Here is a 72,089-nt window from a genome sequence, read left to right as displayed (position 1 = left end):
GTGCTAGCCAGTTAGTTTATCTATGAATGACTGATATATACATATATATATATATATATATATATATATATATATATATATATATATATATATATATATGCATTATAACAGATTCAACACCACTAACTAGATCATAATTTGCACTAACTGTTCCTGTTTTGTTTGGCTCTACACTACATCTCAGCCGTGTTATAGACTGTCTATTCATGTATATTGTGTTATTACCATATCACTTTCGCATATCCTTCATCTTACTTACACCTCACTTTGCGCCGGCTTTGTAATGCCTATATAATCTGCACTTTATGTAGCCTATTGTATTCTGTATTCCTGTATTGTATTGAATGTGAAACTGTATGTTGTCCTGCACGCTTATGCTTTTCTTTGCCAGGTCGCCGTTGCAAATGAGAACCTGTTCTCAATGGCCTACCTGGTTAAATAAAGGTTAAATAAAAAATAAATAAATAAAAGATATTCAATTCAATTCAATTTTATTTATAGTATCAAATCATAACAAGAGTTATCTCGAGACACTTTACAGATAGAGTAGGTCTAGACCACACTCTATAAATTCCAAAACCCCAACAATTACAGTAATTCCCTCAAGAGCAAGCGGAGTGTAAATAGAGTGGCTATTGCGACAGTGGCAAGGAAAAACTCCCTTTTAGGAAGAAACCTCGGCAGACCCAGACTCTTGGTAGGCGGTGTCTGACGGGGCCGGTTGGGGGTGTGATGAACAGTGGCAAGTAATAGTCACATTAAAGATAATGGAACAGTGACTTTGAAGGTCATCGTGGAAGTTCATGTTATAGCAGGGCACATCGTGTCATACTGAGTAGTGCAGTCTCCTATCCCGGATCCTGACTACTGTGTGTATGAACATCACAGCAGGGCGTTGCGGGATGTAACGTGGCGCCAGCAGGGCGTTGCGGGATGTAACGTGGCGCTGCAGAGCATGGGTGGATGCGGCAGACGCAGCAGGACACAGCAGGACGCGACCGGGAAACATAAGGACTCCGGGGAGTAAACTCCCCAGAGCTAGGTTAGTAACAAGCATTTCTGGGACAGGATGCATACAAAAGGAAACAAGTGAAAACAGAGATGAGAGAGCAGCTCAGTTTTCCCGGCAGTCTAGAATTATAATAGCATAACTAAGAGAGGTAGGTTAAAGAGAGGTGCCTGGTCGGGCTAGAACTCTCCCTCCCCAACCGGATCGGGCTGTACTGGCCTGCCTCCCTCTACTCTCGCTATACTATTGATTATATGATAAATAAAACTGATGACTACGAAGAGGAGCAGATGGGCCGTTAGGCGGACGCTGCAACTCCTCACTCCTTAACTATAAGCTTTATCAAAGAGGAGGTTTTCAGTTTACTCTTAAATGTGGTGACGGTGTCTGCCCCTCGAACCCAAATTGGGAGCTGGTTCCACAGGAGCGGAGCCTGATAGCTGAAGGCTCTGGTCCCCAGTCTACTTTTAGAGACTCTAGGTACTCTAGCTACCACAAGTAGCTCTGCATTCTGGGAGTGTAGTGCTCTACTAGGAAGATAAGGTACTAAGAGCTCTTCTAGGTATGATGGTGCTTGACCATTTAGAGCTTTGTAGGTCAGGAGGAGGATTTTAAATTTGATCCTAGATTTCACAGGAAGCCAATGCAGAGAAGCTAATACAGGAGAAATATGATGTCTTCTCTTAGTTCTCGTCAGAACACGCGCTGCAGCATTCTGGATCAGCTGGAGAGTCTTAAGGGACTTATTTGAGCAACCTGATAGTAAGGAATTGCAGTAGTCTAGTCTAGAAGTAACGAATGCATGGACTAGTTTTTCAGCATCCTTTTGAGACAGGATATTCCTAATTTTGCCAATGTTACGAAGATGGAAAAAAGCTGTTCTTGAGGTTTGTTTTAAGTGGACATTGAAGGATATATCCTGATCAAAAATAACTCCTAATTTTCTGACAGTAGTGCTGGAGGCCAGGGCAATACCATCCAGAGTAGCTATATCTTTAGATAATGAAGTTCGGAGGTGCTTTGGTCCCATCCCATTTGGTTTTGTTTGAGTTTAACATCAGGAAATTGTGGGTCATCCAGGATTTTATATCTTTAATACACGCTTGAAGTTTAGCTAACTGTCCACTTTCGTCTGGCTTAATTGACAGATATAATTGGGTGTCGTCTGCATAACAGTGAAAGTTAAATGAGTGTTTCCTAATGATATTACCTAGAGGAAGTATATATATTATGAAAATAGAATTGGTCCAGGCACTGAGCCTTGAGGAACGCCATGACTAACTTTAGCGTACTTTGAGGGTTTATCGTTAATGTTAACAAATTGGGATCGCTCAGAGAAATAGGACTTAAACCAGCTTAGTGCGATTCCTTTAATGCCAACTAAGTGTTCCAGTCTCTGTAACAGGATGGTATGGTCAATAGTGTCGAAAGCAGCACTAAGATCTAATAAAACAAGTATTGAGACAAGTCCTTTGTCAGCAGCAGTTAGAAGGGCGTTAGTATTTTTTACCGGTGCCGTCTCTGTGCTATGATGCATTCTAAATCCTGACTGAAAGTCTTCAAATAGATTGTTCCTATGTAGAAAGTCACATAGTTGGTTAGCCACTACCTTCTCAAGGATTTTGGAGAGAAAGGGAAGATTAGATATAGGTCTATTGTTGGCTAAGACTTCAGGATCGAGGGTAGGTTTTTTCAGAATAGGTTTTATCACAGCTATTTTAATTGAGTGCAGTACATGACCTGTTAATAAAGACAAATTGATTGTATTTAATATTGTGGTGTTGACCACAGGTAGTGCTTCTTTAAGTAGCCTTGTTGTAATAGGGTCTAAGAGACAGGTAGTTGGCTTGGCTGAAGAGACCTTTAACATTAATTGTTGAAGGTCCATAGGATAAAAGCAGCTTAAGTATGTATCAGGTCTTATCGTTCTCTTCAGTCCTCCTGCGCCCAGTGGTGAGCTGTTAGAAGTTGAGGGTGAAAGGTGATGAATTGTATCTCTAATTGTTATAATTGTATCATTAAAGAAGCTCATGAAGTCATCACTACTCAGAGCTAGATGAATAGATGGTTCAGTAGAGCTGTGGCTATCTGTCAGCCTGGCTACAGTGCTGAAAAGAAACCTTGGGTTGTTCTTATTTTCTTCTGTTAGTGTTGAGTAATAGTCTGATCTGGCAATTCTGAGGGCCTTCCTATAGGTTTTCAAACTATGTTGCCAATCCACACGAGATTCTTCCAGTTCAGTGGAACGCCATTTACTTTCAAGTTTTCGTGAGATTTGTTTTAATTTGCGAATTTGGGAGTTATACCAAGGTGCTAATTTCCTTTGCTTCATCGTCTTCTTTTTGAGAGGAGCAACCAAGTCTAAAGTTGTCCGTAGGCAGACCGTAGCAGCATCTACGAAGTTATCAATTTGGGAGGGGCTAAAGTTAACATAAAGGTCCTCTGTTATATTAAGGCACAACATTGAGTTAAGTGCTGTTGGAATATCTTCCTTAAATTCAGTTATAGCACTGTCAGATAGGCATCTAGTGTAGAAACTTTTATTTAATTTCTTATGGTCTGGTAATAGGAATTCGAAAGTCATTAAAAAATGATCTGATAATAGAGGATTCTGCGGAAATACTATTAAATCTTCAATTTTAATTCCATATTCTAGCACAAGGTCGAGGGTGTGGTTAAAATGGTGCATGGCCTCATGCACATTCTGACTGAAACCAATTGAATCTAGTAGTGAATTGAAAGCAGTACTAGGGCTATTGCTGTCATCGTCCACATGGATATTAAAATCACCTACAATAAGTACTTTGTCTGATTGAAGGACTATGCTTGATAAGAACTCAGAGAATTCAGATAAAAATTCAGAATACGGACCTGGTGGGCGGTAAACAACAACAAATATAATTGGCTGTACCGTTTTCCACGTTGGGTGTTGAAGATTAAGAACAAGGCTTTCAAACGAGTTATAATTTAGTTTAGGTTTAGGATTAATTAACAGGCTTGAGTCGAATATGGCTGCAACTCCCCCTCCTGGAGCCCCTGGCTGGAATTTGAGTATTATTATGACTGGGAGGAGTGGCTTCATTTAGACTAACGTATTCATCGTGGCTTAGCCATGTTTCGGTGAGAAAAAATAAATCAATTTGGTTATCTGATATCAATTTGTTTACCAATATTGCTTTAGAAGACAGAGATCTAATATTTAATAGTCCAAATTTGATTTTCCTATTCTGCTCTGTCAGTGCAGTGGTTGTTTTAATTCCAATTAGGTTGTTGAGTATAGCACCTCTTTTGTTTATGTTAATCGATCTCAGTCGGGGAACAGACACCGTGGTTATGGGATTATGAACGGGTGGTTGTTCCAAAGGAGCAAGCACAGAGGAGCACAGTCAATCATAGTTCTGAGTGTGCAAGGCGTGGTGCAAATTCTCATGGAGCACTTGGTTTCCGCGTGTATTGGGATGGGTCCCATCCCTGCTGTACAGGGAGCCACGTTTCCCAAACAGTTTAAAATTGTCAATAAAACCTAGCTTGTGAATGCTGCATGTAAGCTGAAGCCAGGTGTTAAGGGAAAGTAGCCTGCTAAAGAGGCGCGATCCTCGACCTAGAGATGGGGAGTGGGCCCAAGATAAAAACCGACTTCCCAGTGCTTTTTAAAGCCTCAATGAGAGTTGTAAACGCTTTCTTTGTGCGTTCGGATTCCTGATAGGACATGTCGTTGTGTCCACAGTGGACCACGATGCGTTTAATAGAGGTCGGGAATGAGGGTGTCAGATCCACAACTTTAGCCAGGATGTTTGTAACTTTGGCTCCAGGAAAGCAGTGTGTGACAGCATTATGAAACGTTAAATCTCTGGTGATGGAGTCACGATAATTACTGTGGTTGGGGGGAAGAGCAGACGAGGAGTGAGGGGGTGTGGATGGCCGGTGACGGGAACGAAACAGTCAGTGTCGGGTACAGATGGACAAGGAAAAGAAGAGGACGACTGCTTACCGTTCGGCTGGGGAGATTGTTTTTGAGGAACGTTGTCGTGTGGCCGGTCCAGGCAGTGTACGCCACTGGATCGTCTGGCTACCGCTTCCCTCAGAAGCTGTAGCCGTGGGGTAGCAGCTCTTCTGTGACGGCCGCTGGTCAGTCGGCTTTGAAGCGGGGCTAGCCCGGTGAACCACTTCGGCCGCTACTAGGTCCGATTCCGACAGGGCGATGAAACGGTTGGAGAGGCTAAGGGCAGGAGGCGATGGAGCCCTACTCGGGGCTCTCTTTTGGCCGCAAACCACCTCAGTCCAGGATGACTTGATGTATGGTGTCGAGCAAGAAGACAGGTGTTGGCTGGCGGTTGGGTCCCATAGCGCTGTATCCTGAAAGGCCGCCGTGAGCGATGAGATCCGGAGCGACTGGTTATGAGTCACGTCCAAGCAGGCGGTTAACAAAGCATCTTTGGTCTTTAAGTCCTTGGAGAGTCGGCGAACATCTTCCTTGAGGTCAGCAATTTCTTTATTTGCGTTCTTTAAAAATGAGGAAATTTTGTGTGGGAGTGGTGACTCGCCAAGTGTAGAGGCAGCCATGGTGCTAGCGTTGGTTTAGCCCGTTGGTCTAGTCTTAATAATTTAGCGTGAAAGCTAAATGCTTACTACATGTACAGATGTATCTTTGTTTTTTTGTTTTTTTAAAACGCTATATTAATGTAATAGAAACTAGGCTATAGAGCCGATGGGTAGGAGAGTGAAGGCAGCTTCCGGCTCCCTGTTTCCTGCCGGCTGCTGTCGCTTGTGGATGACGTCGACGTTTGTTGTGATTACTTACCTGATTACTTACCTGCAATGAAGATCCACCAGTAAGAATAGTGGATCTTACATGAATCCAGAAGTGATATGAATCACTTCTCGTCCCTATCAGCTCTCCACCCCCACTCAGCTACCACCATCTGATATAATGCATATGTGAAACTCCCCGATCATTCATCAAGCAGAACACCGCTGTGCAGGGAACAGTCACATCACATGTGTGTGAGCATCACTGAGACGATGTGGATTACTTTTTCTTTAGTCACACTTGCGTGGTTTTCTACAGCCCAAGCTGGCGGTAAGTTTTTCACGTTGTGTATTTTATAGCTGTGTGTTTATGAAGTGAGTACCATTTTAACTGTGAATATATTAAGGTCGTAGATTTTCACATCGAAAGAAAAACAAAGTCACACATCACAGTCACAGTCACAGTTTCCCTGAGTAAGTGGTGATCACAATCTGACAACATGTCACTTGTCTTATTGCATTGGCAGACCTATAGCCATATATTGTACTATCTTTGACACTTTCTCTTTCTTTCTCTGTCCCCCTGACAGGCGACTGTGAAAATGTCCTTGATGAATGTCTAAAACAACAACAACAAGGTGGTGGCCCCTGGACCAGGTAACTCATACTCATACATATAAAGCTGATACTGTAGATCTTACTCTCCTCTTATTGAACAACAATACATCCTTCTCTTACACTAATGAATAAGTGTGGCTGCTCGCTGCTGTCTAATGAATGCTGGGATATCTCTGACACGATTGTGAGACCCTGAAACAAAATGTGCACATAAACAGAGGTGTCAAAAGTATTCACATTCATTACTCAAGTAGAAGTATAGATACTAGGGTTTGAAAAGACTTCTGTAGAAGTTGAAGTATCAACTCAAGCTTTTTACTCAAGTAAAAGTGTAAAAGTACTGGTTTCAAAACTACTTAAAGTATAAAAGTAAAAGTAATATAAAGGGGGAAAAATGCCATTAAGGACAAAAGCTTAGCCCCCACACAGGCCTATAGTGCACTACCCCACCTCCACAAAAAAGGAAGCACTTTGTTCAATTGTATTGTTCTGTATGTTCAAAAATATAAAACAATAAAAAGTTGATCTTAAAAAAAAGGAGCACAAGGCGACATTAAAGAACGGCTTTACCCTGTGTTGCCACAGGGTAAAAATTTAATAATTTATAAAAAATTTAATAACAATAACTTATTTCAGGCTGAGTCTGTGTTTTTCAGACAATGGCAGCTACAGTCTGGTGTTACAATCCTCTACAGTGAAATACAGATACACTTTTACACCGTTTAGCTGTCAGCATTTTAACTGTGTTTAATCCAGCTGCTAGCTAACGGTAGGCTAACGTTACCTGCTGCCAAGTGTAGTGTTAACTAGCGTCGCATGCGGCATTCAGTTCCCTCAAACGTCCATTTTCGTAGCATCAAAAAGAAGCGCAGGCATGTAAGTGGCACCTAATAAGGCACCGAAATCCGCGTTGCTATTCAGTCCAGTAGATAACGGTCGTTGGCACCGGTGCCGTATTAGCCCAAATAAAAACAAGCCAAACTGAAATAGGAGTAACATGGCTATTTTTAAAATGTAAGGAGTAGAAAGTAAAGATAATTGTGTAAAAATGTATGAAGTAGAAGTAAAAAGTCTGCTGTAAAATAATTACTCCAGTAAAGTATACCCAAAATTTCTAAAGTAAGGTAACAAAGTATTTGTACTTAATTACTTGACACCTCTGCACATAAACAACAACAATTAATAATCATAACTTACCATATTGTTGTTAGAGGAACCAGTGTGTCAACCTTTCAGGAACTAAACCTGACCGGACATTTCTCTACCAAGGGTTTCGAAATGGCTATACAATATGGTATACAACCCATACATGACTGTGTAAAGTAATCATTTTACATTTTAAATGTCAAAGGACAAAAGGCAACTTAGTTGTGTTGGTTTTTCACCTAAACCCAATGCTTATTCAACTTTATGTAAGTGTTTGGATTGCTGAAATATGTGAATTATGTGTTGGTAGGTGCTATGAGGACAGCATTACAAGCTGTAGGCCTATAGTGAGAAGACTCAAACAGAGACAGATGCCAAACCTCATTCATCAGTGGGTGAGCTGTTCTGATAAGGTGAGGATATTTTTGGGTAGCTCCCAGCTCTTGTCTTATCAGGTCAATCAAAGTTATTGTATGAAATGTACTAATAAAGAAGCAAAACAGGAGAAAAAAAGTATTAGTTGTCTTCACCATACACAAGCATATTTAGTAGAGTTCTGGATGTTACACTGTATTATCTTTCCTTGGAACATATGTACAAAATCCAACATGTCCGTCCAAATCACCCACGGGTGCATTTCATAAATCAGCTCCCCTAGTGGTGGCAGGAAATACGACCCACAAGAGCGTTTTCTGTCCTTATATCTAAACCACAGTAACAGTCACGTTTCAAGACATGTTGTTAACGTTGTGAAATGTTCGCAGTTTGGATAGGTTTGGCTCAAATACTACTACCAAAACTGCTTGGTTAAGTTTAAAAAAAGATCATGGGCCAAGTTCAGCCCCGACAAAACGGAGCAACATGTTTCATTAAACTGAAATGTAGTAAAAGTCGGTAAATGTCCTATGTATGTTTGACCCATCCCTAACATGGATTTTGACGCTCTTAGGCCGGCTGCACACTGGCTGAGTGGCGTGAGCGTGGCGTGTCTGTTGCGTGTCAGTTGCATGGCGGCTGCGTGGCGTTTTCTGTCTTTGCACACCAGAAACGTGTCTGACGCAGCGCTGCTGCTGCTAGCCTTGTCTGTACACATGTATTTTTCCCATTGATATAATGAAATACCACATTAAACATAAATATATACTGATTTGATAACAGCAAAGCCAACGTCGGCAGTATTGATGGCAAAATAGGCTACAGAATATTTTGTTCTGTATTGACAGGTGCAATATTTGAAAATTGATAATTATTTATTATTATTATTTTTAAATTACATTTATATCTGCATTTATGTCAAAACCTAGAGACTTTCAGACATCAAAATGTCATTTATTAAATGTATTTGTGTCAAAATGACATATAAACATCTTTTCGTATTCTATTTACCTAAAAATGCTACCAACGTGCTTGTGTGTTGCTTGAAAAATAGGCGTCGGTCCTATTTCTAGCATGCACGAGTTTTCGGCAGGGCTCAAGCCGCGCCTGAGATGGGCGTGTCACGCAGGCAGTGTACAAGCAGGCAGTGTACAAGCTCTAACCTGTTAACGTGGGAGCCGAAATAAAAACGGACACGCCACGCAGCTGACACGCTCACGCCATGCAGCCAGTGTGTAGTCATAATCACCTCAGCCACTAGAGAGCGCCCCCATTTTAAACATAAATATGAGTCGAGTTGCTGTTTGAACAAACAACGTATGAGGACAGTCTGTGCATTTGAGCAATTAAATCCGAGCAATTAAAATCGTCAACAATATGTTAACTCACCATAGATAAATTATTTCCATACTTTATTTGCATGTTTTGTGTATACTCTATGGCTTTTAGGTTGAAGCGAGTCCCACTCCTGAACACAGGGTTTACATCCCAGGCTCGGCTCTCCAGAGAAGCAGGGGATCTGTGCCTGACAAGGAGACCCTGCTGGTGGCCTCTCTGATCAACAGCACTTATTTCCAGGTCAGTCCCATTTGAGCCACAGACTATTAACTCCTCCTTAGTTGCCCTTATTAATCTGATCCCAATTGACGTGTACATAAAGAGAAGTTAAATTTGGGAAATCACAAACATGGCTGCAATTCCAGAGGATGGATACAGAAGAAAGCAGTTCATATTTTTGTGCGCTGACACTGGCTTCTACTTTCAGTTAGCTCCGTCTGTATATTTATACAAGGCATGACTTTCCCCTCATGCTGATTTGCATTGATTTCCATGAACTCTGTACACTCACAGCCAGCCATTGTGTTCTATAAAAAATTGGAGGAAAGGTTTGATTGAGGAAGCTGATTCACCTCTAATTAACAATACCCTAGTATTAATGTCCTGTTTCTCCTTTGTCACCAGGTGGGAAATTTGTCTTGGGCACAAAGCCCATGATGCAGCCATTAAAAACAACATATACAACATAATACATATACAATACAACAAACAATAGTATGACCCTAATGGTTTGTAATACACAACATGGTGTGACGCAGTGCATATAGTTAACCATTTATAAAAATAAAAATAAATATTAAGAAATATCTGTGCAGTGATAACAACTCTAAAAAAGGTATTAGTTCCTCCTTACGTCTCTGACTTGATACAGCTTCATACTCCCACCTGTAGTCTGAGGTCATTGGGTCAGAGGCTCTTAAGGTGTGGACACATTAAACCACGTCCCCGAGGTCCAAAAAACTGCCTCGGGACACACTGAGGCGACACCGACTTGAGAAACGTAATATGTCTCCATAGCAGCAGGCGCCGTTACTCTACATTGTTGCCCAAGAAATGAAAACCGGCAGCTGATTGGACGAAGGCGTCACATGGGTTTGTTTTCTCTGGAAATTCAAAGCCAGACTGTCATGGTGGCCGTTCAGAATACGATCTCATATTGTACTAAAATAGTTCACTGAAACATGTTTCTGAAAACATTTTAAGCGAGAAATAGGCCATGCAGTTGCTGAATCTGTCTTCATTTCAGCTCAACAAAGGTCAGTTTAAAAGATTTTCATCAGATTTTGAGAGACTCTAGTCACCTCATTCTGCTCGCCATTTCCGGGTGAGTCCCGACTGCCCTGCCGGCGACTGAACATGTCAGGTCGGCCAAAATGAACGCCGACGGCCCCTCAAACTGACGACGGCACAGGACACACCGAACAGACTCGAGTCACCGACCTCGCCAGACTGTCCAACACATTCCCATTACATACCACTCGCTAAATCTCATCCAACTGCGGCTCTCCCCAGTACGTTACACAAATACGCCGAAGGGTGCCTTTTTCGTCGCATCAGACGCTGAAGGACACTGACCAAACGTACTTATATACGAGTTCGGAATGAGAACGGGTTGTCATTCCAAGCATGGGCTCCTAGGCTGTGGAATTTCTTGCCTCCCTTTCTACGTTGTGTGAATTCTGTCAAATCTTTTAAATAGCAATTGAAGACTCCGCTAGTCAAGCAGGCTTTTAGTTAGTGAAGGGGTTTTTATGGTTGTTTATGTTTTCTATTTGTGTTCATATGTCCTTGTATTTTAATTTGTTGTATTGTGTTATATCACAGCATGCACTAATAAGACAACACGTGCAAATAAGACAACACGTATAAAATAAACCACAGCACACACTAATAAGACAACACGTGCAAATAAGACAACACGTGCAAATAAACCACAGCACGCACTAATAAGACAACATGTGCAAATAAGACAACACACACTAATAAGACAACACGTGCAAATAAACCACAGCACACACTAATAAGACAACACGTGCAAATAAGACAACACGTGCAAATAAACCACAGCACGCACTAATAAGACAACACATGCAAATAGCCCACACCACAACGGAAGTGTTTCCAGGGGACACTTTTAACCATTGGCTTTCTGGTACATAGACAGACCAACAACAGGACAATTTTAACAATTTTCGCCATTTTATTCATCACTAAATTCACTTCTGAATACGTTTTAGGCGAGAAATGAACTCTTTAGATTTCGAATATAGGCAGTCTTGCGAAAATCTTTGCCGAATTGACAATTTGTTTCAAAGTTTTCGGAATTGAGTAGCTCCAAAAAGTGACGCGACAGCCAGCTAGCGCCTGCCGGGGCAAATACAGAGAGGATTGGAGATGAGAAGTTTAACTGGCACGTAACTGCGATCAGCTTCGTGGGGAAATTAAGAATCAAGTCCACCAACATACCCAATCACACCATGACAGACGCTCCACTCAGCACCAACTGCTATGTTTAATTTTAAATGAATGTAGCCTACTGGTAGTCTGGCACATGTAGGGTGCTCAGTCGGTCCTGCTCAGAGACCCCACTCTAAGCTGGAGGTCTCTCAGACCGCTCTCGTAAATAAGAGGCTTTTATTTTGCCGTTGATGGATTATTTGTTTAAGTATCACAACACATGTCCATTTTAAGAGTAACCTGTGGTTAGCTGCATTTTCGGAGTTAAACTCCACAAGCGCTTGCAGGCTTAACAACCTCGCTGGCCGGCCGTCACACACACACACACACACACACACACACACACACACAGTCACACACACACACACTCGCCGATACATAATAATAAAATACTGAGCACCCTACATGTGCCAGACTACCAGTAGGCTACATTCATTTAAAATTAAACATAGCAGTTGGTGCTGAGTGGAGCGTCTGTATCGTCTATCGTCTATCGTCTGTATCGTCTATATTCGAAATCTAAAGAGTTCATTTCTCGCCTAAAACGTATTCAGAAGTGAATTTAGTGATGAATAAAATGGCAAAAATTGTTAAAATTGTCCTGTTGTTGGTCTGTCTATGTACCACAAAGCCAATGGTTGAGGCACATGTGCATCACTTAAAAGTGTCCCCTGGAAACACTTCCGTTGTGGTGTGGGCTATTTGCATGTGTTGTCTTATTAGTGCGTGCTGTGGTTTATTTACACGTGTTGTCTTATTAGTGCGTGTTGTCTTATTTGCGCGTGTTGTCTTATTAGTGCGTGTTGTCTTATTAGTGCGTGCTGTGGTTTATTTGCACGTGTTGTCTTATTTGCACGTGTTGTCTTATTTGCACGTGTTGTCTTATTTGCACGTGTTGTCTTATTTGCACGTGTTGTCTTATTAGTACGTGTTGTCTTATTAGTACGTGTTGTCTTATTTGCACGTGTTGTCTTATTGTTGCGTGCTGTGGTTTATTTGCACGTGTTGTCTTATTAGTGCGTAGTGAAAGGTGCTATACAAATAAACTTTACTTACTCTAAAAAAAAGATCAATTAATAAATGATTGGCATCAACATCAAGCGCAACAACAACAGTGCAAAAACACAAATCTCCATCATCAACAATCTTTTGTCAATCATCTTTCATTGCAGCTGAGTCCCAATCGGTCAAAAGCGAGACTATTCATACCACCAGACCGGCCTGTTTTGGGGGGGTTAGTCCTGGCAGTGAGGGCAGGGAACCTTCCTGTCAAAAACCTCTCCCAACCCATCAAATTAACCTTCAAACACAACAAACAGGTAAAATAACAAAAGCAGCTGTGAAGGCATATATATATATATATATATATATGGATGAATCTGCTTTCATCATATCTTGAATATACTTTTGAATGTGTTTCAGGTGGGAGATGGGGCATGTGTGTTTTGGCAGGAGTCAACGCTTAATGATGGAACAGGTAGGCTACAAATGCCAGCCACAGTCTTTTTGCTCCCAAATTAAAAGATCAACTCAGATTTAAACATCATATTGTATGTGTGTGTTTTTAGGTAGCTGGAGCACAGAGGGCTGTGATACCGATGACACCGGAGCTGAATTTATTTGCAGCTGCAACCACATGAGCTTCTTTGCTGTGCTTGTGGTAAAATGAACATTCTCTCTCCGCCGCAACATGCTACCTAATGTGCAAAAGGATTTGCCTTTAAAGGTCCAGTGTGTAACATGTTTAGTTGATCATTATCAAAATCTGTGTTGCCCGTTCACAAACTTGTCCTTTTTCATGAATACTTACCACCACCATCAATTCCAAGTATTCCTTTTGGCTTGAAATTTTGCATTTGCAATTGCATGAACTGGGGTAGACGCTCCATATTCATGCGCCATCTTGAAATACGTTGGTACGCTGGTAAGGGACATACAGGACATACTGCTCCACCTTTCGCTTTTTCTCTGTCACATGATAAACTCACAGGTGCTGCTAATGCTGCTAATGGGTATCGTAGCTACCCGGCCCTGGCAAGTTTGAAGAAGGAAACATGGAGGACCACACGTATTCAAAATCCAAATTTCAGGAACAGGAGTCTTCTTCTTCTTTGCCCAGAAAAAGAAAAAGGATATTGAAAAGAGCAAGAGACCAGGTTTTTGAAGCGCGAAGGCTACCATAGATGTAATACGTACTTTGAACTGCGTGGCGCGAGTGAGTTGATTGCGATATATGATCTCAATGCTAGATGGAAGAAATTGATGTGAGACACAATGTTACCACATAGATTTATAGCTGAATGATTATAAGCTATCATTGTTTGAGGGTGCAATTGTGTTACTGGGGGTAAAAAATTGTCAGCTATAGCACACATTTTAACAGAATTTACAGAAAATGGGCACAATTAAATGTGAATTAATGCACACCACCTCAGCCATGCAAAAAAGATTTTCGTTGTTGCACTTTTGTCCTGTTTTGGAATTTCCAGCATTTCCACAGTTTTTTTATGCACAGATTGAAAATGCACATACAAAACAGGTAGTTGGAAATTTAATTTAAAGAGGCATAGAGTGGTATCTAAGACACATCTCAATATCTACAATATATCTACTAAAGAGGCTTCCATCAGACTTGTGAACTTCAAATCCATTTTTAAATTGAATATGTATTGTCTCTTTTTCTGTGCCAGAACACTGTGTTATCAGTGGGAGAAAGTGATGCTGTGAACCTGAGCTATATCACCTACATTGGCTCAGCGCTCTCCATCTTCTTCACAGTCGTCAGCTTGATTCTCTATATATGTCTACAGTGAGTTTTAAAGCCTGACTTCAAATTAATATTCCCATAAGTCTAGAGTGAATTATATTAACAGATTCCTGTAATGATAGTTTAACAGAGATGATGTGTGATTATTACTTACTGTCATGGAACTGAAGTTTTACGTGTTGTGTTATATATGTGTGATTATTGACAGTTAACAGAGCTATTGCATTTTGCCAGAGTTACAGAGTGTTAATGTTAGAGTTAGTGTTAGTCCTGTCTGTCAGCATCCCAGTCCACTAATGTCCATATTGTGACAGAGTGAGGATGAATTGAAAAGTTTGATGGCCACCAACAGGAATGATCTATTGTGCAGATCACCTGGGGAGTTTGAGTCTTAAAGTGTACCAGTTTCATTTTTATGGCTGCAAAGATGGGTGTTATAGGTCGCAGAGGTTTGTCTTTAGATACTGTGGGTGAAAACAAGCTCTGTGGTTGATCTCACTTCCTGTGAAAATGCAGGCTCATAACAGGAATTAACTGAATTATCTTAACAGCATCAGTGTTAAGCATACATGAAACTGCTTTCTTTGTGTGAATTTCTCTCGAGTGTGGTCCAACGCCCCAGCCAGTCTGCCTGCACTTACTGAGCAAGAAAGTGTTTAATCAGTAGACAAGGTAACATCAAAACAGTTTGGGCTAATACATATGTAGAGATAAGTGGGAGTCCTTTATTTCTTTATTTCTTCATTCGGATCCCAAAATCACAACATAATAAATACAATTTTACATACATTTAAAACAAGACTTATAGTGCAAGTAAATAACATTACTGCGTGTAACTAGTTCCGTAAATTAGGGTAAAAAAAGAATAACATCACATTCCAACTGGGATAGTTGGCAAGCTATTCCACATTGTGATGGCTTTAAACATTACAGACCTGCACACTGCTTCAGCCCGGCTCCACTGGGCCCATAGGACTGTGTTGAGGTGAAAGTATCTGTAGAATGTAGGTCAGTAATGGCCATATATAGTACTGTATCTGCCAAATAGGCAATAGAAAAATTATCATATTGTTTTTACGTCGTTTTTACACTTTTAGACGTCGGCGTCCAGAGAAGGCTATCGGGGTGCATTTGCAACTAACAGGAGCGCTGCTCTGCCTCCATCTCACCTTCCTGCTGTGCAGCTTCTGGGTGTGGCATCTGAATGAGAATGAGGAGGGCTGGGTTTGCCAGGGTCTGGGTCTCTTTTTACACTGGTCCCTGCTGGCCACCTTCAGCTGGGCAGCTCTGGAAGGCTTCCACCTCTACCTTCTCTTAGTCCGAGTCTTCAACATCTACGTCAGGAGATACCTGCTAAAGCTCAGCATGGTGGGATGGGGTGAGTAGAGTCTGGTTGGGACGGTGTTTCTGTCAAAAGGTGTATAATAATAAATCTGCTCTCTTGAAATGTTGCTTATAACTCCGAAAAATAGCCAAATTAAAATACCCTGTGCAGCTCAAATGGAGTTGGACTATTCATGACAGACTCAAGTCACTGACCTCGCCAGACTGTCCAACGGCTGATTATCAGCCCAGTGTGTCCCGGCAATTATACGGCGGTCACTTCACTTCCTCATTTGTTCTCGTGATAATTACTTCAGCCAAGAGAGATCAACAGGCCTAACAGGATCGTCATTTTGGGTCGTCGTGAGCTGTTTGCATAACTGACCCATACGGATGTTTTTTGGGTGAGGAGGGGTTGTATATTCACGCTTGTTTTAGCTCTCTTTTCAATCTCTACTACTACTACTGTATTCTGCTAGTTGCTAGCTTTGTCTGTCTGACGGTGCTGGGCAAGTAGCGGAGAGTCACTGAGAACAGCTACAGCTGGTCTACCACGGTCAGTCGTCAGCTATTGCTTAATTGTAACACAATCAATAATTGGTAGTCTGATTCATTTATTGTAGTTATTGGTCTAAATGGGATTTTTTGACAATAAAAAATATAGAATATCACCAGATTTACCCTTTATACACATTACTGCAAAGAGGGAGTCAGAAGGTGCCCGCAGCTTATTTTTTCCTGGCCCCCCCAAGCATGTTTATCATGATGATTGTGAGTTGGATAAACATTAGTGCTGAATGCTGGTAATGGAGGTATTATTGCACTGTAAAAAGCAGCAATGCAATAAGAGGAAAAGAATAATTCTGCAGCGGATGTAATCAATACAGGTTCCAAAACATTTGAAAACGGATTGATTATGATCTTAAATATTATTTTGGTCTTTCAATTTAATCAAATAAAATATAACCTGAGAACAGAAGTGTTCTGTTGTTCAACCTAAAAAAGCCAAAATGTGTCTGATGTTACTATTTTTAAGTGACATAACATAGGGTAGGATTTGGGGGGTTAACGGCAGTACTATTCTTGAAAGCCATTTTTGTAGAGTTCGCTGAATGAATGCCGATATTTCCCGGGTCCGGGATTTTTGAGAAAACATTTGGGGCTGTAGCCCCAGAAGCCACCCCCTGGCTCCGTCCCTGGTCAGGGCTTGTTGAAGTAAATTCTGTATCTTTCTTGTCTTCATGCAGGTGTTCCAACACTGGTTGCAGTGGTTTGTGGGATTTCAGGTGTTTATGGCAAATACAGTCTGAGGAATGCCAACAACCAGACTTCAACAGCACAGATGTAAGAAACCAAGATTTATTGTTATGTTTTAAATATTCAACCACACAGGAGTTTGGAATTCTAACCAAATATTGTTCATAGTGTGATTTTAAGCGTGCATTATTTTGTTCCTTGCCAAGAAGCAGATTATTTGTAATTCAAAGTTAACTTGATCAAAAGCCCTATTCGCACGGGATAAGTATTACCTGGGGACCTCTTGTAGTTTATAAATTACCCCCACACGTCTGTATTTCGTCTGGCGCATTCACACGGGATAACTGAAGTCTGTATTTTACTCAAATTTACAGACATTATCCCCGGATATGATGTCAAAACTTTTCATTTATAATTGACAACGCAGCCAGTTAGACCCCAAATCACAGAGATGCCAATTCGCACGGGACTAATATTATCACAGGACCACAGGCGAAATATGGTAGGTCATTTGCGGGGGAATTATTACTTTACAAATTACAGACATGACCGATTCGCACGGGATTAAGATCACAGACAACCTCCGCGATTATTACAAATGACTGGAGGTCACCAGGTAATACTTATCCCGTGCGAATAGGGCTTTAGTCTATATATCCACGACGTTCCACTTCAGGGACTGCTCCGGTGCCGCAGGAAATTCTGCCGGAAGCATGTCGTTTCGCCGATGACCATTTCCTTCCGCTTTCTTTGTGTTGGTGTTCTAAACTCCGGTGGATTTATTTGGACTATGGTTAACTGCTCCTCAGATCTCGGCAGGGTAAATCCAGACAGCTAGCTAGACTATCTGTCCAATCTGAGTTTTCTGTTGCACGACCAAAACTACTTTTGAACGTACACACGTTCCACCAAAACAAGTTCCTTCCCGAGGCTATTTTGTCGAGGCACCGTGGCTTCATCTGGCGCTTAGCACCGCCCATGACGATTGTGATTGGTTTAAAGAAATGCCAATAAACCAGAGCACGTTTTTCACCCATCCCGGAATGCTGTGTGGACTAGCCAGACCCTCCTCCACAGCGCCTTTGAGGATGGTCTGGCAAAGCGAGACTGACTTGATCTAAATAGAAAAACTAAATATTGGCTTTTATTTTTTTTTCTTTCTTTTTAATAACCTGCAGATGCTGGATGAGCAGCCAGTTCCCACAGAGGCTCCTAGTCAGCTACATCACTACCGTGGCCGTCCCATGTGTGCTGATGATACTGTGTAATTCCTGCATGCTGGGGCTGGTGGTGTTTAAGCTCTGGGGGCTACGGGCAGGTAGTGGAGGGACTGAAAGCAGTGGCTGGAAAAAGATAAACAGGGAGAAAGGGATGAAGTTATTGAAAGACTGTGCCACAGTGCTGGGCCTCAGCTGTGTGCTGGGCTTACCTTGGGGATTAGCGAGCATCACCTACATCTCCCTCCCTGGGATCTACATATTCACTATACTAAACTCCCTGCAGGGTCAGTATGTGCACGATCCTCATATAAAGTACTCTGCTTTTATGATTTACCAGAAGTATTCACAGCCTTTCTCTTTTCTTCTTAGGTGTATTCATGTTCCTGTGGGCTGTGGCTTTGACCTGCAAGTCTCGTTCTGACAATAACTCCTCAACCAGAGACCCTTCTTCTCAGAAAATAATGACCACCAGTTTCAACACCTGATGTTCACAACTACAACAAATGTATTATCTATTGCCTATAGTATGTGTTCCTTTGGAGTCCAGTTATGTGCAGTTAAATGATAACATTAATTAATCAGCTCATGTCTCATCATGTCTTGCAACTTCTTGAAATCAAGATGGCAGACACACATCCATCATGAACAGTAACTGCTTCTAATTATTTATTGTTGCTACAATTATGATCCGTATTGTTGCAGTAATGTCATGCATAATGTCATGCATAATCAGAAATTGACAGGCAGAGAAAAAATAAATTCTCTAATTGTCTTTTCTGCAGTTAGTGTTTTAATATATGATCATAAAGACAACTTTGTTAAAAGGTAAACTGTGTAGGAATTTCTGCCATCTAGCGGTGAAATTGTATTTTGCAATAGTGCTCTCTAGCGTCTCGCTTTTTCAAATGTGTGTTGAAACTACGGTAGCCGTTATGTACCAAGAAGCTATTATTCCCTTTTTCGCTTATTTCGGCAATGAGGATTCCTTCTCCTGTGGCTCTGCATAAGTCTGATCCTCCATTATGAACTAAAGTGCAGTGCAGGCTTTCAAATTTGCCAGGGCAGTGACAAGCACCTCTCACTGATCTCCTCCGTTTCAGCTGGTTTCAGTTACGTGACGCTGGCTCTGAACGAAAACGTGTTGTGGATTAGCTAGACAGGTAGGATAGTGCTTTATTTATATAAAAAGTCTGGTGGCTTTGAAAAGAGCACATGGGTTAAGGTGTCCATTCTCAGGAATTAATGTCCAATTAGAGTCCATTAATGACCTTATATTTGAAACAATGAAGATGATTAACCAGCTATACCATGGTCACTTGCGTCTGTTTTCTTGGTAACACCTGAGGGTTTGACTCATACCTGGAACATTCTTTCCCATCCAGTAAGCCTGAAGTAGTAACTGGATGTGATGATGTCTAAATGTGAAACTATGGGCCCTATCTTGAACTCAGCGCAATTGCCTTTGTACACCGACGCATGTATCATTCCTATTTTGCACCCGACGCACAGCGGACTTTTCCCTCCACAGACGCACGTCGGTAAATTAGGGAATGTATTTGCACTCGCGGGGGCGGTTCAGCGAAAAGAGGAGGCGTGTTCCGGCGCAAACTTACCTGGTGCTATTTTGCAGTTTCAGAAAACAATTCCGCCACTGACCAGGAAAAACCTGGTCTAAAGTCAGTGGCGCTAGTCTAAAGTCAGTAGCGCGTTATTCAGATGCTATTTTAGGGGCGCATGCTTGGCCATAACGTGTGCACAACGCGCATACACTTCTCTCCCATTTTTGCAAACCATACATAATTACAAAGAAAAATATTACTGAAAATGCGCTTCAGGTGTTTGGATAGATCAGGAGGCACTTTACAGTACAGTCCTCAAAAAGTCGCAGCATTCTATGTGGCTTGTTGTGTTTTACACAACATTTCCATGAATCATGGATGTGTTGATGACATAAATGAGGAAATATTAGAGGACTTAAGGAGACGTATTGTTGAACTTTGGCGGGATTGGACACTCCGGCGGAATCTGGTCCGGGAGTAATGCGCGATGCGCTCCTGGTGGAGCGGGTGGACGGAGATGGAGTTGGGGGAGGACGAAGGGGCACAACAGGTGCAGGTGGTGCGTTTGGAGGCCCACGCTCCATGGCTGCAGCAATCCTCTCCAGACTTGAGGAGATGCGCCTTAATCCATTGATCCAATGCTCTCCAGTATTTGTTTTTCACAACAGTTTTAGCTATCAAATTACTGAAAGGCATATAAGGAAAATACTAACTGTAGTATTGCTCTAAACTCCTTTCACAAATCAGATTTTGGCTAATTAGCTAACTATTTAACGTCACTGGGCAGTGTTTGTACCTAGCTATACAATGTTGTTTTTTTGTACTTTGACACAATTTGAATATTTGGTCACACATCAGTCTAACATCTACTTTCCTCTCATGGACAAAAGAATATGATCCAGCATCTCTGCTTGATTGGTGGATATAAGAACATTTAAACTGAAAACTGAGTACAGTCTGTTGGTTATGGGCAACTGTTTCCTCCCTTAAAGGTCCAGTGTGTAACGTTTATACTTGTTCATTATAAAAATCTGTTTTGCCCGTTCACAAACTTGTCCTTTTTCATAAATATTTACCACTACCATACATTTAAAGTATTCCCATTGACTTGAATTTTTACATTTGCACTACCATGAACTGGGGAAGACGCTCCATATCCATGCGCCATCTTGAAATATGTTAGCCGGTAAGGGACATACAGGACATACTGCTCCGCCTTTCGCTTTTTCGCTGTCACATGATAAACTCACAGGTGCTGCTAATGCTGCTAATGGGTATCGTAGCTTCCCGGCCCCGGAATGTTTGAAGAAGGAAACATGGAGGACCACACGTTATCTTAAAGGGGTGATAGAATGATTATATAGGGTATTTTACACTGTTCCTTAAGGTCTCCTAATGGGGTATGTAACATTGGTTGGGCTGAAAATTGCCCGAATGATATTTTATTAGGCCCTTAACTACCCTGTGAATATGGCTCTATTTGGAACAAGAGCTTTTCTTCCAAATATGGTATGCTCATGAATATTCAGAATGAGCTACGCGCTGATTGGTTTGAGCAAACTACATAGAAACACATGGGAGACTCATATTTCAGACACTGCAAAGTTATACATTGTTTATCGGGCTATTTCGTTATTAAATTCACTTCTGATACTTTTTTAAGCGAGAAATCAACTATATAAAGCTCAAATATGGGCCGTTTTACGAAAATTGATGGCTAATTGCAAATTTGGTAAGACTGTGTGTCGGAGTTCAGCCGCCGGTGCTGCCTCTTCGCCCGGCCTGCCTTCACAGACCCGGCCTGCTATGAGGTATTACAGCTCGGTCACGGCTGCAGCCCACAGCAGGGACTACCAACACCGCTGCCCTGACAGAGCTCCAGGGCCTTCAACACCCTCTTCCTGCTAGCTAAATGGCCCGTTGTGTGTGAGTGAGAGGCGCCGTCAGCGAGCTTGTTACACCAGCAATCTGTTACCACATGTTACCCACATGTCACGCCACTTATACAAAATCTAATTAAAGGTCTTATAAAGCTAACAACGGTGTCCGATTTCAAGTTAATGAATATTTGTGAAGACAAAGTGTTTTGTTAGCTGTGACTGTCCCTTCAATCCTAGCTATGTGTAGCTACAAACCACGGATAGTTAGCTTCCTTTTCGCCTTAATTCGATTATATTTACAGTTTGAATTTCGTCACGCCACTTACACAACATCTAACTATATGTCTTATAAACCTAACAACGGTGTCCGATTTCAATTTAATGAATATTTGTGAAAACTAGGTGTTTCGTTAGCTGCGACTGTCCCTTCAATCCTAGCTATGTGTAGCTACAAACCACGGATAGTTAGCTTCCTTTTCGCCTTAATTCGATTATATTTAGAGTTTGAATTTCGTCACGCCACTTACACAACATCTAAATATATGTCTTATAAACCTAACAACGGTGTCCGATTTCAATTTAATGAATATTTGTGAAAACTAGGTGTTTCGTTAGCTGCGACTGTCCCTTCAATCTTAGCTATGTGTAGCTACAAACCACGGATATTGAGCTAGCTTCCTTTTCACCTTAATTTGATTATATTTACAGTTTGAATTTCGTCACGCCACTTACACAAAATCTAACTATATGTCTTATAAAGCTAACAACGGTGTCCGATTTCAAGTTAATGAATATTTGTGAAGACAAAGTGTTTCGTTAGCTGCGACTGTCCCTTCAATCCTAGCTATGTGTAGCTACAAACCACGGATAGTTAGCTTCCTTTTCGCCTTAATTTGAGTATATTTACAGTTTGAATTTCGTCACGCCACTTATACAACATCTCCCTAAAGGTTTTATAAAGCTAACAACGGTGTCCGATTTCAAGTTAATGAATATTTGTGAATTCCAGAGGAATTCTAAGAGGAGGCTAGCTAGCTCTCATTGATAGAGCTACATCCAGCCGCAGGCTCTATCAATGAGACTCGCGGACAAGCGGCGTTTATTTCACCAATAGTTTGTTTAAATAACTCAACACATTATAATTACACACATTAAAAGATTAACTGGAACCTGTGGTAACAGATTGCTGGCGTAACAAGCTCGCTGACCGTGCTCTCACTCACACACACCGGCATTTAGCTAGCAGGAAGAGGGGAGCTGCAAGCCCTGGAGCTCTGTCAGAGCACCAGCGTTTAGTAGTCCATTATCCAAAAACCGGTGACTTTGCGCGGGTATGGAGTGCTGTGGGCTGCCAGTCGTGACGGAGCTCCAAGTACCTCATAGCAGGCCGGGGTGTGTGAAGGAAGGCAGGTCGGGCGGCGAGGCAGCAACACAGGCAGCACCGGCAGCTGAATTCCGACACACAGTTGGATAAAATTTGCAATTAGCCATCCATTTTCGTAAAGTGGCCCATATTTGAGCCTTACATAGTTGATTTCTCGCATAAAAAAGTTTCAGAAGTGAATTTTGTAATGGAATAGCAGAGATATGCGCGACCTAGATTCTGAAGACTACCTGATCTCAGGTCAGTTGTGTAGCCTATGTAAATGTTGGGGCGTGACCGTTCTCTTAATACACCCATGGGCTGACAAAGGTTCCGGTTTTTGGGAGGTTGACGTCAACTTCCAGCTTTGTTGGGATTCGCCCGTTTTCAGCGGCAGTTTCAAAATATGAAATTTTCATAGTAAAGGGGTGTCAGTGGGACTTTGAGCTTCTATGTATGTCCTATTTACCCACCGAACTGTCGTTATTCAACTATGACAGGGTAAAATCGGTTTTGCATTCTATCACCCCTTTAATACATTCTGCGGCGGAGTGGGACAAAAGATTTACCAGGAAATTTCGTAGACCACAGGCCCCTGGGGGGTGGGGGACAGATGAATGTTCAACTTTCAAATATTAGGTCTGCATTTAAAATAGATGTGCAATCATGAACAAAAAATATGAATGTTTGGTTGATGTTTACAGTCACATGGCTGAACTTACATTTAAATAATAAGTACTGCAATTACCATGAAGAACGATTTTAATAAAATAATGATTGTTTATCTGTCTGGTCCACACTCAGTGCAGTAGGAGAAGAAGGCAATGGAACTCTGGTCCTGTAGTTTCTCCCATCACAATCCCCAGCCCCTCTATCCTCTATCCTCTGTCCTGCTCAATCTGCTGTCTCTGCCTTCTTTCTCTCTACCTGTATTTCACACTGTTGGCCTCGTTTTGGCAGAAATTGCCCATGCTATTATTGGATCTCTGTGGTCTTCGGGCTAAATATTACTGGATCTCTGCGACCTTCGGGCTTATTATTACTGGATCACTGTGGCGTCCAGGCTTAATATCACTGGATCACTTTTTTTACACTTTTATTTTAAGACAAACATATCACATACCTCCTTACATACACTTTGACATAGTCAATTCTATCTTTTCAAAAGGTCTTCAAACTTTAACTACACCTGTAGTACACTTCTAGACAATATCTAGCTAATACTTTGACACAGTCTACAGTATACAGATTTCGACCTTTGTCATTGAGATAAAATTTGACAGTTTATAAGGACTTCCATACAGCCTACACCAACTTTGACCTCTGGTATTGATCTTTGAAATTGACATCCAAGCAGGGTGACCATGCCTAGAAAAGGGAACAAGTCTTGAGCTTCCAAACTGCGTTGGCAGAAGTTTGGCGAGTCTCACCACTCAACACCAGCTGAACAGACAGTGAGTTTGCATCCTCACAGCAACAGAGAAGTACATTTTCCTCAGTCTTCTCATTCTAAAGTTACACGTGTGTTAGCATCCCGCAGTCAGAGGCATTACATATTCCGATTCAAGAAACAGTCAGTGTACCTGTAACTCTGCATCATTTCTTGCTTTCCTGCACGAATTACGACAACTCCAATGGGCAGATCTTGATCTTGTGTTGGATAGAGGCCATGCAATGTACAGTAGGGGCCAAAAGTTTGGACAAACCTTCTCATTCAATGCGTTTCCTTTATTTTCATGACTATTTACATTTTAGATTCTCACTGAAGGCATCAAAACTATGAATGAACACATGGAATTATGTACTTAACAAAAAAGTGTGAAATAACTGAAAACATGTCTTATATTCTAGTTTCTTCAAAGTAGCCACCCTTTGCTCTGATTACTGCTTTGCACACTCTTGGCATTCTCTTGATGAGCTTCAAGAGGTAGTCACCTGAAATGTTTTCCCAACAGTCTTGAAGGAGTTCCCAGAGATGCTTATCACTTGTTGGCCCTTTTGCCTTCACTCTGCGGTCCAGCTCACCCCAAACCATCTCGATTGGGTTCAGGTCCGGTGACTGTGGAGACCAGGTCATCTGGCGCAACACTCCATCACTCTCCTTCTTGGTCAAATAGCCCTTACACAGCCTGGAGGTGTGTTTGGGGTCATTGTCCTGTTGAAAAATAAATGATGGTCCAACTAAATGCAAAGCGGATGGGATGGCATGTCGCTGCAGGATGCTGTGGTAGCCATGCTGGTTCAGTATGCCTTCAATTTTGAATAAATCCCCAACAGTGTCACCAGCAAAGCACCCCCACATCATTACACCTCCTCCTCCATGCTTCATGGTGGGAACCGGGCATGTAGAATCCATCCGTTCATCTTTTCTGCGTTGCACAAAGACACGGCGGTTAGAACCAAAGATCTCAAATTTGGACTCATCAGACCAAAGCACAGATTTCCACTTGTCTAATGTCCATTCCTTGTGTTTCTTGGCCCAAACAAATCTCTTCTGCTTGTTGCCTCTCCTTAGCAGTGGTTTCCTAGCAGCTACTTGACCATGAAGGCCTGATTTGCGCAGTCTCCTCTTAACAGTTGTTCTAGAGATGTGTCTGCTGCTGGAACTCTTTGTGGCATTCATCTGGTCTCTAATCTGAGCTGCTGTTAACTTGCGATTTCTGAGGCTGGTGACTCTGATGAACTTATCCTCAGCAGCAGAGGTGACTCTTGGTCTTCCTTTCCTGGGGCGGTCCTCATGTGAGCCAGTTTCGTTGTAGCGCTTGATGGTTTTTGCGACTGCACTTGGGGACACATTCAAAGTTTTCGCAATTTTCTGCACTGACTGACACACTGACTTTGTTAAAGTAATGATGGCCACTCGTTTCTCTTTACTTAGCTGATTGGTTCTTGCCATAATATGAATTCTAACAGTTGTCCAATAGGGCTGTTGGCTGTGTATCAACCTGACTTATGCACAACACAACTGATGGTCCCAACCCCATTAATAAGGGAAAGATTCCACTAATTAACCCTGACAAGGCACACCTGTGAAGTGAAAACCATTTCAGGTGACTACCACATGAAGCTCACTGAGAGAACACCAAGGGTTTGCAGCGCTATCAAAAAAGCAAAGGGTGGCTACTTTGAGGAATCTGAAATAAAAGACATGTTTTCAGTTATTTCACACTTTTTTTGTTAAGTACATAATTCCATATGTGTTCATTCATATTTTTGATGCCTTCAGTGAGAATCTACAATGTAAATAGTCATGAAAATAAAGAAAACGCATTGAATGAGAAGGTGTGTCCAAACTTTTGGCCTGTACTGTAAACCGGGAGGAGAAACTGATGCAAAATTTTTGCATGTACAAAACACAAGGTGCAAGGTATGACAACTTCTTCAGCAGCAGTATCACTGAGAAACATCTTTGAACCTGGTATGGCCTATGTAGCTCTCGGTAGAGTAACATCTCTCAGCGGACTACACATTTTAGATATGGATGAGCAAAAGATATACTCCAACCCTGAAATGACCACAGCTCTCGCTAACATGAGTGAAGCTTCATTAGAGTGCATAATGCCTCTACTTCACGTCACAACATCGTTAAACAGGCCAGATACTCTAACAGTCGTCCAGCATAACACAGAAGGACTGCCATCTCATAACGCTGACATCAAAAGTCACCATTAACTGCTTCTGGCAGATGTCTTAACAGAGACTCACCTACTAGGATCCTTTGTTTCAGAAAGTCTCCATATAGAAGGCTACAATATGTTTAAACGCAATAGAAACGTCTCATACACAAACACTCCTCACATGGCCAACAAAAATGGTGGTGGAGTCGCTATCTATGTGAGAAACCATATCCAAGTCCGTGAAAAGCAGTACATACAGTCGAGTTCACAGTCATCAAGCTCAAAGCTCCAATCCATGCACTGATTGCCTGTCTACAGGCCTCCGGGCTCCAGCGTCCTCTCATTTTTATCGAACCTGCAAAGAATCTTAGATGCACTGGAAATAATGGATCATCATCCCATATTAGTTTGTGGAGATTTTAATGAAGATCTATTGTCTAGAGCAAGCAAGCCAATACTAGAACTATTTCAGTCTAAAGGTTACGAGCAAATCATCACTGCTGCTACCACGGACAAAAATACACCATTTGACCCCGTTTTCATCTCAAGACCACAGCACTGTCTCCATTCGGGTGTGCTGCGAACTTATCACAGTTATCACAATCCTGTGTACTGTATATTAACCCCTGAAATATAACTCATGAATATAACTCTCGTAACTACATGAAATTCAAACTTTGCAATATTACTGAATACTTGCATTAATGACTCTAAGCTAGTATTGCATGGATGAATAGATTAAAATTTGTAGTTACTTAATACATTTCTCAAAATATAATTTTAACAAAACTTTAAAGAGGTAAAACTACAATTAAGAGGTTGGTTGGTCGTCCTTGGCAGCTAGGCTGTAACATCTGTCCTGGTTGCACCAGCCTTTCAGAGGCTGGAAGGAAGGGAAGGAGGGATGGATGGATGGACGACCTCACCAAAAATAAATAAAAAAGACTAACATTTATACCTACTACTTTACACTTCACACGATCACAAATGGTAAAAAAATATTATCAAATGGTAGTTTACTAGATCGTGACTATTGGTTCACACATGCAAATCCTCTTCCAACTCTTCAATCCGGACCCAGGTACAAAGTAAGTGAACAAAACACTATAGCGTATGGACACATTTAATAATCATTTCCTATAATAAGGTAGAACTGCCCCTGTATTTTTCTCGCTGTTTATTTACTCTGTGTGTACTTCTGTTTTACAAGCAACATGCAGCTTTAAGCATGACAGCCCATGAAAACAGAGAAAGTCCAGCAACACTTCACAGTACTCCTCACTTCTGACCTGAAATATCCATGCACCTGGGGAACAGAGACACCATGCCAAAAGGCCACTGCTTCACCTTTACAATAGCTGGACCTGTGCCTGGTATGTTACTATGATTGTTTTCTTTAATTTGAATGCTGCTCAAGTAACTTATAGTAATTCAGTACTTTTTGACCATCTGCATCAATGGTTAATGTCATCTCTCTATTCCAGCAGTCTACTAAAAGAGGTGAAGTTGGATGCATGTGAAATAAGCAAGGCCATCCTAACAGTGCGGTGGCAAGGCAACAGAAATAGTTAACTACATAATTCGTGGTGTATGCATACCTATAAACAATCAGTGGCACTCATGATGGGAATTATCAAGTGCTGCACCCCTTATATTACAATAACCTTGAATGGATGTTTATAACATTTTCATTTACAGAGGTAAATATGCAAATCTTTGGTATTAAAAGATATTGGTTTTCTGTTTCTGCACTTGTTCTTTCCAGAAAACACCTTCCAAGGGGTTTTATGCTTTAGTGTCTTCCTTCAATGACAATTAGGAAGGAAAGTGAATCCAGCAACACTTCACTGTGTTACAGTTGGAGGCTACTGCTACAGCATACAAATCTCTGGACCTGGTATATGACTGAGTTTTTCTTTAACAGTGATACATGCATACAGCATGAACTTCAGACAGTTTATTTCCAGACCAAAAAAAAACTGTGAAATGTTTGTCTTGGCCATCTCCATCAGAGGTGTTAAAGTTTGGTTCTCTCCTCTCCACACATAACAGAACCAGAACCACATGGACAGAGGAACAGGAGCAGAAGCATCAGAGGCAGTGCAGCTGCTACATGACTCTTTGCTGAGGTTTCAATGCTCCACTTCAGCTGGACTCATAAAAAGTGTGGTAACACTTTACTTGACAGTACCGACATAACCATGACATGACACTGTCATAACTATGATATGACACTGTCATGAATGTGTCATAAACCTTATAAACAAGTCATAAACGTTTATGACTTCTGTCATTAAGTGTCATTCGGTTTTTGTCATGACAAGTTGACATTAAATTAGTTTGGGATGTCTTTGTAATGACAACTTGACATTAACCAGGATGACATTACCAGAGGATGTCTTTGTCATGACAAGCAGACCTACTGCATATTGCCTGTGAAAAGGCTAATGATTATATCTATTGGTTATGGAAAGTATAATGTTGCTTTTCAACACTATTGCTAGCTGTGGGTATTTTGTTGAATGAATGTTAGTACAAATTGTGAGTTTAACTGTTTAACTGGAGTTTATGGTGAAGTAGCTAACTTAAAGAGGCTAATTTTTAGTGCATTCTTTCTACAGTTACAGGGAGAGATAAATAAGCATGCAAGTCTTAATGCCTCTAGATTACAACACTGTAGCTTAAGTTATGGGAAAATAATACAATTTGAGAGATGTTTACATGCAATTTATGCAATTATATTTAGGATAGTGTTAATGTTACTAAGGTTCCATACAACTTGAATAAGAAATGCATTGTTTGTATAAAGGTTGCCTATTAATATAAATGTGCTTTTGGTACATGAAAGGGATTTATATACGTTTGATACCTAAGAAGAAATGTAAGAACGGTTGTACAAACTGAATAGAGGTTTAGATATTTCAATATGGGTTAACTGAAATATGACCTCATTTTATTTTCATTGTAGCCTAAGCAATTGATTTTATTACTGAATAGTAATTGAGAGAAATGTTTTGGCCTTATCTACAGGTGGAGGAGGTGAAAAGGCTACGCAGGGGAGGCCCAGTCCACAGAGGGATATTGAATCACATCGATTCTAAACATCCCAGAGACTTCCAGGGTTTAGAGATTCCCAGTTCAGGATCGAGACTCTGAACGTAGATGGATTTCCCTTGATTCATTCTTCATGGTGGAAGGACAAACGGAAACCAAACTCATATGGGACCCAATGTTGAACATCTCTGAACTCTTGTCATCAAAGAACAATTGAGCTCATAGAACTGAAAAGGGTTTCTTTTGTGTGCACACTTTATTGTTTTCAGTTAGTTTATCTGTATGTATGCCATATTTCTGTGTATATTAATACCACTTTACTTGAGGTCAAAGAATGTATTTGTTACACTGTCATAATGTGGTAATGACAGCAAGTCTTATCTATGATATCTTAATGACAAACACAAATGTTACCACTTTACTTGAGGTCAAAGAATTTTTTCGTTACACTGTCATAATGTTGTCATAACAACAAGTCTTATCCATGATATCTTAATGACAAATACAATTGGTACCACTTTACTTGAGGTCAAAATATTTATTAGTTACACTGTCATAACAGTGTCATGAGACCCAGTTTTGTGAAATTTCCTGTCAGACATCTATCTGAAAAAGTGCTAGAATTGGTCTCTAATCTTGCACATCCAATTATAATAATCATTAGGTCAAAATGTCATGAATACAAAAAGAGTTAAATTTCTGTTTATGTCAAGTTGTCATGACAAAGACATCCTCTGGTAATGTCATCCTGGTTAATGTCAAGTTGTCATTACAAAGACATCCCAAACTAATTTAATGTCAACTTGTCATGACCAAGACAACTTCTGGTAATGACACTTTGATTAATGTCAAAGTGTCATAATCAAGACAAATTTAATGTCAAGTTGTCATGACCAAGACAACTTCTGGTAATATCACTTTGATTAATGTCAAGTTGTCATAATCAAGACAAGCCCAACAATGTCAACTTGTCATGACAAAAACCGAATGACACTTAATGACAGAAGTCATAAATGTTTATGACTTGTTTATAAGGTTTATGACACATTCATGACAGTGTCATATCATAGTTATGACAGTGTCATGTCATGGTTATGTCGGTACTGTCAAGTAAAGTGTTACCAGTGTAAGTAACCTAAAATGCAGATGGTTACTGTGCATAGTGTTAAGGTTATATTTTAACCTGGATGTTGTGTGTAAATGGGTAATTTATTATTTTACAATACAGGGTTGCACTATAAAATGAAGTTGTAGCTACTTTGGGCTACACACAGAACATTAATACTAATATTTGAATCAGAATAAAGAAAATAAAACTATATACATGTACTTATATACAGATGCTTACACAAATATATAATAGACCTAGATAGACTTGTGTGAGTAACAACAAGGTTTGTGCAAAAAGGTAGTAGTATGGATAATTTGCACAGCAAGCACAACAGAAGGTTTATGTGGAGGATAAGGTGACTTAGTGGTTAAGATGCACATCCAGCTAGTAACCCATCCCCTTCTCTTCCTGCATTTGCTTTTCTGGTATTTTTATTTCTATTAAATAAAGGCAAAATGGCAATCTTTTTTTTTTAAGTTGACTGTCAAAAAAAATCTGTAAGTGATTATATGCTTAATATATTCAATTTTTTTTAATGACATCTCTTATCTGGTTTACAGCAAATGCTGCATTGAGGGACCACAACACCAAGAAGAGTTCAAGTCAAAACAGCCGCTGCAACAGAAGCAATCATTCCCGATGCAGAGCCAGGTTCTTCTCCAGAACCTTTAACAAATACTGCATGCTCAGCCATCCTGGTAGGGGATCCCTCTAAGACTTGGCCTACTAATAAGTTTCTCCCTTTTCTCCCTAATAAGGGTTTTGTGGAGTTTTTCCTGACATGCTTTCAAAGGCTGATGATGCAATGTCTAGATTCTAGACCACATTTTGCACCAACTGTATATTGACTCTTTACTACATCTCAGCATTTTATAGACTGTCTATTCATGCATACCGTGTTATTAATGATCTATATCACTACCTAGTCCACTATTTGCACTAACTGTATACTGACTTTTCACTACATTCAACATCTACCTAGACTGTCTATTACAGTTAACTGTGTTATTACTGACCTATGTCACCATCCAGACCACAATTTGCACTTATAGCATTTATATATATATATATATATATATATATATATATATATATATATATATATATATATATATATATGCGTTATAACTGATTCAACATCATAATTTGCACAAACTGTTCCTGTTTTGTTTTGTTTGTTTGACTCTACACTACATCTCAGCAGTGTTATAGACTGTCTATTCATGTATATTGTGTTATTACCATATCACTTTTGCATATGCTTCGTCTTACTTACACCTCACTTTGCATCGGCTTTGTAATGCCTACTTAATCTGCACTTTATGTAGCCTATTGTATTCTGTATTCTTGTATTGTATTGAATGTGAAACTGTATGTTGTCCTGCACGCTTATGCTTTTCTTTGCCAGGTCGCTGTTGCAAATGAGAACCTGTTCTCCACGGCCTACCTGTTTAAATAAAGGTTAAAAAATAAAAAAAGATATGAATCACTTCTTGTCCCATTAGCTCTCCACCCCCACTCAGCCACCACCATCTGATATAACGCAGACATGCATCTCCCTGATCATTCATCAAGCAGAACACCGCTGTGAAGGGAACAGTCACATCACATGTGTGTGAGCATCACTGAGACGATGTGGATTACTTTTTCTTTAGTCACACTTGCGTGGTTTTCTACAGCCCAAGCTGGCGGTAAGTTTTTCACGTTTATTGTGTATTTTATGGCTGTGTGTTTATGAAGTGAGTACCATTTTAACTGAATATATTAAGGTTGTAGATTTTCACATCGAGAGACAAACAAAGTCACTCATGGTCCCCTGATACACAGCGTTAGGGACTCTTACCCAACCAGTTGTGCAACACTGAGGGCCCTATCTTGCACTCAGCGCAATTGCCTTTGTACACCGACACATGTATCATTCCTATTTTGCACCCGACGCACAGCGGACTTTTCCCTCCACAGACGCACGTCGGTAAATTAGGGAATGTATTTGCGCTCCCGGGGGCGGTTCAGCGAAAAGAGGAGGCGTGTTCGTCGCCAACGTTACTTTGTGCCATTCTGCAGTTTCAGAAAACAATTCCGCCACTGACCAGGAAAAACCTGGTCTAAAGTCAGTGGCGCTAGTCTAAAGTCAGTAGCGCCTTATTCAGATGCTATTTTAGGGGCGCATGCTTGGCCATAATGTAGCGTGTGCACAAAGCGCATACACTTCTCTCATCTAAATGGACACAGCAGTTCCCATTTTTACAGACCATACATAATTACAAAGGAAAATATTACTGAAAATGCGCTTCAGGTGTTTGGATAGGTCAGGAGGACCTTTACAGTACAGTCCTCAAAAAGTCGCAGCATTCTTTGTGGCTTGTTGTGGTTTACACAACATTTCCATGAATCATGGATGTGTTGATGACATAAATGAGGAAATATTAGAGGACTTAAGGAGACGTGATGTTGAACTACGGCGGGATCTGGTCCGGGAGTAATGCGCGATGCGCTCCTGGTGGAGCGGGTGGACGGAGATGGAGTGGGGGGAGGAGGAAGGGGCACAACAGGTGCAGGTGGTGCGTTTGGAGGACCATGCTCCATTGCTGCAGCAATCCTCTCCAGACTTGAGGAGACACGCCCGAGAGGCCGCAGCAACATCGCCACCCGGCCAAGACGGGCATTTGTTACTTTGCCGCATCTCGCATCGGCAGCTCCCGCTGGCGTGCGCCAGGCAAATCCGCCGTCATAATAGCAATCCGCCATGGAACAAGCGCCCTGCTCTTAAAGGGAATGAGAGATGACGCTCTGATTGGTTATTTTCACATTACGCCCAAACCACACCTAGCTACTTCAGACCAACCCATTTTAGATTTGCGTCGGGCGCAAGAGTCATTTATCCCGCCGGTAAAATAGCAACAGTGCCCGAGATCCGCCCATAAAGCTACTTGCGTTTTGCGTTTCATACTTGCGTTTCAGATCGTTAAAATAGGGCCCTAAAAGTCACAGTTTCCCTGAGTAATTGGTGATCACAATCTGACAACATAATAATGATAATAATAATAATAATAATAATACATTTTATTTATATAGCGCTTTTCATGGTACTCAAAGACACTTTACAGTAAAAAACAGCACATATATCACATTAATACAGATAAGCAATAAAAGCAACACATAAAACAAGAATATTAAAAGCAATTAAAAAACAATAAAACCAGAAGAGAAATGTAAGACTATTGTATATGGAAAGCTAATCTGAAGAGGTGACAAACATGTCACTTATCTTATTGCATTGGCAGACCTATAGCCATATATTGTACTATCTTTGACTCTTTCTCTTTCTTTCTCTGTCCCCCTGACAGGCGACTGTAGAAATGTCCTCTCTGACTGTCTAATACAACAACAACATGGTGATGTCCCCTGGACCATGTAACTCATACTCATACATATAAAGCTGATACTGTATATCTTACTGTCCTCTTATTGAACAACAATACATCCTTCTCTAACACTAATGAATAAGTGTGGCTGCTCGCTGCTGTCTAATGAATGCTGGGATATCTCTGACACGATTGTGAGACCCTGAAACGAAATGTGTACATAAACAACAACAATTAATCAATTATCATAAACTTACCATATTGTTATTAGAGGAACCAGTGTGTCAGCCTTTCCGGAACTAAACGTGACCGGGCATTTCTCTACCACAGTGTTTTTCGAAATGGCTTCAACAGCCAATATGGTATACATTAACATACATAACTTTTTAAAATTTAAAATAATTTCTAAGGACAAAAGGCAACTTAGTTGTGTTGGTTGTTCACCTAAAATCAATGCTTATTCAAGTTTATGTAAGTGTTTGGATTGCTGAAATATGTGAACTATGTGTTGGTAGGTGCTATGAGGACAGCATTGCAAGCTGTACAGTGAGAGGCCAACCGATCCCAAACTTCATTCATCGGAGGGTGAACTGGTCTGAAAAGGTGAGGATAGTTTTGGGTAGCTCCCAGCTCTTGTCTTATCAGGTCAATCTCATGTGTAGTAGAGTTGAGGATGTTACACTGTATTGTCTTACTTTGGAAAATGTGTACAAAATCCAACATGTCCTCCAAACCATAAAGGTTTTTTATTCTTCCCATCTACACTGAATTTTTTTTTTACTTTGGATCAACTTAAAAAAAATACACCAATTTGTTACAGCAATTTTTTTTAGTTTTGCTCAAATTATATTTCTGATTTTGTCTAAATATTAATTTTGATTTATAAATTAAAAATATTAATTAATCCGAAGTTAAAGATTTACATTCACACAAAGTAAAAATATAATTTGTTATAAAGACCATAAACCATTATTTTACGTTTTAAATTAACTTTTCAATTTGGAAAAACCAAATTGCATCCAAGTATAGTTTTTAGTTTAGAATAAACTAATTAAAACACTTTAATTTTGTTACAGGTAATTTTTTTTAGCTCTTCTCAAGTTACATGTTGGATTCAGTTCAAACTATAATTTTTACATATACCTTAATTAATATAGTTTCTTTAGTCACAAGCCAAAAACATTACTTAATGTCGGTCAATATAGTAACATTTTAAACATTTTTACAACTTCAATTTTACCCTGAACAAAACTAACTTTGCTATAATATAAAATTAGAATTTTCACTTCCGGTAAAACTAAAACATGTTACCTTTAATGCTTAAATGACTTTAAATAAAGACAGGAATATTCTCATCAAAAGACCTTTGTTTTGTCTTTTTTTAAATCACCTTTTGTAAAATAAAAAATAAACCTGCAAAACATTTTTCAGCAAGTTAAGCTAGCTGTTCCACACAATCACTTGAGGGAAAAAAACAAGTATAAAATAAAAAAAAAACATGTATAAGGGTCGCCCAGATAACTCAGTTGGTAGAGCGGGTACCCATATATAGAGGTTTACTCCTCGATGCAGCGGGCTCAGGTTCGACTCTGACCTATGGCCCTTTGCTTCATGTCATTCCCCCTCTCTCTCCCCTTTCATTTATTTAGCTGTCCTGTCAAAAAAAGAAAAAAACAAAACAAACAAAAAACATGTATAGAATTAAGTAAAATATGGTCTTTAATAGTTTTTTTTAAAACCCTATGCAACCGTAATCACATCGTAACATTTACAAAATTGTGTAAACATGTAAAACTGTTTTGTTCATTTCTCTTTTAAAACTAGAGAAATGTATTTTTTAAAAATACTCTAACCATGCTAAAACGTGGCTATCCGTTGATAAAAGGACTAGAATGTATGAATGTCACATTATTTTGAATTATTACAAAAAAAATTGAGCACAAGTTTAGTTTAGAGCATAGATGAGGCCAAATAACATGGCACATGCATGTGTAACTGATGGCAGCTCGTTAAGGACTTCCACACTTTCTATTACAATCAACATCCTGTGGTGGCTGGAGAGGATCATCCTCCTCCCTTATAACACACACTGCCATTGTACACCTCTCGAGCTCTGTTTCAGCTTGGTCCTTCTGAACAACCTGATAAAAGACAAGAGATTTATTTTAAAAGTTATTCTGATTAAACCTTTGTGTGGTGCACCAATATAAAGAAATACCCATGCAAAAGTTATCTCAATCAAATCTGTAAATAATAATTAATTAAATTAATTGGGGTTCTTTTGGAAATGTAATGATTTTCAAATTCCAGCAGATAGTAAATGGCAGCTCCTCCAAATAGTTTTCTCATAGAAAACATTTGACTTCATTGCAAATAAAGCAAAAAAAAGAAAAAAAGTAGGGGTGGCAGTAGCTCAGTCCGTAGGCACTTGGGTTGGGAACCGGAGGGTCGCTGGTTCAAGTCCCAGTACGGACCAAAGTACACTGCCAGGTGCTCTTGAGCAAGGCACCGTACTCCCCCCAACCGCTCAGGGCGCTGGCAGCCCACTCACTCTGACATCTCTCCCTTACTGCCGAGAATCCGGACACAGCTCTCACTTTGGTCATACAGAGATTGGATGGCCCTGAGCAGAGACCCCCTCACCCCATACTCCTGCAGCACCTCCCACAGTATCTCCCGGGGGGACCGGTCATATGCCTTCTCCAAATCCACGAAACACACGTAGACCGGATGGGCATGCTCCCAGGCTCCCTCCAGGATCCTTGCGACAGTGAAGATCTGGTCCATTGTTCCACGACCAGGACAGAATCCACATTGTTCCTCTTCAATCTGAGGTTCGACTATCGGCCGAACCCTCTTTTCCAGCACCTTGGAGTAGACTTTACCAGGGAGGCTGAGAAGTGTGATATCCCTGTAATTGGCACACACCCTCTGGCTTCTCTGGTCCCCCTTTTTGAAAAGGGGAACCACCACCCCAGTCTGCCACTCCTTTGGCACTGTCCCAGACTTCCACGCAATGTTGAAGAGGCGTGTCAACCAAGATAGCCCCTCCACACCCAGAGCCTTGAGCATTTCTGGACGGATCTCATCAATCCCAGGGGCTTTGCCACTGTGGAGTTGTGTGACTACATCAGTGACTTCCGCCTGGGAAATTGACAACAATGCCCCATCATCCTCCAGTTCTGCCTCTAACATAGAGGCCGTATTAGTCGGATTCAGGAGTTCCTCAAAGTGCTCCTTCCACCGCCCTCAGTGGTCAACAGTGTCCCATCCTTACTGTACACAGCTTGGATGGTTCCCCGCTTCCCCCTCCTGAGGTGGCGAACGGTTTTCCAGAAACACCTTGGTGCCGACCGAAAGTCCTTCTCCATGTCTTCTCTGAACTCCTCCCGCACCCGCTGCTTTGCCTCTTTCACGGCAGAGGCTGCAGCCCTTCGGTACCCTGCAACTGCCTCCGGAGTCCTTCTGGGATAAAATACAAAGACACCTTCTTCAGTCGGACGGCTTCCCTGACCACCGGTGTCCACCACGGTGTCCATGGGTTACCGCCCTTGAGGCACCTAAAAACACCCTAAACAAAGCACTCACAGTTAACGCTTCAGCAATGGAAACTTTGAACATTGTCCACTTGGGTTCAATGCCCCCAGCCTCCACATGGATGCACGAAAATCTCCGCAGGAGGTGTGAGTTGAAAGTCCGTCGGACAGGGGCCTCCTCCAGACGTTCCCAATTTACCCGCACTACCCATTTGGGCTTACCAGGTCTGTCCAGAGTCTTCCGCCCCTCTCTTCACCCAAAAACATTGTCAAACAAACATTGAGGCCATATGAGTGTCCAAAACATACGGCATCAGATCAGATGAAACGATTATAAAATTGATCATTGACCTTTGGCCTAGGGTGCTCTGGTACGAAGTACACTTATGAGCATCCCTATGTTCGAACATGGTGTTCGTTATAGACAATCCATGATTTGCACAGAAGTCCAACAACAAACAACCACTCTGGTTTAGAGCAGGGAGGCCGTTCCTCCCAATCACGTCTCTCCATGTGTCTCCATCATTGCCCACGTGCGCGTTGAAGTCCCCCAGCAGAACTATGGAGTCCCCCACTGGAGCCCCATGCAGGACTCCACTCAATGTCTCCAAGAAGGCCAAATACTCCGAAATCTTGTTTGGTGCATATGCACAAACAACAGTCAGAGTTTTCCCCCCCACGACCCGCATGCATAGGGAGGCGACCGTCTCGTCCACCGGGGTAATCTCCAACGTAGCGGCGCTCAGCCGGGGGCTTGTGAATATCCCCACACCCGCCTGGCGCCTCACACCCTGGGCAACTCCAGAGAAGAAAAGAGTCCAACCTCTATCCAGGAGTATGGTTCCAGAACCGAGACTGTGCGTGTAGGTAAGCCCCACCAGATCTAATTGGTAGCGCTCCACCTCCCGCGCCAGTTCCGGCTCCTTCCCCCACAGAGAGGTGACATTCCACGTCCCCAGAGCCAGCGTCTGCTTCCCGGGTCTGGTCCATCGAGGCCCCTGACCTTCACTGCCACCCATGTGGCAGCGCACCCAACCCCAGCGGTTCCTCCCACAGGTAGTGGGCCCATGGGATGGAGAGGGAGTTGCCACGTTGCTTTTTCGGGCTGTGCCCGACCGGGCTCCGTGGCAAACCCGGCCACCAGACGCTCGCTGACGAGCCCTCCTTCTGGGCCTGGCTCCAGACGGGGGCCCCGGGCTTCCTCCGGGCAGGGTAACTTCACCTCTTCCTCGATGACTCATAGGGTTTTATGAACCATTCTTTGTCTGATCCCTCACCTGAGACCACTTTGCCTTAGAAGACCATATCAGGAGCACAAAGCTCCAGACAACACAGCCCTAAAATGGTTGTTTTGTTTCATCACCTCACTTAGAAGTAACACTCTCTCGTTTTCCAACTTTTCTGGGGTCTCTCCAGTTGGAATGTTGGGTATGTGGTTGGCCTCTCCTCTCTTAGGTCTCTTTACTTTTTTTGTTGGCAATGCATCCTCTGGAGTTTTGGACTTAAATGAATTTGCGAGTTATTCAGAACACCCAATGCCCTTTAGCTGAGTTCGGTAGTTGCCCATTTTTGTCTTCAACCGCTGCTTCAGCCCGTAACAACCGTTGTATGAACCAGGTTCAGAAAGGCATGGATGCTTCTTGATTAGGGTTTCGGCAACGTCACTGAAGTCAGAATCTATTGGGTAGGCCCAGTGTTGTATAAAGTACTAGAAAGCAATACTTGAGTAAAAGTACAAGTATCATACTAGAAAAAGACTTTGGTAGAAGTGAAAGTTACCTTTTAGAATATTACTTAAGTAAAAGTCTTAAAGTATCTGATATATACTGTACTTAAGTATCAAAAGTAATTTTCTGATATTTAATGTACTTAAGTATTTGAAGTAAAAGTAAAAGTTTTTTTTTTTTAAAGCAAGTGGTTAGAACTTTTATTGTGGCTTTCTTATAGTAAAGCATAGCATATTCAGGGTTCACATATCTTCTTAATCTCACTCATCAAATCAAAATCACATTCTTTTCTAGGACTTTTCAGGCACAATTCTCTTAAGTTCAAAGAACAAACAGCATATTTTTAGAGCTGACATCAATGTACAGAAACATTTCTTGCAACACGGGTGTATGACGTTATCTTCACCACTACCCTGTTCACCGAGTTCACCACTATCGTCGGGGTGGTCGCAGGGCTCAACATAAAAAAAATGTTTTTAAGCAGACACTCCAGGGGCCGGACTTTCAAATAAAGAAAAAAAAATTATACCTAATACAATCATCTTGTTTGATATTTTCACTTTCTTACTAAATTAATGTGATATTTATTACATTAGTATGCAAACCCCTAAAAACATGGAAAATCCATAATGATAACTAGATAGGCTACTTAACTAGAAAATGATCTCAGATTAGTCCTGTATGCCTAATTTGAAATAAATAAGAGAATTCTGTTGCTAAATAATACCACCGGTAACATCGTCAAGAATGAAGAACGCGTCATTCACGTGCATATTAAGTAGCCACATGTATTTGTTTTGGTCTTAAAATACATCCATAGGTTTACCGCTCCAGCTGAGAGGATGGCTCGTTTAGACAGCAGCTACGTTTACAAGAGTTTGTCCAAAGATCAAGATTGGTTGCAAATTAAGACAAACAGTTTATTATATTTCATTTTAGCTCGTTTGTAAAGTCGCTATTTGCAGAGTAGAGCTGTGTTTGCACAGCACGGTGGACGAGAGTGGACAGCGCAGACAGAGCAGACTGAAATATCGGTTTCTACGTGTTTCTGCCTGTAGAACAGGTACGTGGGTTATTGATAAGTATTGACTCTTTAATCATGGAGGTTTTAGTGTAGGCTACCTACTTACAGTAACGAGTGTAGCGTTAGTTCATCTGCGCCATCGGCGGTAAATAATCCTCGGTAACGTTTCCAGTCAGTTACATGTGTGCTGCATGAAGTAACGCACACACCAGTGACTGTGGCTGCAACCAGCCCGACATACGTTTTTACTGGCCCCGGGCCATCGGGCCATTGCTTATGTCGAGCCTGGTCATCTACGATAACGGGAGGTCCTCCAGTAGGTGCTCGTGCTTCCATGGCGGTTTCAGTTGTGCGTCCTCCTCCTTTAGCAACAAACAAGCGCTGAAATAGAGCGTGCGGCGTGCGGAGCATGCGTAATGCAATCTAGGAGCAGTGATTTGCCAAACCTCCCTTATTGCAGTCGCACACATTTCTTCTAATTTTATTTTTTAGTAACGAGTAACGAAGATGCTTAGTGGAAATATAACGGAGTAAAAGTATACATTTTATCTAGGAAATGTAGTGGAGTAAAAGTGAAAGTTGACATAAACTTAAATAGCGAAGTAAAGTACAGATACGTGAAATCTCTACTTAAGTACAGTAACGAAGTATTTGTACTCCGTTACATTACAACACTGGGTAGGCCTTGTACTTGAATATCTCTTCAACTACCTTTTCCAGAATATCTGATTTTGTTTTTGAACTAGGTGTCAACCTTGTCATCTTTGACCTATGCACCACATTCCCCTCCTCTAACTGCAGTTCAGTGTCATAGGAGAACGTTGGTATCGGTAACTCTCTTGGCCACATTTGAGTTCTTGTAGATACAGAGCTTAAGGGTGTGGGAAAAGAGCTCTGTGTCATCTGATTGAGTTGACAAATCATTACAGACAGTGAGATTAAGTCCTTGGCTGCAATCATCAGTTATTGGGATGACCTTGACAGTTGCCAAATCCTCAAATTCAGCAGTAGATGTCAAGTTCACTAGCGCATCTCCAAAGTCTCTGTCTTGGTACTGCAGTCTGAAATTTTTAAAGGTGCTCTAAGTGTTGTGATGCGTTTTTTAGTGATGTGACATTTTTTGTCACATACAGCAAAAATCTCCTCACTATCCATTAGCTGCCTGTCCCCTGAACACACTGTAAAAAAACGCGGTCTCTGTAGACAGCCCAGGCTCCACAAACGGCAACAAAAACAAACTGCGCCAACCTGCACGACGAACCATAACAAACAGTCTTCCAGCCAATAACTGACAAGAAGGAGCTGGTTGAGTCATGAATACACATTGTGGAAGTAGCCTATGTGCTAACGCTGCTGCAGTGATGGCTCAACCAGCTTGCCGCAGCTGGAGATCACGTGACCGCGCCAGCTGTTTATGGTCCGTTCCGTCACAATCAGCTGTTGAGGATGCCATCATCATTACGGTTTGACTTGCTCAATACTCATTCCATTTCTAACAAAACTTTTATTCTCAACAAGCTTTTTACCAGTGAGAATATGGATTTTATGTTCCTTACAGAAACGTGGAAAAGGGAAAATGAGTATGTTCACTTAAATGAGCTCTGTCCTGTTGGCTGCTCTGTTACTGGGACGCCCCGCATGGCACGCCGCGGGGGTGGGCTTGCTGCTGTGCATTGTGACAGATTCATATGTAGAGCCATAAACTCTGAAAGTTTTTCCTCTTTTGAATCACAGATGCTCAAAGTAGGTTCTTTGAATTCTCAAACATTTCCAATCCAACACTCATTCATATTCAACCTTATGCATGTATGTATCTCTTCAGAGAGATGAGGTGCCATTAATCAACCATGTAGTGAGCCAGATGGTAGGGATCTCTCAGTTCATGCACCCCAACAAGCATTAGTTCTCTAGCAGTAGATATGACTAAGTCATAAGCTCCGTGTTTCCAGGTACCAGGCGTTCAATTTTTTGACAATGAAAATTAGTTTCTCCTGTAGAACAATCACATGAAATATTTCCCAGAACTCTGGAAGTACAGCCAGCGACCCATGGGCTACCACCATTCCAATCCTGTAGTTGAAGCTGTCATAGGATGCACTTTTTGCAAGGTTCACAGTGTCCACATGTTGATGTATTTGCTTTACTGCCAATGCAATGTCCTCATTAATAACATCAAGGGGAAGTGTTGAAACATCAGTAACCTCCAAAGATGGCTTAGGAAATCTACACATGTGCAGATTATATGCAGTCTGAAATTGGTGCCTTTAAACTATTGAATACAGTACATTTTTGTAACAGTTTGTATGGCAAATTACTCTTTTAAAGAAGCTATGTTTTGCTTCAAATCTCATAGTCCATAGTGCAACAAGGGGTCCTAACTGGCGTATTAACCCTGGATAATGCTCCAAGTAATGATTTTTGGGCCAAATTCTTTAATCAGGGAAAACTTCTTGGAATACCGTCGTGTTCAGATATCTAAGTCAAATAGACAAATAGAGTCCTCCATGTGAAAAGTTGCAACAACCAGTTCTAGAATGTCCTTTATGTCCTTATGATTTCTGCTTCCGTGAGTTCGGAACAATCCATAAATACTTGTTTTGTAGGAACACCCCTGAAACACACAAATTACTCTTTCACTGTTTTTCAGGTGCTGCGCTATGTGTTGAAAATAGTCTTTTAAATGTGAACGTTGATTGCAACTGCATAAAAGACATTTAAATGTGGTAAGTTCCGTTTGTGAGGATTGCTGATGACATCTTGACAAGTGGCTCAAAAGTGCATTCCAAGTCTTGCAGGTACATGGACAGATGAAATAAATGCACTGATGGGAATGGTGATGTCCATAATGTCTGTGTTCAAGCTTATAATGTTTAAGTAGCTCAGATCTTCGTGAAACAGATGTACCACAGTCTTTGCATTCCCACATTCATCAGAAGACTAGGAAAGAAAGAAAAGTAGACACACCTTACCCATTTGCCTAATACAATTTACATGATGCAGAATGTTACATTTGCATGCAGTTTATATAAACAGTTATGTTTTGGTCATTTACTTCAGCAGGAAAGCAACGCCTTTCTAAATCAATAGATATTTCATTTTACTAGTTCATTAGTGGTAGACATATCATTACTTGTCTCCATATACCTCTACAATTGATCAAACTATCCAGAACTTTGTCCCTACTTTGCAATTATTCAAAAGCTGTAATAAGTGAATAGGTTTATACAGTATGAAACACAATAAACTGATTTTCTTACAATTACTGCAATCATTTAGATACATTTTAAGGTTACTTCAACTGCATAAAATGACTTACCATTTATTTAATAGTTCATTGCCTGGTCAAATGAACATTTAGGTGGGTAACTTTGTGATATTTGTTTTGACTAGAGATGTGATGACACACTTTCATACTGCCATCCACTATATCACAAATGTAACTAAAACAATTTTAATTACATTATTACTAATACATATTACATTAGTAAGTTGAAATATATTAGGCTGTATCTCTATTTTGGGTTTGTCATTCGTAATTAAATGAAAATGTTCACTTAATTCCGGGACTTACCGAATTCAGTAATATGGCTAAAATTGTGACCTTTTTAGGAAACAGCAAACCTGTAAAGACAAAGAAAAAGGCGAAATTTCACATTTAGTTTTACATGGGGATATTAGAATTATCCATAATTGTCACTACAAATTATTAATTACATAAGAAATATTGGAAGGATTGTATTATACTGATAGATTATAGAATTAAACATAAATTCCTTTTTAATCAGTACTCATGAAAGAGCGAGAAGACCAAAGTTATGATATCCCTCAAAGCAAAACTGTAACTCTGAATGAAAAAGTCTCTATGGCACAGAAAACTGTCACCTATTAATCCCTCTGTTGCTAAACTGAACCGATTCACGGGTAGTGATGTGCAGAGCACTTACAGTGGGGCAAAAAAGTATTTAGTCAGCCACCAATTGTGCAAGTTCTCCCACTTAAAAAGATGAGAGGCCTGTAATTTTCATCATAGGTACACTTCAACTATGAGAGACAAGATGAGAAAAAAAAATCCAGAAAATCACATTGTAGGATATTTAATGAATTTATTTGCAAATTATGGTGGAAAATAAGTATTTGGTCAATAACAAAAGTTCATCTCAATACTTTGTTATGTACCCTTTGTTGGCAATGACAGAGGTCAAACATTTTCTGTAAGTCTTCACAATGTTTTCACAAACTGTTGCTGGTATTTTGGCCCATTCCTCCATGCAGATCTCCTCTAGAGCAGTGATGTTTTGGGGGTGTCGCTGGCCAACACAGACTTTCAACTCCCTCCAAAGATTTTCTATGGGGTTGAGATCTGGAGACTGGCTAGGCCACTCCAGGACCTTGAAATGCTTCTTACGAAGCCCGGGCGGTGTGTTTGGGATCATTGTCATGCTGAAAGACCCAGCCACGTTTCATCTTCAATGCCCTTGCTGATGGAAGGAGGTTTTCACTCAAATCTCACGATACATGGCCCCATTCATTCTTTCCTTTACATGGATCAGTCGTCCTGGTCCCTTTGCAGAAAAACAGCCCCAAAACATGATGTTTCCACCCCCATGCTTCACAGTAGGTATGGTGTTCTTTGGATGCAACTCGCGTACTCTTTCTCCTCCAAACCACGAGTTGTTTTTTACCAAAAGGTTCTATTTTGGTTTCATCTGACCATATGACATTCTCCCAATCCTCTTCTGGATCATCCAAATGCTCTCTAGCAAACTTCAGACGGGCCTGGACATGTACTGGCTTAAGCAGGGGGACACGTCTGGCACTGCAGGATTTGAGTCCCTGGCGGCATAGTGTGTTACTGATGGTAGCCTTTGTTACTTTGGTCCCAGCTCTTTGCAGGTCATTCACTAGGTCCCGCCATGTGGTTCCGGGATTTTTGCTCACTGTTCTTGTGATCATTCTGACTCCACGGGGTGAGATCTTGCGTGGAGCCCCAGGTCGAGGGAGATTATCAGTGGTCTTGTATGTCTTCCATTTTCTAATAATTGCTCCCATAGTTGATTTCTTCACATCAAGCTGCTTACCTATTGCAGATTAAGTCTTCCTAGCCTGGTGCAGGTCTACAATTTTGTTTCTGGTGTCCTTTGACAGCTCTTTGGTCTTGGCCATAGTGGAGTTGGGAGTGTGACTGTTTGAGGTTGTGGACAGGTTTCTTTTATACCGATAGCAAGTTCAAACAGGTGCCATTAATACAGGTAATGAGTGGAGGACAGAGGAGCCTCTGTGAGTTACAGGTCTTTGAGAGCCAGAAATCTTGCTTGTTTGTAGGTGACCAAATACTTATTTTACAGAGGAATTTACCAATTAATTCATTACAAATCCTACAATCTGATTTTCTGGATTTTCTTTTCTCATTTTGTCTCTCATAGTTGAAGTGTACCTATGATGAAAATTACAGGCCTCTCTCATCTTTTTAAGTGGGAAAACTTGCACAATTGGTGGCTGACTAAATACTTTTTTGCCCCACTGTATTTAAGTGTCATGAATCACTAAAACTAGTTCATTAAGAGACTGCGAATTCCAACTCATTGAATTGAAATATTCCTGTTTATAATTCTGGATGTTTTTTTGTGAAAATTGACCAGGTACAATTCATCAGACAGGAAGCCGACACAGTAAATTGCCATCGGATTAGAACAAACAGAGCACGAGCTGTGGCTGTGTAACGTTAAACATATCTGTGGTGGATTAAAGACGAGCAGGCAATAATCGTGACCACAGTTAAACTAAGGTTACGTTTTTATTTGTTAAATACACGTTTTAGTAAATTGTTCTTTAGTCTTTTACTCCGAAAAAAATGTCGACGTTGACGAGTTTTTACCTTCGTCGCCTCACTTTGCTTTGCTGCCAGCTTTGTGTGTACGGTGTGTGCGAGCTGCTGTTGTGTCTAAGTCTGTTCCAACGTCGAATAGTATTTCCCCCGTTTAAATGCGTAGCACCCCCCTCTGTGGTTCGCGATCAGGTGGTTCAAGTTCAGATATCGTTAGGGGAAACCTATCAATGGGGGAACAGTGTAACACATACAGCTTAATTTATGGTAGCCGCGCTGTTCCTGTTGCAAGGTGCACACCTCCCCGCCCTCGGTAAAAACATGTCGAGAGAGCAGAACAGGCCCTCTCCTAGTTTTTCTACGTACGATTTAAAAACGAGCGTTATCATACTACCATTATTTTTTCAAACCGAGGCAACAAAAGAATCTCCCTGTTCATGTGAAAAGAATGCAAATAACTTAGTTTAGCTAACGTTAGCTAGTGTTAGCTAACATGTGCGCAAAAAAAAACAAGAGCAGTTGTAAAGTAGTTGCCCTTCCTCCCACTAACTTTAAATGAGCATGGAAAACAAACGCAACCATTAAAACAACCCAATAAGACTTCTTGCCTTGTTTAAAAGAGTTTCCTTGAAAAACCAAACGTCTTCATCGAAGCGAGATAATGGCGGACAGCAGCAAAACTCAGAAAGATGTGAGGTCATGGGGTTACTTCGTTACATACTGTACATCACGTGACATGAAAACCTCTGGTTTAAAGTTTTTTTTTTTTTATTTAAATTTTTCTATGGGGAGTGTTATCTGCTTTTATGCAAATGGAAATAAACAGGTTTATCCTAGAAACCATGATTTCTGACTAGACTAACATAAAAATGCAATTTAAATAAATGACACGGTGGTTTCACTTTTTTCATAAATCAGCCCCCTAGTGGTGGCGGGAAATACAACCCACGAGAGCGTTTCAAAACACATTAACGTTGTGAAATGTTTCGCAGTTTGGATAGGTTTGGCACAAAAACTACTTGTTTATGTATAGGCACCAAAACTATTTGGTTAAGTTTAAAAAAAGATCATGGGCCAAGTTCAGCGCTGACAAAACGGAGCAACACGTTTCATTAAACTGAAATGTAGTAAAAGTCAATAAACGTCCTATGTATGTTTGACCCATCCCTTAAATGGATTTTGACGCTCTTATACTCGTTTTACTTTATGCTTTGCCCCGTCATAATCACTACAGCCACTACAGAGCACCGCCATTTTAAACGTAAATATGAGTCGAGTTGCTGGTTGAACAAACAACGTATGTTGGCTTTTTTTTCAGAGGACAGTCTGAGCATCAGAGCAATTAAATCGGAGCAATTAAAATCAACATTAGTTAATTTCCATTGATAAATTATTTCCATACTTTTTTTGCATGTTTTGTGTATACTCTATGGTTTTAGGTTGAAGAGAGTCCCACTCCTGAACACAGGGTTTACATCCCAGCCTCGGCTCTCCAGAGAAGCAGGGGATCTGTGCCTGACAAGGAGACCCTGCTGGTGGCCTCTGTGATCAACAGCACTTTTTTCCAGGTCAGTCCCATTTGAGCCACAGAATATTAACTCCTCCTTAGTTGCCCTTATTAATCTGATCACAATGGACGAGTACATAAAGAGAAGTTAAGTTTGGGAAATCACAAACATAGCTGCAATTCTGGAGGATGGATACAGAAGAAAGCCCTTCATACTTTTGTGCACTGACACTGGCTTCTACTTTCAGTTAGCGCCGTCTGTATATTTATACAAGGTATGACATTCCCCTCATGCTGGTTTGCATTGATTTCCATGAACTCTGTACACTCACAGCCAGCCATTGTGTTCTATAAAAAATGGAGGAAAGGTTGATTGAGGAAGCTGATTCACCTCTAATTAACAATAGCCCAGTATTAATGTCCTGTTACCCTTTTGCCATCAGGTGGGCAATTTGTCTTGGGCACTCCATGATGCAGCCATTAAAAATAACATATACAACATAATACAAATACAATACAACAAACAATAATATGACCCTAATCGTGTGTAATACATAACATGTTGTGACGCAGTGCATATAGTTAATCATTTATAAAAAAATATATATTAAGAAATATCTGTGCGGTGATAACAACTCTAAAAAAGGTATTAGTTCCTCCCTACATCTCTGACTTGATACAACTTCATACTCCACCTGTAGTCTGAGGTCATTGGGTCAGAGGCTCTTAGTGGTTCCCCGCACTCATTTTAAAACTCGAGGGGATCGATCATTCCAAGCAGTGGCTCCTAGGCTGTGGAATGTCTTGCCTCCCTTTCTACGTTGTGTGAATTCTGTCAAATCTTTTAAATAGCAATTGAAGACTCCGCTAGTCAAGCAGGCATTTAGTTAGTGAAGGGGTTTTTATGCTTGTTTGTTATGTTTTTTATTTGTATTCAAATATAGACAAAATCTATACAAATAAACTTTACATAATTAATCTAAAAAAAAAGATCACTTAATAAATGATTGGTATCAACATCAAGCGTAACAACAGCAGTGCAAAAACACAAATCTCCATCATCAACAATCTACTGTCAATCATCTTTCATTGCAGCTGAGTCCCAATCGGTCAAAAGCGAGACTATTCATACCACCAGACCGGCCTGTTTTGGGGGGGTTAGTCCTGGCAGTGAGGGCAGGGAACCTTCCTGTCAAAAACCTCTCCCAACCCATCAAATTAACCTTCAAACACAACAAACAGGTAAAATAACAAAAGCAGCTGTGAAGGCATAGATGAATCTGCTTTCATCATATCTTGAATATACTTTTGAACGTGTTTCAGGTGGGAGATGGGGCATGTGTGTTTTGGCGGGAGTCAACGCTTAATGATGGAACAGGTAGGCTACAAATGCCAGCCACAGTCTTTTTGCTCCCAAATTAAAAGATCAACTCAGATTTAAACATCATATTGTATGTGTGTGTTTTTAGGTAGCTGGAGCACAGAGGGCTGTGATACCGATGACACCGGAGCTGAATTTATTTGCAGCTGCAACCACATGAGCTTCTTTGCTGTGCTTGTGGTAAAATGAACATTCTCTCTCCGCCGCAACATGCTACCTAATGTGCAAAAGGATTTGCCTTTAAAGGTCCAGTGTGTAACATGTTTAGTTGATCATTATCAAAATCTGTGTTGCCCGTTCACAAACTTGTCCTTTTTCATGAATATTTACCACCACCATCAATTCCAAGTATTCCTTTTGGCTTGAAATTTTACATTTGCATTTGCATGAACTGGGGTAGACGCTCCATATTCATGCGACATCTTGAAATACGTTGGTACGCTGGTAAGGGACATACAGGACATACTGCTCCACCTTTCGCTTTTTCTCTGTCACATGATAAACTCACAGGTGCTGCTAATGCTGCTAATGGGTATCGTAGCTACCCGGCCCTGGCAAGTTTGAAGAAGAAAACATGGAGGACCACACGTATTCAAAATCCAAATTTCAGGAACAGGAGTCTTCTTCTTCTTCGCCCAGAAAAAGAAAAAGCATATTGAAAAGAGCAAGAGACCAGGTTTTTGAACGTACTTTGAACTGCGTGGCACGAGTGAGTTAATTGCGATGTATGATCTCAACGCTAGATGGGAGAAATTCCTACACAATGGACCTTTAAGTTATGTTTTCAAAAACACAAGAGCAAAAGTGTAAGGAACGCAGCGTGTTTAAGCACTCTAATGTGAGACACAATGTTACCACACAGATTTGTAGCTGAACGATTATAAGCTATCATTGTTTGAGGGTACAATTTTGTTACTGGGGGTAAAAAAATTATCAGATATAGCACACATTTTAACTGAATTTCGAGAAAAAAATAAATGTGAATTAATGCACACCACCTCAGCCACGCAAAAAAACGTTTTTCGTTGTTGCGATATTTTGTCCTATTTTGGAATTTCCATTTTTTGTGTTTGGAAATGTAATTTAAAGAGGCATAGAGTGGTATCTAAGACACATCTGAATCAATATCTACAATATATCTACTAAAGAGGTTTCCATCAGACTTCTGAACTTTAAATCAATTTTTAAATTGAATATATATTGTCTCTTTTTCTGTGCCAGAACCCTGTGTTATCAGTGGGAGAAAGTGATGCTGTGAACCTGAGCTATATCACCTACATTGGCTCAGCTCTCTCCATCTTCTTCACAGTCATCAGCTTGATCCTCTATATATGTCTACAGTGAGTTTTAAAGCCTGACTTCAAATTAATATTCCCATAAGTCTAAAGTGAATTATATGAAAAGAGTCCTGTAATGATAGTTGAACAGAGATGATGACAGGATGAATACTTCTTGTCATGGAACTGAAGCATTACGTGTTGTGTTATATATGTGTGATTATTGGATTATTTCACATGTCTATCTCTACTCAATATCAGGTTCAGTTCTCTCGTTAAAGATCTTGAAGCATTAACTGATGTAATTTAATCACGTTGTTTCCCTTCATACATCTGGTGCGTCATGCTTGGTCAAGATAGATAGATAAGGATACTTTATTTGTTCCGGGGGGGTGGACCACAGCACTACACAAACAAAACCACTCTGAACAAGATTAGTGCGTATGTCCTTTAAACACGGACATGCATACAATGTGAAAACTGTGGTAATGTCTGCAAAATGGATGTAATTATGGGTTACAACTTCAACAGAGCTATTGCACTTTGCCAGAGTTACAGAATGTTAATGTTAGAGTTAGTGTTAGTCCTGTCTGTCAGCATCCCAGTCCACTAATGTCCATACTGTGACAGAGTGAGGATGAATTGAAAAGTTTGATGGCCACCAACAGGAATGATCTATTGTGCAGATCACCTGGGGAGTTTGAGTCTTAAAGTGTACCAGTTTCATTTTTAGGTCTGCAAAGATGGGTGTTATAGGTCGCAGAGGTTTGTCTTTAAATACTGTGGGTGAAAACAAGCTCTGTGGCTGATCTCACTTCCTGTCAGAATGCAAGTTCATAACAGGAAAAAACAGAATTATCTTAATAGCATCAGTGGTAAGCATACATGAAACTGCTTTCAAGAAAGTGTTTAATCAGTAGACAAGGTAACATCAAAACAGTTTGGGCTAATACATATGTAGAGATAAGTGGGAGTCCTTTATTTCTTTATTTCTTCATTCGGATCCCACAATCACAACATATAAATACAATTTTACATACATTTAAAACAAGACTTATAGTGCAAGTAAATAACATTACTGCGTGTAACTAGTTCCGTAAATTAGGGTAAAAAAAAATAACATCACATTCCAACAATTAAGAGTTAAATTACATGATTGTTTTATTGTTTAACTGTTTTCTAAGTAGTCTTTTAAAACTGGCCTTACTGGGTGCCTCCACTGGGATAGTTGGCAAGCTATTCCACATTGTGATGGCTTTAAACATTACAGACCTGCACACTGCTTCAGCCCGGCTCCACTGGGCCCATAGGACTGTGTTGAGGTGAAAGTATCTGTAGAATGTAGGTCAGTAATGGCCATATATAGTACTGTATCTGCCAAATAGGCAATAGAAAAATTATCATATTGTTTTCCTTTTAGACGTCGGCGTCCAGAGAAGGCTATCGGGGTGCATTTGCAACTAACAGGAGCGCTGCTCTGCCTCCATCTCACCTTCCTGCTGTGCAGCTTCTGGGTGTGGCATCTGAATGAGAATGAGGAGGGCTGGGTTTGCCAGGGTCTGGGTCTCTTTTTACACTGGTCCCTGCTGGCCACCTTCAGCTGGGCAGCTCTGGAAGGCTTCCACCTCTACCTTCTCTTAGTCCGAGTCTTCAACATCTACGTCAGGAGATACCTGCTAAAGCTCAGCATGGTGGGATGGAGTGAGTAGAGTCTGGTTGGGACGGTGTTTCTGTCAAAAGGTGTATAATAATAAATCTGCTCTCTTGAAATGCTGCTTATAACTCCGAAAAATAGCCAAAATAAAATACCCTGTGCAGCTCAAATTGAGTTGGACTATTCATGACAAAAAAGCCTTCAACTATTATTCATTTTGAAATGTGAGAATATTTCTACATACAGTCCCATATATTATTAGTGTATACAGTCCTGTATTCATGTTTTCATATTGTATAATGCACATTTTTAATTCAGAGCAATTTATCCAATTTATCCTATTTATGCACTTGGGGTGCAGTAGAGCTATGTTTTTAACCCTTGTGTTTTCCTTCGGTCAAATTTGATGATTTGAAGTTTTTTATATCAGAAATATGGATTTCTTTCAACCAAATAACTTGGATGCATGTATTTACGTTGTATGGAACACATACAACGTTCTTCGAAGGTAAAATTAATGATAACTTCCATTGAATTGTGGGTGTTTTATTCAGTTTTATAGCATTTGAAAAAAAGATTTTAAATGGTTTTAAAACAGCATCCTGACTGAACTTTGACACAAACCAGTCTGTGATTCACTCAGCATCCTCTGATCTTAACTCAAAATAATTGATAATGTTTGCTTTTCGTAAACTCAAAATGAGGTGTAATGTCATTTAAATTAGGTTTATTGACAATGAATAAAAAAGTTTTTTACTAAAAAGAAATGTTTTGAAGAACTCAGCGTAGCTCTTGTTGTTTCCGGCTGCTACCACCTCGGCAGTCAAAACGAGTCAATATCCGAATGCGAATGAACGGACTCCATATGAGGCTCCTTTTTCAACTACAAGGTCAATATTATAGCTACAGTGAGTTGTTTTTAGTAAACTCTGGGTACACAAACAATGTTGTCAATGCTTTCGTTAAGGTGTAGTGCCCCTGGTGATACTTGGAGCATAGTTTCATGTTGTGTCGAGCCTTCTTAGTGTTTTAAAAATAGCTATTTTGAGGCTAGCATAAAAGTGCCCCTATCACTCCCATTCAAAAGGCCATTTGACGGAAAAACGAAAATACGGTAAATCTTAAAAGTGCCGATTCCATCCTATTTATGCTTTTAAACGAAAGTTTGACTCGGGCACATTCACAAAAAGACTCTAGGTTGCATTTTGGCGAGAGTTACGCTTTAACACACAATAGATGTAGGGACCTAATTTAAAGGAGAATTCCGGCCAATTTTTACGTTAATCTTGATCGCTATAGCTACGCGAGTACTTTTGATAGAAAAAAACCCGACCCGAATCAGTGCAGGTAACACGGAGAAGCTGCAGCTACGTACTACAAGCGTCCCCTGAGCTAAAACGGCAGTGCTCGGGGCAAGTTTTAAAGTGCCTTTGTGCCTCTTAACAGACACAAAATGCAATTAATATGTCTGTGCCACATGAATAGGGCCCTTACGTGTCAACAAGATGCGTTGTTTAAATTCACCTACCCTGGTCCCTGTCTCGATCCTGCCGGTAGCTAGCTTGCCCTGCTAGCTGATAGCCGTTAGCTGCTAGCTGCCGTCCGGTGAGTGTATTCAGACAGACTTCTGTGATAATCATCCCAATAACAATCCACGGAGCGGTGGTGGTGTGGCTATGTCCTCCAGAGGACAAGTCATGTCAGTCTTGAAGTGTATTCCCCCTAAAAAACAGTAGTGCGGTAGTAGCTGTTAGCTGCTAGCTGCCCTCCGGTGAGTGTGTACAGCCAGATAGCTGTTAGCCGTTAGCTGCTAGCTGCCGTCCGGTGAATGTATTCAGCCAGGCAGTTACTGAAGGCTAGCTTTAGCTTGTGCTTGGAGCAGCAAGTTCATTTGCCTGTTTCCCCTCTGTCTGTCAGTCTCATTCTTTCCAACTCTTGTGAGTTGTGCTAGTTCTTCGTCTGTATACTCGGGTTCGAATAAATAAGGAAGACCATCAAACTCAAAAGGCTCTTCCGTGTGTTGTATATCTGCTATATTCTTCATACTCCAAGCTTCTTCCCTTATAAACAACTCCGCTTTTCACTCTTCACACACTACGCTCCAATCTGCATACTACTGTTTACCTTTTTCTGCTACAACTGAATTCCCAGGAGATCGCAACAGCTAGGCTTCAGTAACGCTTATTACTGTGCAAGCCGACACACATCGTTTTATCCCGTTTCCATGTAGTTACATAGTCACTGATATGGTCATAACCACTACAGTGCTCAATTACCTATTTTGAGGGGCACAATCTAAACCTTTCGCGACGGCGGCATGATCTGTCCTATGCAGGACATCCACCAGCCCACCGGGCGCTCCATGGATTTTTATTGGGATGATTATCACAGACACCTGGCTGAATACACTCACCAGACGGCAGCTAGCAGCTAACGGCTAACAGCTATCTGGCTGTACACACTCACCGGAGGGCAGCTAGCAGCTAACAGCTACTACCGCACTACTGTTTTTTTTAGGGGGGAATACACTTCAAGATGTGACATGACCTGTCCTCTGGAGGACATAGCCACACCACCACCGCTCTGTGGATTGTTATTGGGATGATTATCACAGAAGCCTGTCTGAATACACTCACCGGACGGCAGCTAGCAGCTAACGGCTATCAGCTAGCAGGGCAAGCTAGCTACCGGCAGGATCGAGACAGGGACCAGGGTAGGTGAATTTTAACAATGTCTGAGTTGAAAACGCATCTTGTTGACACGTAAGGGCCCTATTCATGTGGCACAGACATATTAATTGCATTTTGTGTCTGTTAAGAGGCACAAAGACACTCTAAAACTTGCCCCGAGCACTGCCGTTTTAGCTCAGGGGACGCTTGTAGTACGTAGCTGCAGCTTCTCCGTGTTACCTGCACTGATTCGCATCGGGGGGTTTTCTATCGAAAGTACTCGCGTAGCTATAGCGATCAAGATTAACGTAAAAATTGGCCGGAATTCTCCTTTAATTTAATGAATAAAATTTTGTTGCTATTTCCGACGTTTTTGTCGCTTTTTTCAACACTTTTTTTATTCATTGTCAATAAACCTAATTTGAATGACATTACACCTCATTTTTGGGTTTAGGAAAAGCAAAAATTATCAATTATTTTGACTAAGAGTTAAGATCAGAGGATGCTGAGTGAATCACAGACTGGTTAATGTCAAAGTTCAGTCAGGATGCTGTTTTAAAAGCATTTTTAAATAAAAAAAAAAAAAAACTGTTTTCTGAGGGAAAGTCTTGTGTTTCTTTTACCCATCCACCACCCCAGCCTTCCTCCTTATGCCGAATGTGGCGGTCTTATACGGCGGTCACTTCACTTCCTCACTTGTTCTCGTGATAATTACTTCAGCCATGACAGGTCAACAGGCCTAACAGGAATGTCATTTTGGGTCGTCATGAGCTGTTTGCATAATTGACCCATACGGCCGTTTTTTGGGTGAGGAGGGGTTGTATATTCAGGCTTGTTTTAGCTCTCTTTTCAATCTCTATTACTACTACTACTGTATTCTGCTAGTTGCTAGCTTTGTCTGTCTGACGGTGCTGGGCAAGTAGCGGAGAGTCACTGAGAACAGCTACAGCTGGTCTACCGTAACACAATCAATAATTGATAGTAGGATTTATTTATTGTAGTTTTTGGTCTAAATGGGATTTGTTGACAATAAAAAATATAGAATATCACCAGACTTACCCTTTATACACATTACTGCAAAGACGGAGTCAGAAGGTGCCCTCAGCTTATTTTTTCCTGCCCCCCCCCCCAAGCATGTTTATCATGATGATTGTGAGTTGATGATTGTGATTTTTACTTTTATTTAATTTATTTTTTTTACTTGTTTTTACTTTTTTTTTTCTTTATTTTCTTGTTTTTTAACATGGTGCTGAACAGGTGTGTGTGTGTGTGTGTGTGTGTGTGTGTGTGTGTGTGTGTGTGTGTGTGTGTGTGTGTGTGTGTGTGTGTGTGTGTGTGTGTGTGTGTGTGTGTCACAATGTGCATTTTATGGATGTAGGTTTTGTGATTGGTCTTGTTTTGTTTTTACTGTTGGATTTAAATTGTGCCCTGCCTAGGGACTGCAGATGTAAATTAGCCTAAGGCTAACTCTGGTACAGTGCATCAAATGGCAACATTTATGTTAAAAATTGTACATGGTCCCTAACAAATTAACAAACTAACAATTAATAAATAAATAGACAGTGCTGAATGCTGGTAATGGAGATGTTATTGCACTGTAAAAAGCAGCAATGCAAGAGGAAAAGAATAAGTCTGCAGCGGATGTAAACAATACAGGTTCCAGAACATTTGAAAACAGTATCCCAAGTGATTGATTATGATCTTCAATATTATTTTAGTCTTTCAATTTAATCAAACAAAATATAACCTGAGAACAGAAGTGTTCTGTTTTTCTACCTAAAAAAGCCAAAATGTGTCTGATGTTACTATTTTTAAGTGACATAACATAGGGTAGGATTTTGCCGTTAACGGCTGTACTATTCTTGAAAGCCATTTTTGTAGAGTTCACTGAATTAATGCCGATATTTCCCGGGTCCGGGGCTTTTGAGAAAACATTTGGGGCTGGAGCCCCAGAAGCCACCCCCTGGCTCCATCCCTGGTCAGGGCTTGTTGAAGAAAATTCTGTATCTTTCTTGTCTTCATGCAGGTGTTCCAACACTGGTTGCAGTGGTTTGTGGGATTTCAGGTGTTTATGGCAAATACAGTCTGAGGGACGCCAACAACCAGACTTCAACAGCACAGATGTAAGAAACCAAGATTTATTGTTATGTTTTAAATATTCAACCACACAGGAGTTTGGAATTCCAAGCAAATATTGTTCATAGTGTGATTTTAAGCGTGCTCTATTTTGTTCCTGGCCAAGAAGCAGATTATTTGTAATTTAAAGTTAACTTGATCTTAAACCCGAGACACACTAACCCGATAATCGGCCGTCTGACAGTCTGGCGAGGTCAGTGACTCAAGTCAGTTCGGTGTGTTCCGTGCCGTTGTCCGTCCGAGGGGCCATCGGCCTTCATTTTGGCCAATTTTACATGTTGAATCGGAAGGCGGGCTGCCGGCAGTCAGACTCAAATGACCAATCTGATTGGTAGAGTGCTAACCTGGAAACGAGGAGCGGGATGAGCGTGACTAGAGTCTCTCAAAATCTGACGATAATCTTTTAAATTGACCTTTGTCGATCTGAAATGAAGACAGATTCAGCAACTGCACGGCCTATTTCTTGCTTAACATGTTTTCAGAAACACGTTTCCGTGAACTATTTTAGTACAATATGAGATCGTATTCTGAACGAGCCACCATGATAGTCTGTCTTTGAATTTCCGGAGAAACCAGACCCACGTGACGCGTTCATCCAATCAGCTGCCGGTACAGATTAGCACCGCCTGCTGTTATGGAGACGTATTACGTCTCGTCGCTTTGGTGTGTTCTGAGGCACTTTTTTGACCAACTCGGGAGACTGATAAGTCCAACTGCCTTTACTGCCGAGGGTCGGCTGTCTGGTCGGTGTGTCTGGGCCTTTAGGCTATATCCACGACGTTCCACTTCCAGGATTGCTCTGGTGCTCTGGAAATTCTCTTTGTTCCTTCCGCTTCCTTTGTGTTGGCGTTCTAAACTCCGGTGGATTTCTGAGGACTAGGTTAACTGCTCCTCAGATCTCTGCAGGGTAAATCCAGACAGCTAGCTAGACTATCTGTCCAATTTGAGTTTTCTCTCGCACGACTAAAACAACTTTTGAACATCCACGTTACACCAAAACAAGTTCCTTCCCGAGACTTTTTAGCAGAGGCACCGTGCCGAGCTTAGCGCTGTCCATGACAATTGTGATTGGTTTAAAGAAATGCCAATAAACCAGAGCACGTTTTTCACCCATCCCGGAATGCTGTGTGGACTAGCCAGACCCTCCTCCACAGCGCCTTTGAGGATGGTCTGGCAAAGCGAGACTAACTTGATCTAAATAGAAAAACATAATATTGCAGATGCTGGATGAGCAGCCAGTTCCCACAGAGGCTCCTGGTCAGCTTCATCACTACCGTGGCCGTCCCATGTGTGCTGATGATACTGTGTAATTCCTGCATGCTGGGGCTGGTGGTGTTTAAGCTCTGGGGGCTACGGGCAGGTAGTGGAGGGACTGAAAGCAGTGGCTGGAAGATAAAGAGGGAGAAAGGGATAAAGTTATTGAAAGACTGTGCCACAGTGCTGGGCCTCAGCTGTGTGCTTGGCTTACCTTGGGGGTTAGCAAGCATCACCTACATCTCCCTCCCTGGGATCTACATATTCACTATACTAAACTCCCTGCAGGGTCAGTATGTGCACGATCCTCATATAAAGTACTCTGCTTTTATGATTTACCAGAAGTATTCACAGCCTTTCTCTTTTCTTCTTAGGTGTATTCATGTTCCTGTGGGCTGTGGCTTTGACCTGCAAGTCTCGTTCTGACAATAACTCCTCAACCAGAGACCCTTCTTCTCAGAAAATAATGACCACCAGTTTCAAGAACTGATGTTCACAACTACAACAAATGTATTATCTATTGCCTATATTAGGTGTTCCTTTGGAGTCCAGTGCAGTATGTGCAGTTAAATGATAACATTACTTAATCAGCTCATGTCTCATCATGTCTTGCAACTTACTGAAATCAAGATGGCAGACACACTTGCATCATGAACAGTAACTGCTTCTAATTATTTATTGTTGCTACAATTATGATCCGTATTGTTGCAGTAATATCAGAAATGGACAGGCAGAGATTATGAAAAGAATTCTCTAATTGTCCTTTCTGCAGTTAGCGCATGATCATAAAGACAACTTTGTTAACCCTTGTGTTGTCTTCCTTTGACCATGCAACATAGTTTTTCTAGGTCAAAATTTTAAATGAAAACGTTTTTTTCGACACTTTTGTGGCTTTTCCCGATGTTTCTGTCACTTCTTTTCAACGTTTTTGTCGACTTCTGTGCCTTTCTAAAGTTTTTATGGGTTTTTCCCCAAGTTTTTGGAGCTTTTTCCAACATTTTTGTCACTTGTTTTTGACATTTTTTTGGAGGTTTTTTAAATGTTCTTTTATCAATTTTTTTTTCAAATGCTATAAAATTGAATAAAACACACAAATTGAATGAAAGTAGTGAACTGATCATTTATTTTACTTGTGAAGAGTGCTGTAGGGAATCATCCATGTTACTTTTTTTTGAAAATTTGGTTGAAAGAAAACCAAATTTCTGATAGGCCTATAGAAAACTTTTAGGTCAAATTTGACCAGAGGACAAGTGAGGCTAATGGTTTTGCCCAATTTGCTTTTAAAGTGAAAGTTTGGGATTTTGAAGTGGGGATTGCATCAGGTGCTTATGGTACGTATGAGGTGTGTGACTTTGGTGTTGTAAAGGGTTAGCACGGATTCACCAATGTCACAAACAAACCAATCGAGGCAGCGGCCAGCAAGTCCTGTGTTCTGCAGGTAAAATCACAGTTTATATAAAAAGGAGTCTGGTGGCTTTGAAGAGAGCACATGAGTTAAGGTGTCCATTCTCAGGAATTAATGTCCAATTAGAGTCCATTAATGACCTTATAATGGACACATTGAAGAGCATTAACCCGCTATGCATGTTTTTTTAAGACCACTAATTTATATGTGCATGCATTTTGCAATCAAAATAAAGTTTGACGTTGAGGGTTTGACTAATACCTGGATGTGATGATGTCTTGGGTCAGTTCAGAGGGGCAGGGAAACTTCAGCGTGTGTGTTAGCGCCATCCTGTGGTGTTCAGAGAACGAGGCACTGAAGGACTACACAGTGAATAAAGATATTAAGATGTTTTTTCTCCATTTAAATTAGCGCATTTATTTTGAACGGTCAACAGTCAGTTGTCCTATATCACTTTTTTTTAATCAAACGTTTTTTTATTAAAGCAATAGATTTAACATACATTCCACTAATACATTCTGAGAATCTTTTTTATAGCTAATTCAAAAACCAAATAAACAGTAAACTTAAAGTGGTACAACAATATAACAAGACAAAGCAAAACAAGACAAGTAACAACAATACAAAAATGATTGGAGGAGCACCACCAGGCTGACCACGATCCACCACACTATCCCGACCCCCTATCCGCCCAATTAACCCCTCCCCATGTATCTCCACCCCATCCACCCTCCCCCGCAGAGACTTTCACTTTAAAACCATAACAATTGTTATATATCGTGTGCTATATCACTTTTTAATGGCCACCCTGCAGCCAATCAGATGTATTCACCCAGACCGTGGTATAACTGGATATAACAAATTGAGAAAGGGCTGCATGACAGCAAAGAGTTGGAAATATTTGCATTCACTTAAACTGATAAAGATAAGGTAATCACAGAATCTGTGGCTTAGGGCCCCCCCCCCTGACCTCTCGGGACCCTGGACCAGGGCCAGGGCCCACTAATCCATCCACGTTTGCAGGTTTACACGTGGAAGTGACAGCAGCGTTGGTTTTGCGTTGGTTTGAACCGTTGTCTGTTTGACCAGTCCTTTGTTGTACATTCCCGTGTACAGATCCTGCCTTAGTTCATTTGTTCTGGGAAAACTATAATTGTGTTCTCTGTTTTTTCTATTTGTTTTTGTTGCTTTGCACTTCTTCAACATTCTGCTTTTGTGCAATAACCCCCTGGGCAACAGTTAGACCTGTTCTGCTTTCACATTCAGTAAAACCATCAGATTAAAGAGATACTATAGGAAAATAAGTATTTATTGGGCCCAGAGGTGTTTACAGGCTTTGAGGGTTTTATGTTGGGTTTGTGTACAAAAAAAAACGTATTCAAAAGAAATAAGATGTAAGCTATATATAAATTTTAAGCTGGTGAACATAACCTGGAACAGTGGCAGATGAGCGCCATCTGTTGGCTATCCAAGGTCCAAGGTTTAATTTTTAATGGAAACAATGATGTATGCAACTACTAATCAGATTAATTTAGCCTACTTATTGGGTTTATGAAGGTGCCAGGAAGCTGTTTTAAGCCCCTGGGAAGGCTACAATTTGCTACAATTGGCTACAATTGGATGATTTTCTGTAATTATATTTAAAAATTTGATTTATTGATTCTTCATTTAAAGACACACCGATTAAGTAGAATTATCAATTGTAACATATGATAATCCTTCAACTTTTGAATATCCTAATTTAATATAGGCATACATTAAGGGCTACGTTATTGGTCACACATTATTTTTGTGAAGAAAAAATAATATTGTTTATAATTAACCTATATTATCAAGAGTAGCCTAGTACTCCCGACTCGGAATAAATTTATAAGGGAAGATTTTAAGTAATTTAAATACACGGAATAATGTTTTGACGAAACCTATTTTATACAGTCATCAAACGAAAGAAATTAAGAAAAATCGAGGACATCAATATTTAGTTATTCTAGCGGAAGAGCAATTAATTCGAGGACATATTTATTATTTATTATTATTGATCCCTAATAGTCCATGGTCCTCCCCCTATAGCTTCCGGGCGGAAATAAAGGCGGAGCTTTCCTCATTTCCCTCCTCCCAGTCTGCCAGACAAACCAGACAAACTCAGCGGACAGAGGAACAACATGGATCCGAACACGACGATTCTGCGAGTCAAGAGGAAAAGGGGGACCGACCCAGCAGATGCGTTGTTGTTGGCGTGTAAACGTATCCGGCCGGAGACGTCCCAGGGCTCAGGGGAAACGGTACCGGAGCCGAATGAAGCCGAGGTGGAAAATTCTGTCTTCAAACTCGTGGCGACCGTAGCGACACAGGTGAGAGGCCCGCTACTACAGCCACAGTGCAGGCTAACGACTACGCAGCTGGCGGTGGAAACGGCATTTAAACGTTAGCTAGCGTGTCTGTACAGACGTACCGATTTAGTAAATTTAACTGACTGATGACAAGCTGAATTTAACTACCTAAAACGATGGTAGTTGTTAGAAAACAAACGCGCCTTCTGTGCTAATTGTTGTTAGCATAATACTCCGTTTAGCTAGGCAACGTTGTTAGCCGACATTAGCCGTAACGTCACAACAGCCCCACATTGCATTAACGTTAGTGTGTACAATGGTTTGCTCATATTTGTTGATGTTGATCATAACGTCAGTTTAGCTGCTATACACTTTTTCGGTGTAATGTTATTACGTTAAAGTTGACTCTTTTTCTTCCTGCCTTTTGCTGAAATGGTCCCATGATGACCGCTGTTTGGGTGGTGAGATGTTTTCAAGGATTCTGTTGGTATCTGCTTAATTTCCTTCAACTTCTAGCTAGGTGTCAGGAAGTAAAGCTAAATGTTAGAGCCGTATAAATAAACTCTCACTTTTTGTCATCTCCTCACCAGGATGCTCCTGTTCAGACACAGGTGCGACAGGCTTTGGCTCGGCCTCGCATGGCCCACGCACTGCGCCCCTCTGCTGCCAGTTCCCAACGGATCATCGGGGACCTCCGGAGCGCAAAGTGGAGCACCCGGAGGGAGGAACGCTACAGAATCCTCTCCAGCCACCGTACAGGGCTGTCCAGCCCGGCGGAGCAGCAAACCAACCAGACGGAAGCTTCTGATGGCGTGGAGGACACTGGGAAAGAGCAGGACAAATGTTTGGGTCTCGGTGCAATCCAGGTGGTTGATCTCCTACATGAGGATGTAGAGGAGCAGGACAAATCTAGCAAGGTGAGTTGAGAATGATGTAGTGTATCGCCTGCTTCACTTGTTTCACAAACATATCATGGATATATTACTTTTTAATAACAAAAATAACCGTCAACTGTGTAAAAAAAATTAATGTGGCAGAAAGAATAAAAAAAACACTCTAAACTGTGGTTACATTTGTCTTTAATTGACAATAATGCTTGTGTACCACCAGCGTGGAAGACGGTCTTATACCTTTCTCAACCTGGTGAACAAGCCTTACATAAATGGGCAGAAATTTGACAACTTGCCTACAGTTATCCCCCTGCCCCATCTTCATCCATAGCCAGTATGTTTTCCCAAGCCATAAGGAACTTGTTGCACTGTTATAAATATGCTATGAACAAAGTGAAACGAAAGCTTACTGTAGCTTAACAGTTTTGCTTTCTCAGCCACGTGTCTTTAATTTTGACAGGTGCCGCTTTTGTGCCGACTCTAAGGCTAAAATAACCTTCTCCCCTCCTTCTGTACCAGTAGAACCTGCTAAGTAGTTTCTTCTTTTTCGTTCACAGAAATCAAAACAGAAGAGCAATATTGATAAAAGTAGTTGTATTAATAAAATTCTAACAATAAAATTTCCATCCTGACAAAATAAAATGTAATTTGTAAAGAAAAATAAAAGGGGGGGGGGGATGGCTTATTGATAGCAGTGCTCAGCAGCAGAGTGTTTTTTGGAATAGTACAGTGAATCTGTATTGGTACCTGTAGGTATCAGGAAATCTTCCTACCAGTTATTAAGATATTCCTGTAACACTCAATATCTTATTATAAGCAAGTGCGTAGATGGGCGCGGCGGAGCCAGCTTCAAAGTTTCCAGATGTCCTCGTTAACGTTATCAGGTTATTCACATTCAGTTTAAATTCCAAATATTGCCAAATGGGGACCTTTTTGCTTCTCTCTCTTGCTTCCACACCAAATCCTCTTGTCGGTCAACTTTCCCGACTCTCGTCACTTGAAGTGAAATCTGACTCTGGTCGCTCTGTGCTGCGACTCTACTGCTTCTGCTGTACGCAGCAGACACTTTGTCATTGTAGTGTCCTTTCACCTGATGTATTGATGACACCCTCAGGGGCCTTCATTTGAGGAACATTTGTGCTAATATGTGAATATTAACTAAATGGGTATTATTTCTATAGATGGAAAAGAAAACAGTGGAGAGGGCGATGGGCAAGTAATGTAATCGGTGTATGCCCGAACACAATGTAATACCGGCAACACCAGTTACTCAGTCAAGCCTAATTTCGAGACAATACCCAGTCCTATCGCTGAGTGAGTGACTGTCCCATTTGGTCGGGGGTCAGAGCTGCTTCCCAATATGCCTGCCAGGGGAGGGGGGTGCTATACTGAAGATGGTGCAGAAGCTTTCTTCAAGCTGTCCACAACACTGCACATTTATGACAGGTTGTCCTTTTTAGGTTGCTGTCTGTTGTGTATGTTGTGTAGGTTTACTCTCATCACACACAGCTGTCGTGCAAATGCATTGTTACCAAAGGCTTATAACAGTAAATATTTAATAGCATATTAAAGCTTTAGTGCGTAACTTTTTGATGTTAATAAACGTCCGTTACATTCACATGATTTGCCACAAAGCTAATTAAGGCTATCTGCTCCACACAGCTCTCTCTGTATTTCTCAGTATGACTATGTTCAGAAGATTGTGGCGTCCGGCGACTTTGGCACACAGAAGCGTGTGTGTGTGTGTGTGTGTGTGTGTGTGTGTGTGTGTGTGTGTGTGTGTGTGTGTGTGTGTGTGTGTGTGTGTGTGTGTGTGTGTGTGTGTGTGTGTGTGTGTGTGTGTGTGTGTGTGTGTGTGTGTGTGTGTGTGTGTGTGTAGTGCCCACTTTATACACCTATGTTAAAACACTAACTGGAAATGACGAGCGGGATGGGCGTGACAGACGCAACCCATGGCAGCTGATTGGACGATTGCGTCACATGGGTCTAGACAGAAACTACGCACTATAGCTTTACCTGAAATACTGTTTGAATACAAAAAAGAGATCTGTGTGCTTGTAACATATGGTACACTATGTTTTCATTTGTAAGCTCCTTATTGTGTAGTGTGTCAACTGTCTTTGTTAATGTGTTGGAGGTTATAGTTGAAGGCTATAGTCAACATTGCTAAGGCTGCTGTTTTGTTCTCTCGCTCTGCTTTTTTTTGTAAAGACGCTGTCCTCAGACCCAGAAGTGATCCTGTGTAACAGCACCAAGATGCTGCGGGAGCACCTGAGCATCACCGGAGAGAGACTGGGGGAAGAGCACCGGGAGCAGGACGACGACTACGTCTACGATCTCTACTACCAGGAAATGGTCGCGCCAGGCTGGATCCAGGACATCCTGTCTGTCAGGGCCTACACCGATGAGGGAGAACTGGTGTGTGTGGATGGATGGACGGACAGATGAATGAATGCTGAACTCTGAGTGAGTGAATGAAGACGAGGGCGCCGTAGAGAGTAGACATTTCCTAAATGTTCTAACTGCCTGTGAAATAGTTATGTGGATGAATCAGCGCGGGTCAGCTGGTCTTGGCCTACCTGTACATGCTGCCCCTGCTCTCTAGCTTCTAGCTTTCTTAATTACTTCAAAAGCAGTGGCCCGGGATCAAACACGGCTCGAGGCCTATCAGTCAAAACTTGTTCCGCCACATGTTGCTGTTCTAGTGAGGCAGATCATACAGATAATCACTCATTTGTATAGCAGATTTCAAAACCAAGTTACAAAGTGCTATACAGTAAAAACAAGATCCATAATTAAAATATATGAAATAAAATGGATTACATTAAATGATAACAATACAACAATAATGGCAGTAAATTGGACAAATACAGAGGAGAACACCACATGGAAAAATTGTCTAAAGAAATTTGCATTCAAAAGTGTTTGACATTTCTCTGATTTTTATTTTGGCCAAAAACATGTTCTCTAACATTTAGTACTCAGTACATTGGTACAAAGTGATTGTCAAAGTGTTAATTCAAGTTTATGGCTCAAACAATGAAGCTGGCTATTATTATTATTATTATTATTATTATTATTATTATTCAGTTTTTTATTACAATTTCTTTGAGTGCAATAAAACCAATGCTGAATCAAGAGAAAGGAGGCTTTCAGATAAACGGCCTGTTGTTTCCCAGGTGCCTGACATTGTGGTTCATGAAGAGGAGGTGTATGAAGACGAGGACGATGAAAACGAGGAAGGCAACTGGAGGAATGACTACCCCGACGAGGGGAGCGACGCAGACAGCGACCGAGAGGAGCGCTACGGTGGTACGTATTCATTGATGGGTCCACTACTCAAGTCTGTGTAGGTTTGCACCTGGGGTCTTTGTCAACCCGATCTTACCAAAATCCTCATTTCCATTTTCAACAAAAAGTGGATGGAGAAAACAGTCTTTGCTCATGTCTTGAATGAGATCTACCGTATTTTCCGGACTATAAGTCGCACCGGACTATAAGTTGCATTTATTTAGAAATTTATTTCACAGACTCCAAGACCAACTCCACAATAGCACACAGAACAACAGGCTGAATACGGTAGGTGTCCGGTATGTTAACGTACCACATTAACAGTTATTCAACTACACAATAGCACACAGAATAACTACCAGGGCATGGAGACGTAGCTAACTTCTCCGTTGACCAGCCCCTCCCGGCAGCACCTTGTTCAAGCACCCATCTGTGAACTCGTTCCTCCAGCTCTAGTCCCTCATTTCAAACTTTCTTTCTGTTGCTCGATTACTGTTTTCGGCTGCATATTTTACTACCTGCAGTTTGTTTTCTTTCTCAGTTGTCTTTATGAGCAGCATTCTAGTTGTCACAAGCCTAGAGCGCCCTCTTGCAGCTGTAGACGGTACTGTTTTCAGTATAAATTAACATTTAAAAACATGTTAAATAGGGGTGGGAATCACCAGAGGCCTCACGATACGATATCATCACGATACTTAAGTCACGATACAATATTATTGCGATTTTAAACATATTGCAATATTCTGCGATATATTGCAATTTATTACCTTTTTTCCAACTTAAAATTTTTCCCAGTTTCAAATGATGTCCCCAAAGGAAAATTTTGTCAACATCGGTTTTATCTAAAGAGATACATTTCTCTCTGTTCATCTCATTTCAATTTTATTGCTGCAAAATGGGATCGTCAAGCAAACAGACTGACCAACACATATATCATAAAAGATCGATACTTGTTGTCTGTGTATCGATACAGTATTGCCACGAAAAAATATCACGATACTATGCTGTATCGATTTTTTTTTCCCCCACCCCTAATGTTAAATTATACATTTTGATATACAAGTTGCACCTCACTAGAAGTCGCAGGACCAGCCAAAGTAGGAAAAAAGTGCGACTTATTGTCCGGAAAATAAGGTACTCAAAATGCCTGAAAGAAGTAAATAACTGTAATTTATTAAAAAAAAAAATCTGCGGTAACCTTCACGAAAGGGGCATCTTAAAGTGCTCCATATTATGCTTTTTCCCTTTCATTTATTGTTATATATCTTTTTTGTGCATGTTATAGGTTTACAAAGTGAAAAGCCCAAAGTCCACCCCAAAGGGACTTACCATCTCCAACAGAAAACACTGTTCACCAACTGCTCCAAACAGCTCTATTGTAGTCCAACCTTTACTTCAGAGACAAACATGCATAATTTTGTAACATGTTATAATGCTCGCCTAGCTGCTAGTGTGGCACGCCCTCATAAGGCTCTTATATACTAGACGCAGCCTAGCTGGCGCTTGCAAATGTGACGTCATGAGATCGCCTTGACTATTTATACCTGCGCTGGTGCTCGCAGCACTATTTGCAGTCTTCTCCTGAACAGCGGTGGTGCTAATGTGCAAAGGCTTCTGACTTTGCTATTTCTACGCACTAGAAGAAGAAAAAGGTAAACCATGGCAGAACTGGCAGCAGCACTGATGTCAATGCTTCGATTTGATTGGATGAGCTACTTGGTGGGATCATTCACCATAAAAGAACTCCTCTTAACCCAGGAAGTCTGATACCCTGTTACCCTCGAGCTCGTTCAGGCTTCCTGTTTCCACTTTGTCACGGGCCGCTGAAAAAAAAAGTGATGCGCGACCTCTGCTCGCGTGCTATAAATCCGGGTGCGCCGGCAAGATCTACGTCACTATTTTGACGTCACAATGGTGCGCGCCACCTTGGATGCGTCTAGTAAAATTCACGTGATACTCTGCTTCTGACTGGGGGGGGACCTTTTTCCATAATACTGTTAATTTATACATTGTAATGATTCAAAACAAAGCCTATTCTGCATCAAAAAATAAGGAGTTTAGTTGGCATAACGCTCTAATGGCGCTTACCCACTGCTAGTATCGGCTCGACTCGGCCGCGGTGCCTCGTCCTCCATTTTCCATTGCAGATTTAGTACCGCCTCGTGCGTGAGGCGAGCGCGGCTGGCCGTCATAGCGATGCCGCAGGAAACTGCCGTGACCTAACGCGACGCACAGAACGTCAAAGGTGTGTTTTTATTTTTTTTATTTTTTTTTTTAATGCAACACTACTGGTAGGGCTGCACAATATATCGTGCTATAACGTCATCACATATTTTCCTCGTACCGTGCAGCCCTAACGACTAGCCACCTGGTGTACCTAGGGCTGGCTGATTATGGACAACATTCAAATATCACGATATCGTTAACCTGTAGGTTTGACAATTGGTGCTTTCACAAAATATTCACACAATGAGATTTTTGATAATCACCAGTAATGTGGATATAATGACTAAGTGGGTAAAGGCCAATAATGGAACTGCGAGAACAGTCTGGTAAGTTCAGAAAATGACATCACTTTACTGTAATGCAGCCTTTAAAACCAGGAGAAGACACCACTTATGCCATATCGTCTTAGATTTTGGATATCATAATATCTAGTCTCGTCACGATATTGATAGGCAATAGCCCAGTGTAACTCACTTGTGAGGTTTATTGAGGTCTATGGTTGGGTCCCGAAACCCGGTGCTAATATGGCACAGGTGTCTAAACGACCGGTATCTGATCGCAATGCGGATTTCGGTGCCAATTAAATGCCTTCTGCACTGCTCTCTGATGCTCTGAAACAGATGTTAGAGGCAACAGGAGCATCGCCCCACGTGATGCTAGTTAACCCTTCACTTGAGAGCAGTTAACGTTAGCCTTCGGTTAGCTAGCAGCTGGAGTAAATACGGTTAAAATGCTGACCGCTAAACGGTGTAAAGGGTGTCTGTATTTCACCGTAGCTGCCATTGTTGGAAAAACAACACAGATGTGGTGAGTTCACTTGAAACTAGTAAGCCTTGTGGTGCATTCAAAGTTATTGTGAAATTCCCTATTCTCAATTTTTTTTTTTTTTTTAAATCAAAGTATCTGTTTAGACACGGCATTGGGGAAAAAAAAAAAAAAAAACGATACCAACCCTACTGACTGTCAAAGACTAGAAATCTGTGCCAGCTTTTAGGTTTTTCCTAGTCTTCTAGTTTGTCCCAAGCTGAACACGTGTGGGTGTGTGGTGTGCCTGCGCACTTATCCCAGTCCTTCCTGTTCATTCATTGGCTGGCTTCGGTCTCCTGTCACGTCTGCAGGTTACTGGGAGGAGGAGCACTCGTACAGCCAGAGGAGCTGGGGGCGCTACCAGAGGGAAGTGCTGCACGAGCTGGACTGCCCCGGTGAAGATGACCATGAGGAGGATGATGATGATGGAGACAAATATAATTCCGATTGATCTATCCCTTACCCCCCCCCCTCTCCAAATGCCTGTCAGTGGATCTTCCCAATGCACTCAACACCAATGATCACCATACTCCATATTCCTCTGTGTAGGCGAGAGTGGAGGGAAACTACTATTGCAATGGCACATAATAACAATAATAATAATAAATGTAAATGCAAACCTTGAGGTAAATAAAAATGAACTTCAAGAAATTCCATCTTAAAGTGAAATTTGACAAAGAAATACAAATGTACTGAGAACATCCTGTTCTTAACGCCCCCGTTGTTACCATACCATATATCGCTAAAGCTCTTTAGAGTGAAATCCATCCTCCGCTCTACTACACAGATGGGGAAGGAGTAGGTGTCATTTCCAGAAGGATCCAGAGTGTCTTTTTCTTTCTTTTCTTTTTTAACTGTGGTGGAGTGAATTTGTGTGTGGGTGTTTGTTCCATGTGGATGTGTGTGTGTGTGTTAATAATGTTGCACATTAGTGTGATATGCCTTGTATGCTCTGTGTTGTTAACACTTCTGTTATGAAGACGTCTTGGGCCGCGTGTGGTTGCAATTTAGGGTGCTGTGTGTGTGTGTATATTTGTGTGCGTGTTAGATTTTTGCATAATGTGAAAGTGTGACGCAAGTTTTGTTGTGGGTGTGAGAGTTGGTTCAGAAATCCCCTCGAAGTTAAGATTGTTTCTGTTGGATGCTTGTTGAATTAAAATTTTTGTAAATATGTAGATGTGTATAAAAAGAAGGCTTTCAAAATAAACTTTAAACATCCAAGTGTCAATTTGTCATGTACGATAAATCTAAACTGTTTAATTTGGGTAAATGTACTCAAAAGCTCAATTTGATGTTTGAACATAACCTCTCATAATCAAATTTGCAAAGAAAGTATAAAAATGCAGTCCAGTAGTCTGCAATTTAAGATATTAAAATAAGGTTTTCTCAGCATATTCATCTGGAGATGTTGATCTGGGGCCCATTTCAGGAAGGTGGTTTAACAAACTGAGTCTAACTCTGAGTTAATTTACCCAGAGATGGGATTTTGGTTCCAGAGCAGATTATTTGAGTTCGTTCAATCGACTCAGAGTAGGTTCAGTCCGAGTTAAGCGCGTGCACCGCCACAATAAAAATTCTTCTTTTATTGAGGAAAACCTGCTCCCGACCAGGTTAGGGACCGTTCGGTATTTATGGAATGGACCACCGGAGGAAAATAGGGGAGGGTCATGTCTTTTTATTCTTTGTTGAGGGGAGGGTCATCCATCATTGTTCACCCAACTTTTGTATTCACGAAACGGCAAAATTTCTAAGTGGCTTGTTTGGTGCATATTTTTCCATGTAGCTCTGTCTCGGCCCTCCTTCGCTAACAGATAGGTCTGACCCATGAGTTTGCTGTGAGGCAGGGGGAACACTGCCCCCCTGGTGGCTGAAACGGATAATTGCATTGTTTAAAAAATGAGTGGAATAATTACGTCTGGCATGATCAGATATTTTATAAATATCTTAAATAACACTAAAGAAGTACAGAATGTATTGATAAATTGTTGGGGGAGGGTCATGCCTTTTTTCCAAATAGTTTTGGAGGGTCATAGAAATTTCTTTACTGGCGAGGGGAGGGTCATGTCTTTTTTGGCTAAAGGTCCCAAAACTCCTCCGGTGGCCCCTGAAATAAATAACAGACAGTCCCTTAGGTTCACAGGTGACTGTGAGGTAAGTTACCTCTCGTTGTGAAACGGGCTGCAGTTCCCCCTCTCTCTCAGGTTTGAGTATCCTCTCTTTCTGAAACCGAAAACCCAGAGTTTCCCTCATCTCAGGGTTAACTAACTCAGAGTTTAACCTGCTTTCTGAAATGGACCCCCGATGAGCTGGTTTGCTCAGCTACTTGCAGTGTCTTTATGAAGAAGGCGATAGCAGGTTATGAAAGCTTTGGATGTCAAATGTCTGTAGAAAATCCTCCTCAACCAGTCCTAAATTCTTTAGAAAAAAGCTCAGCTGCCCTAACCTGTTAGGAGTTCCTCGCAAAAGGAGCAGTGTGAGCTAAACATGCAGCACATCACCGAAAACAAATTGTCTCTCATTTTATGTTTAATTTAACAAACTGCAATGATTTGGGATTTACCAACTGTGGTTGAATAACCAAACATCGAAGCTTCACTTCCCTTAATATTCAATACTTAATATATAATACTCATAAGTACACATGATTTCAAAAAGGTTTTAACACACTTTCATGAAGCATGCCCAGTTTGGACCAAGGGACCAATGCCGACGTAGGATTTAATTAATGGCACAAGATGAAAGAACTAAATTGAAGCCAAGATGTAGTGCCATTTAAAAATGAATGGGATTGTACCAGTTAAAGTGAAAATGATTTGGTCCTGTGCATACTTACCTTGGCATACAAGTGACACACAGTATAGCTTTTAGTTATTCTACAGCAAATTGTATCTGGATCAGCAAGTCCATTTTTGAAATGTATTTCTTTCATGGATTTAAAACAGT

The 72,089-nt window shown here is 41.0% G+C and overlaps 3 protein-coding genes and 1 long non-coding RNA gene across 4 annotated transcripts; 3 read left to right on the top strand and 1 right to left on the bottom strand.

Moving 5' to 3' along the window:
• Positions 1–5,944: 5,944 nt before the first annotated feature.
• Positions 5,945–19,084, top strand: LOC120555905 (adhesion G protein-coupled receptor G3-like; the record flags this gene model as incomplete). Its single annotated transcript, XM_039795091.1, has 12 exons — positions 5,945–6,089; positions 6,349–6,415; positions 7,833–7,935; positions 9,347–9,475; positions 12,865–13,011; positions 13,115–13,169; positions 13,261–13,352; positions 14,383–14,501; positions 15,557–15,837; positions 17,030–17,126; positions 18,218–18,543; positions 18,629–19,084. Coding segments are annotated over 12 exons (1,677 nt in total), but the record flags the coding sequence as incomplete, so codon positions are not given.
• A 13,345-nt stretch (positions 19,085–32,429) lies between these two features.
• Positions 32,430–59,213, top strand: LOC120555482 (adhesion G protein-coupled receptor G3-like). The gene is made up of 12 exons (XM_039794182.1): positions 32,430–32,534; positions 34,191–34,257; positions 34,724–34,811; positions 47,759–47,887; positions 48,922–49,068; positions 49,150–49,204; positions 49,296–49,387; positions 50,429–50,547; positions 51,905–52,185; positions 56,834–56,930; positions 58,164–58,486; positions 58,572–59,213. The coding sequence occupies exons 1-12, from the start codon at positions 32,453–32,455 to the stop codon at positions 58,685–58,687; spliced, it is 1,596 nt and encodes a 531-aa protein (XP_039650116.1). The 5' UTR covers positions 32,430–32,452; the 3' UTR covers positions 58,688–59,213.
• Positions 58,223–62,572, bottom strand: LOC120555484. The gene is made up of 3 exons (XR_005638717.1): positions 62,502–62,572; positions 59,864–59,932; positions 58,223–58,328 (listed from the first exon to the last, which is right to left on the bottom strand). It is a non-coding gene; the product is annotated as an uncharacterized LOC120555484 (long non-coding RNA).
• slc7a6os (solute carrier family 7 member 6 opposite strand) lies at positions 61,704–70,257 on the top strand. Its single transcript, XM_039794183.1, has 5 exons — positions 61,704–61,953; positions 62,523–62,849; positions 65,034–65,240; positions 66,002–66,134; positions 69,458–70,257. Exons 1-5 carry the CDS (start codon positions 61,765–61,767, stop codon positions 69,595–69,597), a joined length of 996 nt encoding a protein of 331 aa, XP_039650117.1. The 5' UTR covers positions 61,704–61,764; the 3' UTR covers positions 69,598–70,257.
• The last annotated feature ends 1,832 nt before the right edge of the window (positions 70,258–72,089 follow it).

This window comes from Perca fluviatilis, chromosome 3 (assembly GCF_010015445.1).
Source record: "Perca fluviatilis chromosome 3, GENO_Pfluv_1.0, whole genome shotgun sequence".
NCBI classification, from domain to species: domain Eukaryota; kingdom Metazoa; phylum Chordata; class Actinopteri; order Perciformes; family Percidae; genus Perca; species Perca fluviatilis.
This window is presented reverse-complemented; position numbering and strand designations above follow the sequence as displayed.

What these genes read in the sequence shown, in the direction of transcription:
- LOC120555482 (XM_039794182.1), top strand. Translation starts at nt 32,453, where the DNA reads ATGTGTGTGAGCATCACTGAGACGATGTGGATTACTTTTTCTTTAGTC. An exon ending in GGGTGAACTGGTCTGAAAAG is followed by an intron (nt 34,812 to 47,758) that starts GTGAGGATAGTT and finishes CTATGGTTTTAG; the next exon opens with GTTGAAGAGAGTCCCACTCC. An exon ending in CAGACTTCAACAGCACAGAT is followed by an intron (nt 56,931 to 58,163) that starts GTAAGAAACCAA and finishes ATAATATTGCAG; the next exon opens with ATGCTGGATGAGCAGCCAGT.
- slc7a6os (XM_039794183.1), top strand. Translation starts at nt 61,765, where the DNA reads ATGGATCCGAACACGACGATTCTGCGAGTCAAGAGGAAAAGGGGGACC. An exon ending in TGGCGACCGTAGCGACACAG is followed by an intron (nt 61,954 to 62,522) that starts GTGAGAGGCCCG and finishes TCTCCTCACCAG; the next exon opens with GATGCTCCTGTTCAGACACA. An exon ending in ACACCGATGAGGGAGAACTG is followed by an intron (nt 65,241 to 66,001) that starts GTGTGTGTGGAT and finishes GTTGTTTCCCAG; the next exon opens with GTGCCTGACATTGTGGTTCA.